The sequence below is a fragment of the Lactuca sativa genome, chromosome 7, assembly GCF_002870075.4.
Source record: "Lactuca sativa cultivar Salinas chromosome 7, Lsat_Salinas_v11, whole genome shotgun sequence".
NCBI classification, from domain to species: Eukaryota; Viridiplantae; Streptophyta; class Magnoliopsida; order Asterales; family Asteraceae; genus Lactuca; species Lactuca sativa.
Genome location: NC_056629.2, coordinates 188,516,623 through 188,588,711, shown reverse-complemented (window position 1 = coordinate 188,588,711; position 72,089 = coordinate 188,516,623). Strand labels below are relative to the sequence as shown.

At 36.2% G+C, this 72,089-nt stretch overlaps 2 protein-coding genes, 1 long non-coding RNA gene and 1 pseudogene across 5 annotated transcripts; 1 reads left to right on the top strand and 3 right to left on the bottom strand.

Moving 5' to 3' along the window:
• Positions 1–13,263: 13,263 nt before the first annotated feature.
• On the bottom strand, positions 13,264–14,358 carry LOC128127391 (putative F-box protein At3g16210). Its single transcript, XM_052765872.1, has one exon. The coding sequence runs from the start codon at positions 14,356–14,358 to the stop codon at positions 13,264–13,266; it is 1,095 nt and encodes a 364-aa protein (XP_052621832.1).
• Positions 14,359–32,135: 17,777 nt separating this feature from the next.
• On the bottom strand, positions 32,136–33,224 carry LOC111898428 (putative F-box protein At3g16210). The gene has a single exon (XM_023894341.1). The coding sequence runs from the start codon at positions 33,222–33,224 to the stop codon at positions 32,136–32,138; it is 1,089 nt and encodes a 362-aa protein (XP_023750109.1).
• A 6,254-nt stretch (positions 33,225–39,478) lies between these two features.
• On the bottom strand, positions 39,479–40,065 carry LOC128127390 (putative F-box protein At3g16210; annotated as a pseudogene).
• A 1,677-nt stretch (positions 40,066–41,742) lies between these two features.
• LOC111898441 (uncharacterized) lies at positions 41,743–44,588 on the top strand. Of its 3 annotated transcripts, none has more exons than XR_006185063.2 (7): positions 41,743–42,174; positions 42,452–42,502; positions 42,860–42,983; positions 43,078–43,151; positions 43,250–43,370; positions 43,860–43,934; positions 44,310–44,588. It is a non-coding gene; the product is annotated as an uncharacterized LOC111898441 (long non-coding RNA). The 3 variants fall into 3 exon arrangements; XR_008224982.1 differs by having other exon boundaries at positions 42,696–42,983; XR_008224981.1 differs by having other exon boundaries at positions 42,452–42,983.
• Positions 44,589–72,089: the final 27,501 nt, after the last annotated feature.

Genomic DNA, 72,089 nt, shown 5'->3' with positions numbered 1-72,089 from the left:
TAATGATTTAGAAACCATAGCACAATTAGTTCTCTAAGGAAATCTTAGTGCATTCTTATGACTAAGAAGAGGGATCTTGAATTGTTGAAATGGTTAAATCAAGAAGATGAGTCATACTTCGTTCTAATACAAGTCTTAGAGTCATACTCCAAGATTGTCATTTGAGTGACATGTCTTAAAGAAGGTTTAAAACACTTATCAAATGTAAGAGTAAAAGTTTTCTACTCTTGTACATTGGAAATTGGTAAGTTGTGATGTTTTGGATAAAACAAAGACCAACTTAGGCCAATTGTGTGAAGTGTTTGTCTTGATTAGAATCCACACTGTCTCTTGGATGTTTGACAAGGGAGTCTTATAGGTCAAGAGGACAGTGGGAGTCTTAAAGGTCTTGAAAGTCTCAAGAACTAATCAAGAATAGAACCTGAAGTTCTTCACTAGCACACGACTTGAGGTTTATAACCAATCGTGTTGACATATTCTGTGCCCATTCCAGTTAAAGTTGGCTTTGCATATGAGTTCTTAGAGTTCTCAATTTGTTGCACAATAACTTGGAAGCAATGGCAGGCCCTTGAGCTGCCAGGTGGCAAGAAATTAAGATTGAGTTCAGTCCATATGAGTTTGGATTTGTCATTATCCTTGTCTTGTGACTATGATTTTGACAATTCACATGGATAAGAACACATACACCATTAAATCTAAGTGTCATAAGGTTTCTCTCCGATTCATGAAAATGATGGTGAGGAAACACTTTCACTATGTAGATTCTAGTTAGATAGCAATTGTGATATTTGCATTCTCAAAGTCGTTAGTGGAGCGTGAGTGGTTTACCGGCACACTAACTTGGACTTGTGAGAAATGGCAAAGGTCAAAACAATCAAGGCTATGATTACGGCATCCCTTTTCATAGTTCTTGAAATTGTTTAGACACACCCATGAGCTATCTAAGAGAAGGTGTATGATTATGATAAAGTTTTATCAAAACAATCTAGTATCAGAAATCTGAACTTCAGTAAGAAAGTCAGCTGATTTCTGAGTACATGTCAAAGCTAGTGGGAGCATAAGTGTTATGCTAATAATCATCATGTTAGTGGGAGCATGATAATTATGATGAGTATTGCAAGTTAGCAATGTTAATTATAGAAAACAAAAGGTTTCAATTGGGAAAAGTTGTTTTGCTATAATTAAGGGAGAGGAAACTATACTTCATCTCAAATATATAAGCTTAGATCATGAGGCTTTAATCATTTAGTCAAGGATATATATATATATATATATATATATATATATATATATATATATATATATATATATATATATATATATATGAATTTCATGTTGGAATGGCTCAACATAAGGAAATTCTGTATATGGGTCCATTATTTGCGTTCTTAAATTCGATTATGATTACGGCATCCCTTTTCATAATCTGAATTATGAGAACTTGGAAAATTGAAATGGAAACATTATAGCAAAAGACTGGTTTAGTCTTTATGTGAGACATCATGAATCGTGTCCCATATGCTTCGGATATAGGATCGATTACATGTGCTATATTCACCCTTTCTAAAATTTTCCAAATGCCTGGGGCATTAAGAAGGGAAAAGGTTTAGAACTGGATATGACTAAAAGGATTAAACAATTGTCGAGGACAATCTAAGGTTTACCAAAGATTGGTTGCTCAAGGACAGTTGGAAGTATAGTGATAATTCTGGAAGGACCATATTGACATAATCTGTAAGGAGGCAACTCTTGTTCAGAAGTGATAGTCAAAATGGAATCTGGAAATGTTTCAAAGTTAGAATTTTCAATCTGTGTAAGATTAAGGAAACTTAATGCAAGAAGGATGTTTCCAAGGAGTTGATCTCCTTTGGAATGCTCTGTAATGTTTGTTGTCAAGTCTTTATGACTTTGTGCATAATCATTACAAGAGGATCAATGCATATAAGTTTAGAATCTAACAGATTTCAGTAAATGACATGAATTTGGAATTCTTGCATTTGCAGTAAGGATTTGGGAGTGTGAAAAGAGAATCATTGAAGTTATGTTCAATTGATCTAGTTCACAAAGTAAATATCATAGACAAACATAGTATGCATACTTGGTGTGTGGCATGACTAGTGTTTAGAAAAAAAAACATAGTGTACATGCTTGGAGCATGGGACAACTATTTAAATTCAAGAATAAAGTTGATAGCTGAAACAGTATACAATGAATAATGTGTAATCATATGGTGATAAATAAAAGGTGTTTTATTTATGTTCATAGGTTTTGATACCATATTGGATTCAATTATTCTTATGTTTCACTTTGCATGTTTTGACTTCCCGAATAAACTAGGTTATTCTTCCGGAATGACTAAGTTATTCAAACCATCCACAGTCGGTCATATGTTGGAAGTAGATATGAATTAAGACTGTCATGGGTTGGCTTGTAGAGGTCTAAGGTGTTGGACAAAGGGATACAACACTCATGAGTACTCATAAGTTCTGAGTATTGGATTCAACCCGTGCTCATTGGAATCACTTCATGGATTTTAATCACGAGTGATCATGAGACGATAATATCTTATATTCTTCAAACCTAGAGATATGAGTTGTTACTATGAGTTGGTTGTACATTGATTGCACGAAAACGCATTTGGTAACTCGGTGCTATAAAACGTGCCTTTGTGTATGATTCAACAAGTAGTAGAACAAGCCATATGAGTCGAAGTTTATCCATTCCTTTTACCTTCGGGATAAAAGCAATATCTGTGGGCCCCTCGATGATTTGATGATGACAAATGGAAGTGCTCAGGCGGGCCAGGACTAATTTGATTTGTTCAATTAGTCAGTTGTCATAAATCGGAAATCGGGAAACAACAAATGGACAGAGAGAATGATTATAATCCATGTCTCAGTCCATATGATATCTTGAATGGAGGAATATATGATCCCTTATCTAATGGACAAGTTCGTTGACAATATCAGAGTTCGACAGCGGCTTTAAGAGCTACGATTGCCAGTTAGGTTTGAAGTCATACGCAATAATAGTTTTAGACTTATCCAAGTGGGAGACTGTTGGATTAATGTCTAAGTCCATAACTATATTTGGTATGTACTTGACCCGAACCGGCATGGTCCATTTGGGTTGCACTTCACCGACACAATTTATATGGATAATCTTTTGAGAATAGTATGTTTATGATTAATATTAATATATTATAAGTTCTAATATATTATTATGGAATCATATTATTTAATTAGTATTGATCAAGAATTAATTTATAATTAATTAAGTGATCAAAAGGAACTAATTAAATATGGACTCTTATATATATGGAATGGGCCAAGTTCATTTAGGTTGGGCTAAGATTTCATGGATAGTCCATGGGTATTAGGGTTTAACCCTAATCCTCCACACTATATAAAGATGTCCTTGGTTGGTGAAATTGGGACTAGTGTGGATACACTAAGAAGGGCTAGCCAATTTCACTAGAGAGAACCAAGTATCTATATTCTCTAAAGTCTTCCAAGGTGTTTTGGTGATTTGTGATTCCACTTGAGGCTTCCACACTATTGGGGCTAAGCTCTTAAAGCTTGAAGACATCAAGCTACATCAAAAGGTATGTATTCTATCTTGTTACATTCATTGATTTGTATGCTAGATTAGGATAATACCTTGGAAGTTCTTATTTGCATGTATAATAGAGAAAACATAGATCCAAGGTATTTAGGGTTGCATGTACACTTAGGAGTGTTAGAATGCTCAAAACCCAACAGCTACAACGTTCATGAGTGCTTATGAACTAGTTTTGAGCATTGGAACAAACCCGTGTTTGCCGGAATCACTTTAAGGTGTGTGTGTGTGTGTGTGTGTATATATATATATATATATTGTAAGTGATCGCAAAATGATAATATCATATGGTCTTAAAACCTAGATAAATGGTTTGTTATTTGTTAATTGGTTGTACATTGATGATGCGAAACCGCATCAGTAAATTGATGTTATAAAACGCATTGTTGTGTATGATTGATTGGCGAATAAGTAAATGCATATAAGTCGAAGTTTATCTGTTACTTTTATCCTAAGAGGGTAAAAGCGATATCTCGGCCGCTCGATGATTTGATTTGACTTATGTGTCGGGCCCGGTCAGAACTGAATTGATGTGTTCGATTAAGTTCTATGTCGAATAAATCTGAGATCGAGAAACTAAATGCTGGACTGTGATTGTGTTCGCATGATATCTGAACAGAGGACTATACGATCCCTTATCTAAAGGACAGGACTGAGATCAGAGTTTGACAGCATCTTTGAGAGCTACGATTGCTAATCGGATTATGCTTGTGTATATAGTTATCGGACTTATCCAAGTAGGAGACTATTGGAATAATGTCTAAGGCTGTAATTATATTAGGAATTAATTTGGTGACTTAAAGAGGTTAATTAAATAAAATGGCATAAAGTGTCAAATCTGTGATAGTTGTATTTTGGGCTATGAATCTCTATGGATATGAGGGTGGACGGTTTTAGGGTTTGGAGAAACCTAGAAATCGTCCAAGGCCTAGTGCTTAGGGATTATTGGATTGCTTAGGGCCTAAGTTATTCCATTAGGGTTTAAGGTGTAACCCTAGTAGCCAATAGTATATATAGACCCTTAGGGTGGAGGAAATCGGCACTCTTGCATCTCAAGAAACCCTAGAGCCGATTTTCTCACCCTCCTCTCTCTCTATTATCATCCTCTTGCTAGTTGGTGTTTGTAAGCCATTAGAGGAGTGACAATTGTGACTCTAAGCTCCAAAGACAAGAAGATTCAAGCAAGCAATTCAAGGTATTCCTTTAGATCTGATTTCATATGTTATGATTTGAATGTTCACACTAGATCTATCAATATAAGTCTTGGATACATTGCATGTTCCATTAGAGAAACCTAGATCCAAGCATTAGGGTTTGCATGTGCACATAGGAAAGTTCTTATGGCTCAAACCCATCAAACTGATGGTGTCCCATTATCAGATCCAAGCCTTTATGGTACCATTGTAGGGATTTTGGTTTACCTGACTATCACTAGATCAGATATTGCTCATGCAGTTCGTGTGGTTAGCTAGTTAGTCACCGCTCCTACTACTGTTCATTGGGGAGTCGTTCTTTGTATTTTGAGATATCTACGTTGTACTCAGTTCCGCACTCTTGTGTTTCCATCTACATCCTCTCTTGATTTATATGCCTATAGTGATGCAAATTTGGATAGTCATATTTATGATCGTAAGTCCACTACTGTGTATTGTGCTTTTCTTGTAGATTCATTGATATCATGGAAAGGCAAGAAACAAGATATTGTCTCTCGATCTTCTACATAATTTGAGCATCGAGCTATGGCTATCGCTACTTGAGAAATTGTTTGGTTGAGATGGTTTCTTGCAGATATCAGCATTCACATCTCTCAGCCTACCACTTTGTATTATGACAACGAGAGTGCGATAATGATTGCCAAGAATTTAGTGTTTCACGCACGTACAAAGAAAATTGAGATTGATTGTCATTTCACACGACATCGTCTCCGAAATGGCATTATCGCTCTTCCTTATGTTTCCTCCACTTTGCAGATTGTTGATATTCTTGCAAAGCCATTGACTGCTCATCGATTTCATTTTATATCTGACAAACTCTCAATGCATATTGCTTTGTTGCATTGTGAGTTTGAAGGGGATATTAAGATAATAAGATTATGGACTTTATTTTGTATTAGGTCTTATGTTGGCCCATTAGCTAGAAAACTGTAATTAGCTAGTATGTATTTTCATTTCATTGTATCTTGTACTTCTCATTTGATAATAATATAAAACCCTAGCCGTTTTATGTCTTGATAGTTTACATAAGTAAATGGATGCACCAGATATTCATCAACTAAGATTGACGGTGAAACTAATGAGCATGAGCAACTCCAATAGAAGTAACATCTTTACATAAAAAAATAATAATAAAATAGTTATGTTCTCAGTTATATGATGTAGTTCCGATTGCCATGTATCTAAATTAACAAATTAACTCAAAACTGAGATAATGAAAAAAGTAATTGGTTGTGAACGAAAGCGATAGGGATAAACTTATTAAAATGCAATGAACTAATTGCGCATGTCCTATGTATACAAAATAGATATTCAAATAACCAAAGTTTGATGGTCGGCTCAACTACATTATCTAATATATTTTCAAAAAATATCATCAATAAATGATTATAATGTCGATGAATCTGGATATCTTTACAGCCATAATCATATAAACTATAAGGCAAAAAAAGATCTTAAAGGGAAATTAAGAAAATAACTCAACAGATAAGAGAAAGGAAGGAGAACTGAATCACGATGGAGAAGGAGAAAGATTTAACAAAAAAAGATTGGTTTTTTGTTTGGATGTAAGCCCATTCATTAAGAAGTTGGAACCATTCAATTCAGCATTGAATACAATTTATAAACATCCGCTACGACCATGAGCATGAGTAAATCCAAGACAATATTACATTTGCATATATTTACACTAAATTTTAGTAATAAAAAAGTTATGTTATCATAACATATAATTTCAAAGAGAAATATTCAATAAATGTAGCTTACAAGATTATAAGGTCGGTTAATCTAAACATTTTAGTATCCATCGCATAAAATAATAGGAGAAAAAAATAAAATCTTAAAAGAGGAATTGACTATTAACAAAACCACTCAACATAGAACAATCAGAAGACAACTGTGGATCACACGACGAAGAAGAAAGCTTTAGACGACTTAAATATGTTTAGATGTAGGCCTAACCCAAACTCTATTTACACTCAAGGCCCTACAAACTCAATTATATATATATATATATATATATATATATATATATATATATATATATATATATATATATATATATATATATATATATATATATATATATATATGGGTTATTGATATAAAAGCCTCTAATATTTAACAAAATGTTCGTTTATGCCCAAAATCGGATTTTTGTATGTTAATGTCTCAAATGCGAGAATATATGATTACTCTTAGCCAAATTTTACCTACTAGGGTCGGTCACCTAGTGTGTGTGTGTGTGTGTGTGTGTGTATATATATATATATATATATATATAGGTTCAAATGTTTTTCACATCTATTGTGTGCTAGAATGCACCAATAAGAATTGAGTAAACATTAAATGTATATTAAATGATATCCATACTTATAATTTTTTTTTATGGAAACTAATTTAATTCGTCATTAATGTCAATAATAATATTCTTTCATAATGAATTCATATATAAAATAATGAGTGTAATCTAGCAGAACGAGAGTATATTCTACTAGAATACACCCTTATTTTTCATATTTCATACAACTTTATTGTATTTTAAGTGAATGAGTCTTGAAAGAATGTTATTGCTGACATAAAAACCTAGATACGAATCCATTCTGAAAGAATGTTATTGCTGACATTAATGACGAATTTAATTAGTTTCCATAAAGAGAAAATTATAATTATGGATACCATTTAATATACATACAATTATGAAAACCATTTAATATCTATCATTATTTAATTAAATAATAATATAATTTTACTATATTCCAATTGGTGCATTCTAACACACAATAAATGTAAGATACACTTTAATCTAACCTTTTTTATATATATATATATATATATATATATATATATATATATATATATATATATATATATATATAACCTTTTTATACATGTAAAATAAAGGTGACAAAACTGCAAAATTGGTCCTTGTGGTATTCAAAAAACTTTGGATATGATCCAAAAAGTTTCCAACTTGCATGGATGGTCCAAAATCAAGGTTTTTTCTTTACTTTTAGTCCTGAAATTATTGAAATGTCCATTTTACCCTTATTATTTCTTTTTTCCATTTTTTTATTGTGTTATAATTTAAAAAATTATAAAAAAATAAAAAAATAAAAAATATCATCCTACCCCTCTGACTCCACCCACCGTACCCCCCCTATCTCTCTCTCTCTCTCTCTCTCTCTCTCTCTCTCTCTCTCTCTCTCTCTCTCTCTCTCTCTCTCTCTCTCTCTCTCTCTCTCTCTCGCTCTCTCTCTCGTCAGCAACCAATAACACTCACATTTATTGCTTTGTTCTTCAACATTCAAGAACACCGTTGTATTTTCTTCGCTCACATTCTCTCTCGACTCCGGCTCAGGTAAGTATTTGCTTTGTAATTGGTTGTAAGATACCTTCCTCTCTTCCGATCCACACCTTTGCCTTGTCGTCCTCGTGTTCATTTATTTCGCACTGGGAAACAAAGATGAAGCAAAAAAACCATAACTATTTCACCATCGCTGGAAACCCTAACGTTGCAATTCCGGAGATAACCTCCATGCCAGGCGGCGGTGCGAAGCCTATATCTCAACAAAACCCTAAAAACGAAATGAAAATCGAAGGTAAGATATCGATTTCTCAACAAAACTTTGTCTCTATCTACCTCCACCTCGATTTAGGAACATCAATGGCCAAATATACAACAGTATCATCTTCTTGAAATCTCCAATCTATTTTTTTAATCAATTTTTGATCTGGAAGGGTTGAACGTCTGAAATCGAGTTTTGAACCAAATTCTATCCGTCAGGGCAACTCTATGGGAGAAGATGAAATCTAAAGTTGAGTTACAGAGCACAATCAGAGGCCCAAGAACGCGCAGATCTAACATCGGAGGTCAAAAAAAAGGGAATTTTTTTGGAAGTGTCCCAGAGTCGACGGTGAGGAATCTCTTTGTGTAATTTTGCAAAACTCCACCGTCGCTTTGGCTGTTTATGCTCTGAACGTGAAGATTGGGTGGTGGGGGCTTTGGTGGTCCTGAATCCGAGGAGCGATTTGAAGAATTTCGAGTTCTTTCCGATTTTGAAATGTGGTTAACGGTGGTGTATTGAGAGTAGCTCCGACAAGTAGTTTGTTGAGGAATGCATCTTATTGAGAGAGGAACTGATTTGTGTTTTTGTGTGTGTGTGTGTGAGAGAGAGAGAGAGAGATTATTTTTTATTTTTTATTTTTAATTATTTAAATACCAAAGTAAATAAAGAAAATAGAAAAAAGAAACGAAAAGGGAAAAATCGACTTTTCAAGTGTCTCAGGACCAAAAAGCCATAAAAACTTTGATTTTGGACCTTCCATGCAAGTTGGAAACTTTTTGTACCCTATCCAAAGTTTTTTGAATACAACAGGGACCAATCTTATAGTTTTGTCAAATAAATTCTTATACATATTTAATTAACATATAGAAATATTTTTATACATATATAACGTTTTTATACATACATACACACACACACACACACACACACACACATATATATATATATATATATATATATATATATATATATATATATATATATATATATATATATATATATATATACAATTAACCTTTAAAAACACATATAAAAATGTTGTGCATGTATTTGTACCATTGTACGCATAAAAATGTTATATGTCTATATTTAGATATAAAAACGTATAAAAATCCTTTTAGTATATTTATACGTGTAAAAATGTTATATACATATTTATAGATATAAATACGTATAAAATTGCATTTATATACATATTTATATATATATATATATATATATATATATATATATATATATATATATATACATAAAAAAGCAGACAAATATTTGTACACAATTTTAAAATAAACAAAGTATATACCTATATTTATATACATTTACAAACTTATTTATATGGTATAAAGTATCTTTAATTATTTTTAAAGGTAGAAATACAATTTTAAATAAATAAATACGTTTTTTTACATATAAAAATACGTTTATAAATTCATGAAATAATAATAATAATAATAATAATAATAATAATAATAATAATAAAACCTGCATGTTAGATATTAAGTATAATCTTTTAGGAAAATTTTCAAACAAACTCTATTAGTCTAGCAGTAAAGGTGTTGGCTTTCTGGGGATGATATATGGGTTCGAACGCCCTTCCTCCATTTCTCGTCGATTACTTGCGTTTTTCCCTTGAATAAAGCATCTTTACAACCTAACAACTTTATCCCATCAACTAAGGTGTGACCTACCTTTAAAGGTAAACTCCTAATATGGGGTAAAAATGAACAATTTTGTTGAGTGCGTTAGCTAAGGTGTGACCGTCCTTTAAATGTAAAATCCGGCTAGGGGTAAAAATGAATAAATTTGTTGAGTCTAAAGGCTGAGTTGCTTATTGGAGTCATCATAAGCATGGCTACTTAATGGCAGTTTGCTTAAGCAGGTTACATATGGTAGTTAGTTAGCAGAGGGGAGGGCGGGATGGACACTTTAATCGGAAGGCCCGAAACCAATAGTCATTGTTTTACCATCTAGACGCAGACTATGATTTATTAATAGTTAACAAAGTAGTAAAATATAATAACAACAATTATATTTCGGTACAACTAATTATTTTAACTTTACAAAATTACTAATTATACATTGACAATTAGCCGATCAAATTATTTTCATTAATGTTAATTTTTCTTTAAACTTCATAATATTCTTTTATTTAAATAAATATGAGTGTAGGACTAACAAACATTAAATAATAGACAAAATTGCAAAAATGGTCCCTGTGGTATGCTTTTTTTAGGGGGTTTTAGTCCAAACTCTGACTTTTTTTTGGCTTCGTGGTCCTTTTGAACTAGTTTTATTGCCTATTTGGTCCCTCGGTAAACTGAAATGACTTTAATACGCTTGGGGTATTTATTTTTCATTTTTCTTTCAATTTTTCTAAAAATCTAATAGTTATTTATTTATTTTAATAATTTTTTAATAATATAAAAAGAGGGGCCCACCTCTCTCCCTCCCTCCCTCCCTCCCTCCCCCCTCTCTCTCTCTCTCAATACAAAACTCAAGAACATATATTCATATTCATGAACACACACTTAATAACACATACACTCTCCACCTACCATCCCCCACTACCACCGTGTCCTTCACCTCAATTTTTCTTTAAATTGATTTTTCTGGTAACCTCCACCATCTCCTTCTTCTCCACACACACGGAATCAAATCTGATGAATGATTATCAGATGAACACCTTCAAGAAGAAAAAATCAAATCGAGTGCATGGGTCTCCGATCTCCTCCTCAACTGACGAGCTCCTCCTCCTCCAGTTAAAGCAAGCCCTAACGCCGTCGCCGTAGGTCTTCTCTTTTAGCCGAGACGAGCTCAAGGAGATGATAACTTTCATATCTGAGGACCTCGTTTTCAAATCCGAGTATCCTGTTTGCAGATCTGGTAGCGGTGACGAGCTCAAGGTTTTTTCATTTTTTAATTACTAAAATGAATAAATAGTTATTAAAACTTAACAAAAATGAATTTAGAAATAGAAAATAAATAATCAAGGGTATTAAAGTCATTTCAGCTTACCGAGGGACCAAATCCGCAATGAAACTAGTTCAAAATGATCACGAAGCCCAAAAAGTCGGAGTTTGGACTAAAACCCCATAAAAATTCATACCACATGAACTATTTTTACAATTTTGTCTAAATAATATTAAAAATACTTAAGCCTCATAATAGACTAGCTAAATAGCTAATTCTCTTAAAAATGGTGCAGGTTTATAACGAGTACTCTTTAAAACATAGATATTGTAACATGCTAGTGAAAGAAATGAAAAGAAAGATAGAGATAAAAGAGCAACTTACAGAGCAATGTCAATAGAAATCAATGTCAACGGAGTTCGTTGCCTCACTAGTCCGAGATGCAGTGTGGCATACGGTGGAGAAAGCCCTCCGACAAAGGACTAGCAGAGGTCGATGTCGAAGTTTCAGGCTACTCAATGGCTGAGAGGAGAGACATGGACCGATAGAGGTGGACACAAGAGAGATGGTGGTGAGCACTCCGGCGACGGCGATATATTCTAGTTGGAAGTCCGGCAGTGGTTATGTTTCCGGTGAGAAATCATGTTTTTTCCGGCAGCGGTGAGTTTTAGTCTAGGGTTGTGTATCTTCTCAAATCTCAAGGTATGTGTTAACAGATTGGATGGTTTTCTTTATAGAATTCTCGTTTCCTAATTTATCAAAATCCTTTTTTTACTCATAATTCCTTTTGATGTTTTTAGTATTTAGTGGAATCTGTTAATTATTTATTTACCTTGCAAGTTTGTTAGGCTTGCTATTTCTATAAGATTATCAAATATCAAATATCAAATAAGATTGTGTTTCTTGTTTACAATTAGTTATTTATGCATATATAGAATAATAGAAATGCATATATCATGAACATGGGGCCAAATGGTTAGTTAACATTCAACCTCCATGGATTGTGTTTCTATTTTACAATAAGATTGTGTTTTTATTTTACTCCTAAAATACTCCCTAATTCCATCTATGTCCACGACGAGACTTGAACACTCAACCTCAAGGAGAAAGGACAACACTGGATACCGTTGAGATAGAAGCCTTTTAATAATTTTATTTACAAGAATACAGGTAGCAAAATTACAATTATTTCCACAATACTTTACAAATCATTAGGGCCAACAGCCCGTGGAATCAAGAAGACAAAAAGACATTATTATAAACAAATGCAGCATAATTTTATTACCTTTCGACTGTTAACAATGAATAACTTTAGCCTCATTGGTCTAAGGTAGTTCCGAACAAAATAAACGTCCTCATTTAGCAGTTGAGACTCGATAGATTGTCCACCTGGTTCAACCTCGCACGTAGGGGGTAATCATCACATGCACCATGTGTCCGCTTTGCAATGCTTTCATGGACTCCTATATTGAACGACTCATTTAATGCCTTCCTAGGGATAAACTCTACTTATGGTGTGAAAAAAGGTCTCAAGATATTTTTGAAGCGATTTCAAGGGTGCTATTATTGACCATATGGACGTACAAGCACGGTATGATTTTCAATAGCAAAGTGAAGATATTGTCTACTCTAACTTATGAGGCCAAGACTTTGAGCATTTTATGGCTTAAAAATAAAGCTAAATGGTGTAGGGATTTGATATGGAACTCATGGGCCAACACCTTCTATATTGTACAATGTAATTCCTGCTTCTTGAAGTTCAATTTATATAAAGTCTAGCCGTTAAAACAGCCCCAATAAGATCTCATTTTATTGGCAAAGAAGTGGGAAATTACATATTCGGTTTTTTATTAATAGAATGAAGGAATCAGTAACATCAACTCTTTTGTATCAATGATAAAGACTAAAATGGTAATCAAAATGCGTCAAAAACCCAAATGTTGTAAATTTTTTCCTCATAGTTGAGTTGTTTCGCAAGCAGCCTCGCCCATGTCTAACAAATGAAGTGTTTCGACACACTCCCAAAAGCCTATTAAACTAGAAGAAGCATTGAATCCAAGTACTCCTGATCGCAACCCTGTCTTGGGATTATAAATTTGGAACCCTTCCCCATAAGTAGTGAGCAACAAATTACACTCGTTGGTCGTTTGTGGTTGTGGCTGGAATTGAAAAGCTCCATCAACTGGAAGTTTACCTGTTCCCAATTTAAAAACCACAGACCAAGAAGCATCTCTCCATACCAGAATCCAACTATCATCAATACTCATGCGATAACAAATCAAAGCTAGAGAATCTTGGATGGTTGTTAGTCTTGTCGTCAACCAGTCCGGAGCCAATCCAGGAAATGGAATCATACCAAAAACATGAGTGCTCAAATCGAATGTCAGTATACAAGAAAAGTCTAAGTCAAAATGATTTACCTCCCAATGCAATACTCCTTTAAATAAAAACGCCTCACGTCGCACATAAGTAAACTCAGGTTTAGGGGAAGCAATCTCACACCAAGTGCCTGTCTTCACCGCATAAACAAATGAAGTGTCTTTTTCATATGATATCCAAACAATTTTGTAATCGTCACTGATTGGGTCAAATCCAAACCCAATACCTCCCAAAGCGAGTTCAGAACTCCGAGGACATTCAGCCACTCTTACTTTGCGTCTGATTGAAGGGTTCCATAGAGTCAAACCATTTTTAGTCTTCAAACAGAAAGTTCCATTACATGAACCAACAGTTCTGAACATATTGCTACAAGGAAACGGAATTCTTGTTGTTATACCAATATATCCGCGTTTGGGACACAAACACAATGGCAATTCGTCTTCTCCATGTAATGTATAAACGACTTCTGTTATTTTATTATTGTCAATATTTTCATGCGTGAAGCGGATTTTTTGTGGGGATCGGAATGTGTGCAAGCGTATGAACTGGGGACTAGAAATACAAGTATATAACGATTTAGAGAGTGATCTAAATCGGAGGAGGGATTTCGGTGGTAGTCTTGTAAATATTTCAACAATCAACTCTTCGCATAGATAATCTGTCATCTGCATTTTTCCAACAATATAAAAGTCAGTTGTAATAGGGTGCAATTAAAATTCTTCTCTGTTTGAATAAGTTTAGAATTCTTGTCAATATATATATATATATATATATATATATATATATATATATATATATATATATATATATATATATTCATGTTTTTGTAAATGGATACACCTGATGTTCATCAACTAAGATTGACGGTGTTACTAATGAGCTAGAATAACTCCAACACAAGTAATTAATATATTTACAATAAAAAAATTAATAATAATAGAGTTATGTTACATGATCTAGGTCCAATTGTTATGCATCTATGTTAACAAACTTACTCAAAACTGAGAGAAAATGGAAAAAGTAATTGGTTGTGAAGGAAAGCCACAGGGCAATTATATGCATATTTATTTATGTATAAATATATTGGATTTAATTTGATTTGTCGTATTTGCAACTGAGATACAATTCGATTTAATTTTGTTCGTCATATTTGCAATCGATAAATTTATTAAAATGCAATGAACCGATTGCTAATGTCCTATGTATACAAAACAGATTCAAATTACCAAAGTTTGATCGTCGTTATGATTAACTACATTATCTAATAAACTTTCAAAAGAAATATCTTCCATACGTGATTATAATGTCGGTAAATCTGAATATCTTTACAGCCATCAATACATAAACTTGAAAGCAAAAAAAAAAAAAAAAAAAGATCTTAATGGGGAATTAACAAAACCACTCACCAGAGAAGAGGAAGAAGAGGAACACCGGATCACGACGAAGAAGGAAAAAGATTTAGCAAGAAAAGATAGGTTTTATGTTGGGATGTAAGACCAATTCCTCAAGGGCCCTATAACTCGTATCTATTTCATATTTCCTTCGTATATATTTTTGGTTTTATGTTGGGATATAAGACCAATTCCTCAAGGGCCCTATAACTTGTATCTATTTCATATTTACTTCGTATATATTTTTGTTGCGTTTGTTATTTAAAATTAGTTATATAACAGATGTTTTTGCTTTAAATGCAAATGATATATATATATATATATATATATATATATATATATATATATATATATATATATATATATATATATATATATATATATATATATACACACACACACACTAGCAGGACACCCACGCACAGCGGCGGACGACCATTAGTTTTCTTTCATTCATTTTTTTTTCGAAAACATGTCATATTCGGAAAATATAAACACGTAATAAAATGAAGCAAATGTGGAGATTTTAAGGCTGAACGGTATTTTTTTTTTGACATATTTGGATTGTAGACATATATGTTGGGGTTGGTGAGTTGGTTGAAATATTTTAGCTTTTACTATTGAGATTAATTTATTTATGTTAAGATGTTATCTTTATTTTATAAGAAAAATGTTTTTATGGTATAAACGGAAAACAAATTAGAACGACTAAATAAATTGTTAAGAACCCCACTTATTTATATAACTTAATAAAAAATTGTTAGGTCGCATAAATACATAACTAAAGCCTAAATTTTATTGTTATGTAACTTCTTTTTCATCTTGAACGAAATGGTGGCTATTTTTATTTTCGCATATTGAGCTTCCTTTATTATAAAGATGTAAAATTGTCGTTAATTTTAAAAATTACAAAAATGTCTTTGATTTTGTTAACTATATAAAAACATCATATTGTCTAAAAATAAAGGAATAATTCAAGTATTTTAAATGTTATGTCAAGTATTGTGTTGCGTCTATTGGGCTCGTTAGCTAGTCCATGTTTATCTCCGGTATGGGCCTGTCCATCCGTGAGTTTTATAGGGTTTAATATAAATAGATGCTTGCATGCATCCTAGAATGAAATGATTAGAAACGATTAGAGAAGTATTGTTCAGCATATTAATCGTTCTTATTTTGTAACCCTAGAAGTCCTCTACAGCGGAAGTTCTTAGTCGAGCTCTGTTGAGGATTGAGTAATCTAATCATTCGACTCATTGTGATCCATACTTGTGTTTTATTTCCTTGTTTTTTACGTTCTTTACTTACCTGTTACGAAGATCTAATCGATCAAAGAGTTTTTATAACTTATCAATTGGTATCAGAGCAGGAGGCTGTGTAATCAATACACATCTTTTCTGTGAAAGAGTTTGCGATTAGGGTTATTCTGCATTAACTGATATTTATTGAGCCGTCATTCCATAATTGACGTAACTCAGCATTTATTTGTTTTGCCCTAATATTACGTATTACAAGTCTGATCTTTCAAACAGGTTAAACGATCAAGCATGGACGAGTCACAATCTAATCCTATCAACATCTCAAACAGCATTGGATCAACGACAAAGATTCCTATTCTCTACACCCAGGATTATGAAGTCTGGGCGCATCATTTTGAAGATTATGTCATCGGATCTGAAGATAATGGATATCTTATTTGGGAAGCAATCGTGTCTGGACCATTCACTCACTTAGGAACATCAAAGATCATCAAAACTCAGAAAGAATATAATGATCTGTTAAAAGATGTAAAAGACGTTGCTCAAGACGAAAAGGAGAAGTTTCAGTGCAATATCAAAGCATTGAGACTAATCCGATTCGCTTTTCAATCTGATACATTCAGGTTAGTGAGTTCCTGCAGTACCGCTAAAAAAATCTGGGATAGGTTGCGAGAGCTTTATTCCACAGATGAAGATTTGGAGCATTCCATTCAGACGTTGCTGTTGTCTGAATTTGGTGAATTTAAGCAGAATTCTGATGAAACTGTTACTCAGACGTTCGATCGCTTCAATCATCTTCTTATTAATATGATCAAACATGATATAGAAAGGAAGCTAATTGAACAGAAGGTCACCTTTTTTTGAATGGCCTAAGATCCGAGTGGAGGGCTGTCGTGTCCACTGTTAAAGCCCATGAGCAGTTCAAGTCTTATTCACTGGCCAAGCTGGTGGGAATCTTGAAATCTCAAGAAAAGATTGTCTTGCAAGAGAAAAATGTGGTCTCAAGTTTGGGGTCCTTGGCCCTGCTGTCTAAAAGCAAAAGTATGGTAGAAGATGAAGATCTCAACTTAGAAGATTATGATCTTACTTCTGAAGATTATGCAATGATGGTATTTAATCCAAAGAGGTTCATCAAGAAAAGGTTCCCTACCAATAAGAACCAAAATTGGCAGGGAAGCTATAGTTCTGAAAAGGTTAAGGAGGAGTCGAAGACAGAGGAACCAAAGAAAGAGGCGAAAGTTGAAGGAGATTCTGGTGTGAACTGCTACTACTGTGGAGGAAAGAACCATTATGCCAAAGACTGTGTTCTGAAGAAAATGACAGAGAAGGATGAGGAGAAAGATGAAGAAGCTGTGTTGATGAAAAAGCTGGATGAGATCAAGAGGAAGAAAGCTGCTACTAACCCTTCTATGAATGCTCTTATTCTACAGGGTTCGGCAGCGGATGACGAGTTCGGTGGCGTGCAAGTATGGTCTACCGACTCTGAGGATGATGAAGTGAGAAGGCCTTCACATGGAAAGGCGTATGTGGCAAGAGGTGACGAAAGTAGTGGGAAATGTTTGATGGTGACTGATGTATCTCACGTGAGGGGATACAATACTGATGGCGGAAAAGAGGAAACCAAGGAGCGAAAGGACTTATGCTTCACAGCAAAACCTCTCAGTGTGCAGATCAATGAGCTTGATGAATTGATCAAGAAGGTACAATCTCTTTTTGTTTCATTCAAAGTCCCACAGAAATCATATGAAAAAGAATTAAATAGCTTAAATTCAAGAATCTCAAATTTGGATAGTTGTTTAACTCAAACAAGATTCACCAATTCTAACCTAACTGACCAAATAAGCAGGGTGTCATCCAAGAGTGAGGAACGGAGGATGTGGATAGAGCTGAAGGAGTCGGAGCTGATTAAATCTAAAGACGGAAACATTTATTTACAAAGAGACAATTTAAAACTTTTGAAACAGAGAAATGTTTTTTGTTTAATTGCTAAACGTCTTTATGCTAACATCACTCAACTTCATCTGAGTTGTGAAATAAGGCAGAAAATTCATCGCATGATTTTGCCCTTCCTTGAGTTTAAGGAGGATGAAATCGATGCTGAAGCATATAATTGCGAAAGTGTAGTTTCGTCTGATGATGTGAATCCGACTTATATGTATGGACTGGACAAAATTGAATCTTTCATAAAGTCCAAGGACCATAAGGACATGCTGAAAAACCTTTTAGATGAAAACGATAAGCTGAAACTAAGGACCGAAACCATACAAAAATTTGACTCGTTGAATGCCAATTTAAGTTCAGAAAACAAAATTGATCTTGAAAACGCATCTGAACTTAATGAGGATGATGATATCAGCGTAATTTCTATAGAGGATGAAGTTGACTGTTCTGAGTTTGTCAAGAGCGAACCCGAAAACCACAAAAATCTTATTTCTGAAAATTCAGTGGAGTTTGCACGTTTATCCCAAAATAAGTCCCCGATTCTTGAAGAAAAGGCTGTAGTGTACCAAAAGGTGAGAACAACACCAAATCAGGTGTATAAGGTCACAGGAGTAACCGAACATCAGACAGCCGAACTCACCGCCATAGTGAACGAAGATAATGCAGATGGCTGTGATGAGTTTTTCTGGTCTGCTCCTATAAATAATGCTGACGAAACTGTCGGTCTGTCAGAGCGGACGTCATGGAAAACCAAAGGCAGATATGTGCCATAGCCACTAAACAAGCCTGACAACTTCGATGTGCCAAGCACTGGTGGTACAAAAGAAGTTCCTGTAGAAGAAGTCACTTCTACAAGCGAAACATCATCTGTTAAAAGTGAACCGGCTGATAGGAAGCAGAAGCAAAAGGCCAACATCCACCAACAGCCGAAACAAGTGAAGGATCAAAAGCAGCAAAGGAATCTGAGATACAAAAAGAATCCCTCAGAACGAAGACAATTTTGGCAATCTCAAAACGTCCATTTCTCTTATCATGACAAAAATTCAAAGTCAAAGAAAAGTGTTGTCAGGCCGCAAGAGAGTAACAACAACCGAAAGGACAAGTTCGGTTCGGAAAGGAATAACAGCCGAAGGGACAGGTTCGATTTAGAGAGCACCAGCTACCGAAAGCATAGGTTTGGTCCCAAAAGCAAAAGCTACCAAAGTTCAAGGTTTGGTCCCACTAGTGACAAAAAACAAAAGGGTCACTTAGAACCTCAAGTCAATAAAACTTCTCAGTCCAAATTCTCTCGTTCTAATTCCTCTCAACCTCATTCTAAACCCAATTCTGTTCAAACTCAAAATCCAAAATCTTCAACAGATTTGAAAGGAAAATCGAAGGTTTCCTCATTCAAGAATGATCAACAGCAGTCCAAGGCCTAAACGCCAAAACCTGAATCCAAACCGAATGTAACAAATCCTAACAAAATTAAAGTATTCACCATTAAGAAGAAAGATGAAACAACTTTAATAAAAAGAACATATCTTGTTGACATTTCTCTTACTATTCCTGTTCCTGTGAAAGGCTCACGTGGACCCAAGAAACTTTGGGTTCCTAAATCTGCTTAATTTTTGCAGGTTATTAGTGACGAGCAGTTCGACGAAGAATGGTATATTGACAGTGGCTGCTCACGTCACATGACAGGGAGGAAAGAAGAGCTAAGGGAGTTTCGATCTCTTCAAAATGATGGAAATTTTAAGTTCGGGAACAACTCATATGGAACGATAAAAGGTTATGGGATGATAACAAATGGTGACTTCACAATTAGAAAGGTTGCGTACGTTGAAGGGCTACATCATAACCTCAGTAGTGTATCTCAGCTTGTTGGAGGTACCGGTCTTAAAGTTTCATTTGACGATGAGGGTTCGGAAATAATAGAGAAGAAAACAAAAAGGGTAATTCTCAAATCAGAGCGTAAAGGCGAAATGTTTCCTCTCAATCTCAAACCTATCAAAGGAAATCCAACTATCTGTCTGTTATCCAAAGCACATTCTAATGAAAGCTGGTTGTGGCACCGAAGGCTCTCTCATCTCAACTTCAAGGATATCAACAAGCTTGTCACCGGAGGTCATGTTAGGGGTCTTCCATTGCTCAAGTTTGATCGAGAACATTTGTGTGCTACATGTGAAATGGGGAAGCAGAGTCGTCAAAGTCACCCATCCATTATAAACACTAAAGTTGTTGAACCACTTGAGTTACTTCACATTGACTTGTGTGGTCCATCATCTATCGAAAGAATTGGTGGTAGCAAGTATATTCTTGTTATCGTTGATGACTTTTCACGTTTTACATGGGTGTTGTTTCTGAAGCACAAATCTGAGGCCACTCTCAAGCTAAAGATGTTTATTAAGCAGGTTGAAGTGCAACTGAGGAAAGTTGTTCGCAACATCAGGAGCGACAATGGACTGGAGTTTAAGAATAAAGAATTTGAAGACTTTTTGGCAGAAAAAGGAACCAGTCACAACTTCTCAGCACCCTACACCCCTCAACAGAACGGAATTGTCGAAAGACGAAACCGATCTTTGTGTGAGGCGGCCCGAACCATGTTAAGTTTTGCTTCTCTACCTTTATATTTCTGGGCTGATGCTATTGCTGCAGCATGTTTTACGCAGAACAGATCCTATCTCTATAAGCGTTTCACTCTTACTCCTTATGAGATCATCAACAACAGGAAGTCGAACGTTAAATTCTTCCATGTATTCGGCTCACGATGCTTCATCTTCAACTCTAAAGAAAATCGCAACAAGTTTGATGTTAAAGCTGATGAAGGAATTTTTCTGGGATATTCATTCACTTCAAAAGCATATCGGGTTTTAAATAAGCATTCGAGGAAGATTGAAGAAACGTATTATGTGACTTTCGATGACAGCTACGTCAAGAAGCTGAAGGCCTCTGCAGAAACAATTGGGGAAATTTTCTCTCAAACAGGTCAAGTCACGGCCTCAATTGCTAATTTGTTTGAGTAGTTTGTGGAATTATTCGATGAACCGGAGAAAGCTACTATATCGGAAGCCAAGGCAGCAGACAACAAAGTCGACCATCTGAAGCAAATCGTCGAAGATGCTGCCAAACGAATGAGTAAAGGAGAACAAGTTCCAAACGAACCTCATTAGCAAGGCGCTTCAGTTGAGGGGGAGAATCCATCTTCTCCAAAACAGTCGAGCTTACAAGTTGAGGGTGAGATCTCTACTTCAGTTGCACCCGAAAGCTCTACTGCACCCGAAGGTACTGTAGCACCCGAAAGCTCAACACCACCCGAAAGTCTTGTAGCACCAGAAAGTCCAGCTACACCTGAAAGCTCAGCTGTCGAGGGGGAGAATGCCGATGTATTTTATGACGATGATAGCCAATCTGAATTAGAAGAAATGGTGAATGCTGAATTGGATCCATCCTATGATCCAAATTACCCTCCTCTTGTCAAGTGGACCAAAGATCATCCCGTTTCACAGGTAGTGGGTAATGTCTCCGAAAAATTCCTGACCCGATCTCAACTAAAGGAAAAGCAAGCATCTCTATTCTCAAAAGTAGAGTTCTGCATGTTTAACTCTTTCATCTCAAAAGTTGAACCGAAGACAGTAAATACTGCTCTTGATCACTCTAACTGGGTTCAAGCTATGCAAGACGAACTCAACGAGTTCGAAAGAAATAAGGTTTGGTGCCTCATTCCAACTCCTAAAGACGCCTCAGTTGTTGGTCTCTAATGGGTCTTCAGAAATAAAATAGACAAGGAAGGCAATGTGATAAGAAACAAAGCTCGTCTAGTGGTGAAAGGATACTGCCAGGAGGAAGGAATTGATTATGAGGAAACTTTTGCTCCTGTAGCTAGGCTGAAATCTGTTCGAATATTTCTTGCCTATGCTGCACACAAGAACTTTGAGATCTACCAAATGGACGTAAAGTGCGCATTTCTGAATGGAGAACTTGAAGAAACCGTGTACGTGGAGCAACCTCCAGGCTTCGTTAATGAAAAATACCCTAATCACTGCTATATTCTTGACAAAGCGGTTTACAGTCTGAAACAAGCACCTAGGGCATGGTATGAAACGCTAACCAAGTTTTTAAAGATGTCTACATTCAAACAAGGTTCGGTTAACCCAACCTTCTTTCGTAAGAAGGAAGGTAACCACCTTATGATTGTTCAAATCTATGTCGATGATATCATCTTTGGCTCAACGAATCCTAGCTTAACGGTTGAGTTCAGAAAGCTGATGGAGACTAAATTTGAAATGAGCTCAATGGGTCCAATTAACTTTTTCCTTGGTTTAAATATTAGATAGGGACCCGAAGGCATCTTTATCAACCAGTAAGCTTATACCAAGACTCTTCTTGCTAAATTTGGCATGATGGGAGACTCAAAAGTTAAAGTTCCAATGGCATTCGGCACCAAGCTCACACCATCCTTGGATAAACCGGCAGTTGATATTACGCTATATCGCCAGATGATCGGTTCTTTAATGTACCTTACTGCTAGCAGGCCTGATATAATGTTTTCTGTCTGTTACTGTGCTAGATTTCAGGCGAATCCTCGTGAACCTCATATGCTTGCAGTGAAGAACATACTCCGATATCTGAAACGAACTACCTCTCTCGGTTTATGGTATCCATCAAACTCAGGTTTCTTCGTTCAAGCCTACTCAGATGCAGACCTTGGAGGTTGTGGACTAGACAGGAAAAGCACCACTGGAGGCTGCCAATTCCTTGACGGGAAGTTGGTTAGCTGGAAATCAAAGAAACAGACTTGTGTATCTCTGTCTACAGCTGAAGCAGAATACATCGCAGCTGCCTCCTGTACATCTCAAGTGATTTGGATCCAAAGCCAGCTCCGGGATTATGGACTCAATATGAAAAAGATCCCACTATATTGCGACTCAGAAAGTGCAATTAGGATCTGTCATAACCCAGTGCAACACTCCAAGACTAAGCACATAGCCCTGAGGTATCACTTCATTAAGGATCATGTGGAAGATGGGAACGTCGAAATTCACTTTGTTCGAACCACTGATCAACTGGCTGACATCTTCACTAAAGCTCTTCCTGAAGCTTCATTCAACAAAATTCTACAAGGGCTAGGAATGATGGAATCGGATTCAGTACCAAAGATTACTTCTCTAGATCGAAAGTTAGAAGCAAAATAGACCGAACGTTCGGGTTCGGGTCTCAAGTATGCGGAAATGAACCGAACGCTCGGGTTCGTGTCTTGTTCTGGTATACCGAAATGAACCGAACGCTCGGGTTCGGTTGTATCATCTGATCTTCGCTTATCACTCAAAGGTAGTTTCTTTGGTTGTAATTCTTTTGTATTATTTTCTCAAATTTATTTATCTTATTGTCGAAGTTCTTTTCTTTTTCAAACTTTTTTTTTTGGCAACCGAAATAGACCGAACGCTCGGGTTCGGTTCCAAAATTTTTCTCACCCGAAATAGACCGAACGCTCGGGTTCGGTTCCAAAATTTTTCTCAACCGAAATAGACCGAACGATCGGGTTCGGTTCCAACATTTTTTTTGTATTCATTTTTTTATGTTTTATTTATTTTTTTTTATCAAAAATTCCAAAAATATTTTTTATTTTTTTTCTCTTTTCGTAAATTCAAAAACTCCAAAAATAATTTTATTTTATTTTATTCTTATCTTTTTGTATGTCTATTTGTGGGAAAATCATTTCACTAGTTAAGTGTCCTTAGCATGAAAATCCTTTTGATTTTCCAAAATTCAGGTTTCATTAGTTACAAGGCATTTTAATGGGATTGGCAGTTATTAACGGGTTGTGGTCAACATTAATCCACGTGGGTAATTTTTTGCTTTAAAGATGCCGTTAACTCTAAAGGGATAAGATTATAAAAAGCTGACTCAGGCGGGAGTCCAATCGATTTGATTTCAAATGGCGCTAGAAGGCCACACGTGCGAATTGGAACCGTTTCATCTGAAAATGGCGCTTGATGGGAAGGCGTGTAAATCGGGACTGACACTCTCTCTCATGCGTAATCATCGGCAATAACAACTGTCACGCGTCAATCGCCTCTGAAAAACTCTTCATTTTTCACTCGAAGATTTCGAAAAGATTCTTCTCTCTCCTTTACCCACAGTATAAAAGGTAACGTAAACCTTTGTTTACCTCGTTACTGCACCCATATTTCCAGAGAGCAAGAAAACCCTCTCCAACACTCTATTGTTCATCATCTCTCCCATTCTCTTCACAACAATGGCAGATTCTTCATCAGTTCACGCTACTTCACACATCTTATCGATTCGTCCCCAGCAAAGTTTGATCATTGATCTTACTCCTCAAGCATACGACGCTTTCATGTTCCCCATTATCGAATGCTTGAAGTACTCGCCGATTGCTCCTGCTCTCACCATGGAGTTCCTGTCCCAGATATTTGCTACTGCTCACTACGACAAGGTCGTCGACCGGATTTTCTTCGACGTATTCAAGCAAAAGGCGTCGATTTCCAAGCAGAGATTCTGCTCATTGTTAGGGTTTGAACCTGATTCGTCGAGGGTTAACCCTGAAACCATTCCAATGGGTCATCTTTTCAACATGTTCTACAACATGGGGTATACTGAGGTGTTGACCACAGTCACGAAGTTCATGAAATCGTGCCTACCCCCTCAGTGGAATGGGATGTTTACAGTGCTTTTCAAAGGGCTGTCTGAAAGGAGTGCTGGATCAGACGGGGCAAGTCGTCTGTTCCTTTCGATCATGTACGGGATCTACAACGATGTCAATATGGACTACGGGTCGGTCCTTTGGCAACAGCTCATTCAGAGCCTATCTTCCACTTCTCGACATTCAGAGATTTCATACGCCCGGTTCTGGACTCTTGTCACTAAATGGGTGATGGACAAGTACCACATCCCCATTGTTGCTGGTTCTCCAATGTCTTCGATTGGTAGCTTCCATACCACGAAGATCATTGTCTCTGACGCATCAAAATTTCCCTTCAACGGTTCAATCCCTGAATCAATGTACGGTGATGTTCCTGCTGACAGCCGGATTATCAAAGCATACAAGGAGTTCCGACGTTCTGGTCCGAGAGACCTTACTCCTAAGACGCTCAAGTCAATTCACGATGCTGACAAGCCTGCCCCAAGAGGAAAGAAGGCTGATAAGGGCAAGCAGGTTGCAAAGGGAGCGAAAGGCCCATCTCCCAAGAAGAGGAAAACCACCAAAGCCGCCCAATCCCCTCCTATGAAGAAGCGAAGAACCCAACCAAAGAGAAAGCTGATCATCGCTTCGTCCTCAAGCGAATCTGAGGAAGAGGGTTCTGATTCTGAAGGATCTCAACGTGGTAACACTCCACCACGCTCTCCTACACCAGAGATTCATATTTCCACTTCTCCAATTTCTTCTCCACCAGTTACAATTCCTATTTCCATTCCCCCCATAACTTCCACCACTCAAATACCATCCACCTCCATCCCAGTACCACCACCCATCTTTACCGAAGCAACCACCACCACTGCCGAAGTAAGAACCAACGTATCTGATACGGGGGCTCATACTGACGCACCCAAATCCACCTCAGCACCCGAACCCACACCAACAACCGAACATACCACCCAACCCGAACCTACTACTACTACAGAGCCTCAAGCTTCACCACCACCATCTTCTCCTGCTCATGCATCAGAGAGTGAAGAACCACTCCTTGGCGAGGAGGACATGACCTTCGATTCGGTCTATTATAGTCCGTTTCAAGTTCAGAGTGACGATGATGACGATGCTCCTGTCACAAAAAGACATCTCAAGGAGCTACATGATAAAATCGATTCGCTCATCGCCTCATCTTCTACATCTCAGTCCTCCATCTCTGAAGCTGCCATTCAGAAAATTGTTGATGCTTTTTCCAAAGCTTATCAAGTTTCCCTTGATTCCGCCACTGACGCCATTGACGCCTCAACCAAAGCTTGTGAGGCAGCGACCGAAAAAGTCGATAAACTATTTACTGATGCTTCTACCCTGTTACAATCTTTACAGGAAACTGCTGCAGCCACCAAAACAACGCTGGAACCAATTGTCAACCAGTTGGCTGCAACAGTTGCATCGGAGCTGAAGTCGTTCGCTTCACTTCGTCAAACTATTTCTGACGACAACTCAGCTTTCAGAACAACCATTGAGGAGTGCCTTGCCAAGCTTCAAGAAGACTTAGCTGCTGAGAACACCCTCATGGATGCTCTCGCAAGGAAGACTACCGCTCTGAAGGTCAAGAGTATTCAACTCTCCAACTCTCAACAGTAGATTGAGTTTCTTCGATCTGAAAGAGAGGTGGTTAAATCGTGTGTTTCGGATGTCCACTCAGCTATCTCAAACATCCTTGAAGCACATGACCCGATCCTCAATTATTCTATGAGGCGTGACCTTGCAGAGAAGCTTGCTCCCACCCTCTCTCTACTGAGCAAAATTGAAGGGCTCCTTGATTTCATGTCTATTCCGAAACAAGGGGGAGAAAAAGAGAAGGTGTCTCAACTGCCTCCTACTTCAACAGCAACACACACAACCGAACGTCCTCCAGTAGGCCAAGCCTCATGTTCCGGTGTGAAAGACAAAGGCAAGAAAATTGCTGAGGAGAGTGATGATGATGATAAGGAGACAATTGCCGACCTTTTGAAGCGACAGGGTCGAGATAAAGAGGCTGACATCAGCGCTCGTGTGGCTAGAAAGGCTGAAGAAGCCGAAAGGAGACAGAAAGAAGCCCACGACCTTCTCGAGAGCAGGAAAACCCTTTTTCCTCCTTGGACTCTTAAGAGACTGATTAAAGAAGCCATCGAAACACCCAGTATCTTGTGGCTAGAACCCGTGATCTCTTTAGATCGTTCTAACACTGTCGACTCTTAGTTCGATATGCCATTGACCCGAAAGGCGTTTATCTTTCATGCCTTTGCCAACATTGCTGAGTTCCCTCATCCTCATCCAAAAATTGATAGGGACTTAGTTGATTTCTATCTGAGGGCCGCTCAACCACAGTACCAAACATGGAGCGCTCAGAAGATTATCAATGTTCGGGTTCTAAAGCCGTACAGGGAAGGCAACTTCACCAACGTTCGGTTCAAGATACTACGGGGATCTGCCAAGACCGAACATGCCATCTCACTTGCAGATCTTCCCAACCTTAATCCCCATGACTGGATTATCTTACACAACATCCTTCTTACAAACGAAGCTGAATATGGTCCGATCATCGACCACTTTAAGAGGATGCTTGTATGCTAAGTCATGGAAGTTTCCCTGATGGATCAGGAGATAGCGAGCGTATTCAAGAAAAAGCCTACCATATCTCCTGTTGGCTCTGCCAGTGATCTCAACAAGATGCAGATGGGGAAGATTGACCCAAAGAGAAACTCCGTCATGTTTACCAGAAACGAAGGACATAAATGTCTTTTCGCCTTGGCAGACAAACATCTCTATACCACTGCTTGTTTGGAACACGTCTTAGGGATCTTCCATCGGTGCAAGCAGAACACAGCGGATGATATAAAGTACTTTGATGATATGATTCAATGGTACATTCGCTTCAGACAGACTATCCTTGCACTTATCTCACGTCTGTTTGATACAACAAAGAAGGCTCCCGCTGCTGGTCCAAGCAAGAAGAAACAGTAGTCTCGCTCCAAAATGACGCAAAGGGGGAGATTGTTAGGTCCAGTATTGTGTTGCGTCTATTGGGCTCGTTAGCTAGTCCATGTTTATCTCCGGTATGGGTTGTCCATCCGTGAGTTTTGTAGGGTTTAATATAAATAGATGCTTGCATGCATCATAGAACGAAATGATTAGAAACGATTAGAAAAGTATTGTTCAGCATATTCATCGTTCTTATTTTGTAACCCTAGAAGTCCTCTACAGCGGAAGTTCTTAGTCGAGCTCTGCTGAGGATTGAGTAATCTAATCATTCGACTCATTGTGATCCATACTTGTGTTTTATTTCCTTGTTTTTTACGTTCTTTACTTACCTGTTACGAAGATCTAATCGATCAAAAAGTTTTTATAACTCATCATTAAAATTTCTAAAAAATAGTAAAAAGCAAAAAAAATAAAAAATAAAAAAAATAAAAAATGGTTAGGTAACAAAGTTAAACTATCATCCATATTTACGCAATTCTACACAATTCTAATGAATCGTACGTACCTTTTTAGGTTGTGTAAAAAACATTGGTTGAATTTTCTAAAAATCATGGGTTAAATACAAGAAATGTCAAATTCCATTTGATGTCATCATTTGCCAATAATATTTCGATTTTGTGTTATGCTAGGTTAGAAGTATCCAACCCTAACACTAACATGAAAACAAAAAATAAAAATAAAAATAAAAATCCATTCAATTTTCGTGTTTGCTAATTTTTAAATGAAGTATATATGATTTATAAATCAGGATTATATTCATAATTGCAACTGCATGCATCATATATGCATATGGACATATATGGCTTAATTATATGTAAATGCTATGACCATTTACATATTCTCTTAAAATTAATGGGAGTGAGAAAATTAATTTAACTATGTTCAGATGCCTAGACATAGTTACATATGCTAAACATTAGGTTGACATAAACCAGTTGAGATCTCTTGAGCCCTGTTTGCGACAATTGAGATATTATGATCAACCAAACATATGCTAAGATTCTAATATAAAAGTCTCATGAAGTAATTTTTTAAATTGTTCCATTTTGTCACATAGGATCAACATCATAAACTTAACATTTTTCAAGAAAGTTAACAAAAATCAACTGATTTTGCAGTGAAAATGAAGGATCATGCTAACTCTACCCATCTTTACTTGAGTACACATATCTTGATGAAAAATGCAACGCCAATCAAGTGAAGGGCTACCATTAAATTTGAGGATGGTTCAATGTTGTTTCCTAGCTTTAAAAGTCACTTGAACTTTTTTTTGTAGCTCGTTGATACAGTCTCTACATCTCCTTTATTTATGTAATTTGTGGTTATGGTCATCCAATGACCTTCCTTAAGTTGAAAGGATTTCTCGTCTTTTTTAAAATCAACTTTAAATATCATACCTTGAAGCCGAAAAACAATGCATTAGTTCCTCAATTAAAAGTAAAATATGTTGACTTTTGAAGCAAATAGGATACTGATAACAACATAAAATAGTTTAGTCGTTTAAATGCAAAAAGAGGCACAAAAAGGTTATTGTGCAATCTAGAGAAAATAAAGAAAATGGTAAAATAAACATTTTGAAGTTCATCCTAAAAGAATCGTTGGATCCTTTCCCAAAAAAACATTTCAACTTATGATAATGTTTTCAACAGAAAATTACAAACATTAAATATTAGTTCCTATTGGGCAAATTGTGAGAAATAAAAACATGATTTACTCCTTTTACCAATATAGACAATCTACTTTACTCTTTACTCATAATAAAAAGATATTTATATTCATTTACTGATAATGGAAACGTACTTACACTTCAAGCAGCATGTCGTTCATTCAAAATATCACCTCTTAACAAGCTTATGTTGAAGATCAGCATATGCAGATCACCGATAGTCATTGCTAGCCCATTTTCACAAAATTCCACCTCCTACGACAGCAGTTGCAGACTGAAAAAAAATGAGATTCAAAATGTGTGACCTTGAACCATCCTTGAAGGGTAAAACAATAATTACATCAATCTTCGAATCATGTTTATTTGTCTATTTTATTTTTTTTTGAAATGAAAACAAACAAAAACTACATAAAAATAAACGAATTTTAAGAGTAACAACATAAATGATGAAATACATAACCACTATTTTTTAGGATGACACTTTTTTATATAAGGCTTTTGACCTTTCAGCCCACAAATGATGTCCACAGTAAAGCAAGATGGTGGGGTTACCCTACTCCCTAAAATGTCATGCGTCAAATCCTTTTTCTTTTTTAAAATACCTAGCATATGTAACCATAGGCTTCAATAAACATGTCATGTTTCTTATGCCTGAAACATTAACTAAACTTAAATCTAATATTAGAATGGATTAAAAGGATACTTTTATCAAAATTACAAATAGAATACACACCTTTAATTACAATGGAGATTCCACGAAAATGGATAAAAAAAGAAAATTTAATCAAAATTACAAATAAATTACACACCTTTCTTTTTATTTATATGTGACACAATCAGTTCACTGCAAAGATGGGGAATTCCAATTAGAAACTGAGAGTAATAGGGATAATAACAATAAAGCATACAATTTGATTTTAGATTTAACAGTCAGTTGCATGCTACTAAAACCAAAATTAACATTTGTCAAATTACAATTATGCCCTTGACTTTCAAAAACATCATATGGCCCGAATTTGAAATTTGAAAAGATTCTTGAAAAAAAATATAACATAAGCTTACTATTTTTTGTCTCTGATTATTGATGCGTCTCTGGGCCAAAAATACGTTGTTGTATAGATTGTGTTTCTGTTTTACAATTAGTTATTTATGCATATATAAAAATGCGTATATCATGAACATGGGGTCAAATGGTTAGTCAACAAATAAAACCAATCTTTTATATATAAAATCAGTATTAAGGAGGTCCAAAATCAGTGGGCCATGGCCCCTGGCCCTTTAGAAGCTCCACACCTGTTAGCAGGAGTAGGTTATTTATGAGTCAGCAGCCAACTTAACATTCCTTAAGCGTGCAACAAATGCTCAAGCAGCATAGCATGTTTTCTTTTAGAGCAAGTTTTGACTCGCACTGTGACCAATTTTGCCAACACTGACTTCGGCCCATGACGTTTTTTGCCCTCAACCACTCTATAAATAGTCTCATTTATTGTAATCCTAATGTATTGTACGAAATAGCCTTTTATGACAAGAAGTAATAAATCTCTCTCTCATGTTCGTCATAGATATAACTGATCAATCATAACCGATCAATCATGTGGTCCTATAGTTAGAGAATCCAACTTCTAATCTGTACGACGCACATTAGATTGGAGCTTGCCTGCATGAATAACATACAATCAAAATAAGACCATTAATGCACATCAAGTACTCGTTAAATTGAATGAGACAGGCCGGATTAAAAAAATCTAATGGTTGGAAATATGAGGTAGCAAAATGAAATAATATCCTAAATCATTTGCATTACTTTTAAGTTTTTTTTTTTTCTTTTTCTTTTTTGAACAGAAAATATAATATAACCTATCTACTTCTAAAATACCTCTTAATTTCATCTATGCCTACGACGAGACTTGAACATTTAACCTCAAGGAGGGAGGGAATACCGGATACCGCTGTCCTAGAAGTCATTTGGTAATTTAATTTACAAGAATACAGGTAGCAAAAAAACAATTATTTCCACAATACTTTAGAAATCATTAGGGCCAACGGCCCCTAGAATCAAGAAGACAAAAAGACATTATTATAACAAATGCAACATAATTTTATTACCTTTTGACCGTTGACAATGAACAACTTTGCCTCATTGGTCTAAGATAGTTTCCGAAAAAAATAAATGTCCTCAATAGCAAAGTGCAGATATTGTCTACTCTAAGTTATGAGGTCAAGACTTTGAGTATTTTATGGCTTAAAAATAAGGCTAAATGGTGTAGGAATTTGATATGGAACTCATGGGCCAACAACCTTCTATATTGTACAATGTAATTCCTGCTTCTTGAAGTTCAATTTATATAAAGTCTAGCCGTTAAAACAGCCTCAATAAGATCTCATTTTATTGGCAAAGAAGTGGGAAATTACATATTCGGTTTTTTATTAATAGAATGAAGGAATTAGTAAGTAACATCAACTCTTTTGTAGCAATGATAAAGACTAAAATGGTAATCAAAAAGCATCAAAAACCCAAATGTTGTAAATCTTTTCCTCATAGTTGAGTTGTTTCACAAGCAGCCTCCCCCATGTCTAACAAATGAATTGTTTCGACACACTCCCGAAAGTCTATTAAACTAGAAGAAGCATTGAATCCAAGTACTCCTGATTGCACCCCTGTCTTGGAATTATAAATTTGGAACCCATCCCCATAAGTAATGAGCAACAAATTACACTCGTTGGTCGTTTGCGGTTGTGGTTGGAATTGAAAAGCTCCATCAACTGGAAGTTTACCTATTCCCAATTTAAAAACCACAGACCAAGAAGCATCTCTCCATAGCAGAATCCAACTATCATCAATATTCATGCGATAACAAATCAAAGCTAGAGAATCTTGGATGGTTGTTAGTCTTGTTGTCAACCAGTCCAGAGCCAATCCAGGAAATGGAATCATACCAAAAACATGAGTGCTCAAATCGAATGTCAGTATACAAGAAAAGTCTAAGTCAAAACGATTTACCTCCCAATGCAATACTCCTTTGAATAAAAAGGCCTCACGTCGCACATAAGTAAACTCAGGTTTAGGGGAAGCAATCTCACACCAAGTGCCCGTCTTCACCGCATAAACAAATGAAGTGTCTTTTTCATATGATATCCAAACAATTTTGTAATCGTCACTGATTGGGTCAAATCCAAACCCAATACCTCCCAAAGCGAGTTCAGAACTCCGAGGACATTCAGCCACTCTTACTTTGCGTCTGATTGAAGGGTTCCATAGAGTCAAACCATTTTTAGTCTTCAAACAGAAAGTTCCATTACATGAACCAATAGTTCTGAACCTATTGCTACAAGGAAACGGAATTGTTGTTGTTATACCAATATATCCACGTTTGGGACACAAACACAAGGGCAATTCGTCTTCTCCGTGTAATGTATAAACGACTTCTGCTATTTTATTATTGTCAATATTTTCATGCGTGAAGCGGATTTTTTGTGGGGATCGGAATTTGTGCAAGCGTATGAACCCGGGACTAGAAATACAGGTATATAACGATTTAGAGAGTGATCTAAATCGAAGGAGGGATTTGGGTGGTAGTCTTGTAAAAATTTCAACAATCAACTCTTGGCATAAATAATCTGACATCTGTATTTTTCCAACAATATAAAAGTCAGTTGTAATAGGGTGCAATTAAAATTCTTCTCTGTTTGAATAAGTTTAGAATTCTTGTCAATATATATATTCATGTTATTTTGTAAATGGATGCACCAGATGTTCATCAACTAAGATTGATGGTGTAACTAATGAACAAGAATATCTATTTATTTATGACATTTTAGATATTTTGTATTACAGATTTAAGAGTCCCAATGCCAAATAATTAACAAGTTCACAAGATATATATACAAATAAACATAACAACAAACTAAGATAAGAGTTCTCACAGTCATATGTAGCGTATCCTATTTGGATATTGGGTAGAACTGTTGAAGCATCATTTCTCTTTATTATCACAAATTTTTACATATGGCCAAATAAAAGACGTGAGATAGATTAAGGTTGTGAGACGAAACCTGTCAATAGGCTTAAGTTCAGGGATGGCATTCAGCATCGACTATTGGGGTTTTAACGGTTGTCAACTAAGACCGGAGGCTGCACATAGCAGGGGCAACGGTGACGGGGAATGGTGGTGTCCGGTGGTGACGGCCTGACGTTGTAAGGAGAGTAGGGTTTAAAGGTTTTTTTTTTATCTTTTTGGTGAGTTTTGAGACTTGTTTTCCCCTTTTCTATATTTTTGTGGCATTTTATAAACCTTTAGATAGATCACACGATAATGTTTAGGATTTGTGGATTTTCTATTAAAGGAGTATTTTAATCTCGCATTAGAGAAGGCTTTTCTTTTTGGTAAGTTTTGAGACATGTTTTCCTCTTTCCTCTATTTTTGTGGCATTTTATAAAACTTTAGATAGATCACGGTTTAGGATTTGTGGATTTTATATTAAAGGGGTATTTTTATCTCGCATTATTGGAAAAGGCTTTGCAATTTTCATTAATTACCGCTCCATGTCTCCGTCTAACCGGTAGTAGGTAGATGGTAGCAGGTAGCAAGTTACAGGTAGTTGGAAGCTATAGTTTTTATTTATTATAAGAATGTTTGACAAAAATAGCCGGAAGCTTTTGAAATATAAATAATTACATACAATGACACTTGTTTAAATGCTAATTGTGTCAGATCCTCTTAAGGGCCATAGCCCCTTGATTTTTTCACCAAGACCAATATTATATGTATATAAACGATTGCTTTCATTTTTCCCAACCTATCCCCTATTCTAATAAATAATAACAAATTTGTCACATGGCATTTTATTAGCCCCCCCCCCCCCCCTGCCCAACAATTTATCCCACCTAAAATACTTATGTAATTTTCCGAAACAACCCTTTGTGCCTCTTATTCATTCGTTATCGTCGAGAGACAGCAGCTCGTCAATTTGAAACCCTAATCCAGCCGCTCTTCAGTCGTTGGCCCTCTCTCTCTCTCTCTCTCTTGTCAAAACCACCATTGTTACCTTTTTCTCTTCTCAAGAAAATGGTAGCATCTCAACGAAAGAACACCATTTATGACGACTAAAGACTTACATATAGTAGGTATCTCTATCGCTGGTTTACAATCATAAACAACCCCATACCTAATTGGAGAAGTACTTTAGGAACGCATAAAGAGGGGACACAGGGGCTCGACACTCCGGTCAAGAGAAATTCCTTAGCATACGGAAATGTCATCTTCTTAGGCTACCATTTTTTTCTTTTACCGCTCAAATTCTAGATGTCGTTCAGGAATTGCTCAAAAGATTCCTAATTTTTCCTTTCATAATATTTGTTATTGTGTTCTTTGCTACCAAAAATCTAACCTCCAAAATCATGAATCGATGATATTTTGAAGAGCGAAGCCAAAAAACGCGAATAATGAAAGCATTGATATCAGGTTAGCTTCATCTCCGAAACTCATTCTCAGCATTGTTGAATTAGCCAAATTTTACCTACTAGAGTCGGTCACCTAGTAGGTAAATTATATATATATATATATATATATATATATATATATATATATATATATATATATATATATATATATATATTTACCGATGAAAACATTGTGTATGTATTTGTACCTTTATACATATAAAAATGTTATATATCTAAAAATATACATATAAAAACGTATAAAAATCCTATTAATATCTCTATACGTGTAAAAATGTTATATACGTATTTATAGATACAAATACGTATAAATTGCATTATATATACATATTAATAAGTAACATAAATAAAAAACATACAAATATTTATACACAATTTTAAAATGAAAAATGCATATACCTATATTTATATACCTTTACAAATTTTTTTATATAGTATTAAGTGTCTTTATTTATTTTTAAAGGTATAAATACAATTTTAAATAAACAAATGCGTTTCTTTTACATATAAAATACATTTATAAATTCATGAAATAATAATAGTAATTAGAATAATTATAATCATAATAACATGTTAGATATTAAGTATAATCTTTCTAGAATGTTTTCAAGAAAATTTTGTTCTTGCTTCACATGTGCCGCCTCCGCCTCCACCTCCGGTGGCTTCACCTTTGTCGCCTTCGCCTGTGTTCTGCATGTAAAATTTTCTTTTTCTATTGTTATGTATTTCAAGTTTTATGCTTGAAAATCGAGTATGTTTCCCCTGTAATTTGAGTATCAGAGAATTGTTGCTCTTTTTTTTTACAGTGAAAGTTTTTTTTTTTTCTAAATTCAAAGCATCTTTTGAAGTCGTTCCACCAAACTAGAACCTTACTTTGAGGTTAGTTGTGGTTCAGTTTTGATTTATGATAATGTGTTGATTTCTGAAATATATTGGTTGATTTCTGATTGTGTTTATTTGGTGAAATATATTGCTGAGAATATGTTACTAGTTTCTCATTGTTCTTTTTTATTGAAAATGTGTTCCTTGTTGCTAATATAAGTTGCTGATTTTGTTCATTTGCTAAAATTTGTTGGGGATCTTGTTATTATGTGTTGAATTGTCGTTGACATCTGTTGTTGATCTTTGAAATTTGTTAATGTTGCTAGTGAAATCATATGCTTTGCTTTTTTTTTCCCTTCTGAAATATGATAATATTTTGCTGATGAAATCATATGCTTTGATGTTTTGCTTGATGAAATCTGATTATTAGCATGTTATGGATTCACTAAATGAAAGTACAATGTTATATCTTGAAAATGTGGTGTCTATTAGTAGAGGAGATTTCATACCCACAAGTTTACGGAGCTCATTAACATTAGATTTGTTATGGATGGTGATGGTTCTAAAAGATTTCACAAAGCAACGAAACATGAGCTTTGGGTATAATCAAGAAATGATAATGTTATGTTTGATTTGGATTTATGTTTAATCTGGATTTTATATGGTGTTTGGAAATTTTTTATAATTATTCAAGAAGTTTATTCAGTTATTTTATAAAAAAAAATGTTAAATTTAGCAAAAAATAACATAGAATGGTAAAATGGCAATTTTATAATTCAGCACTACAATTCAGAGGTTCCAACCAAACAACATTTGAAAATTCAGATGTTAAAAATTCAGACCCTCTTAGAAATTCAGGCCACTTAAAAATTCAACTCTTATAAATTCAAATCCTGCCAAACAACCTTTTACGCCCTCCTCCATTTCTAGTCAATTACTTTTGTTTTTCTCCCTTGAATAAAGCAACGCTCCGACCCAACAAGTTCATCCCATTAGCTAAGGTGTGACCGTTCTTTAAAGGTAAACTCCTGCTATAGGGTAAAAATGAACAAACTTGTTGAGTGTGTCAGCTAAGGTGTGGCCTCCCTTTAAATGAAAAATCTAGCTAGGGGGTAAAAATGAACAAATTTGTTGAGTGTAGAGGCTTGAGTTGCTTATTGGAGTTATCATAAGCATGGCTACGTATTGATAGTCCGCTTAAGCAGGTTGCGTATGGCAATTAGCAAGCACGGGGAAACACGGACAATCGGAAGGGCTGAAACCAATAGTCATTGTTTTACCATTTAGACGTAGACTATGATTTACTAATAGTTAGCAAAGTAGTAAAATATAATAACAATATTTATATTTCGGTATAAAAAATTATTTTACAGAATTAATAATTATACATTGACAATTACCAGATCAAATTATTTTCAATAATTTTAATTTTTCTTAAATCTTTATAATATTCTTTTATTTAAATAAATATGAGCTTAGAAACTAACAAACATCAAATAAGATTGTGTTTCTATTTTATAGTTAGTTATTTATATGAATATATAGAAATACGTATATCATGAACATGGGGCCAAATGCTTAGTCAACAAATAAAACCAATCTATTATATATAAAATCAGTATTAAGGAGGTCAAAAATCAGGGGGCCATGGCCCCCTGGCTTAGAGGCTCCGCCCCTATTAGCAAGAGTAGGCTATTTATGAGTAAGCAGCCAACATTCCTTAAGCGGGCAACAAATGCTCAAGCAGCATAACATGTTTTCTTTGAGAGCAAATTTTGACTCGCACTGGGACCAATTTTGTCAGCATTGACTTCGGCCCATATTTTTTTGCCCATTATTATTAGGTCAACCACTCTATAAATAGTCTCATTTATTTTAATCCTAATGTATTTTACGAAATAGCGTTCTACGACAAGAAGTAATAAATCTGTCTCTCTCTCATGTTTGTCATAGATATAACTGGTCATTCATGTGGTCATATAGTTAGAGAATCCAATTTCTACTTTTTATGACGCACATTAGATTCGAGCTTGCCTACATGAATAACATACAATCAAAACAAGACCATTAATGCATATCAAGTACTCGTTAAATTGAATGAGAAAGGCCGGATTAAAAAAGTCTAATGGTTGGAAATCTAAGGTAGCAAAAAAGTCTACTCCTAAAATACACCTTAATTCTATTTATGTCCACAACGAGACTTGAACACTCAACCTCAAGGACAGAGGGCAACACGGGATATCGTTGAGATAGAAGCTCTTTGGTAATTTAATTTACAAGAATACAGGTAGCAAAATTACAATTATTTCCACAATACTTTAGAAATCATTAGGGCCAACCGCATGTAGAATCATGATGACAAAAAGACATTATTATAAGCAAATGCAACATATTTTTATTACCTTTCGACTGTTGACAATGAAAAACGTTAGCCTCATTGGTCTAAGGTAGTTCCAACAAAATAAACGTCCTCATTTAGCGGTTGAGACTTGATAGATTGTCCACCTGGTTCAACCTCACATGTAGGCGGTAATCATCGCATGCACCATGTGTCCGCTTTGCAATGCTTTCATGGACTCCTATATTGAACGACTCATTTAATGCCTTCCTAGGGATAAACTCTACTTATGGTGTGAAAACAGGGCTCAAGATATTTTTGAAGCGATTTCAAGGGTGCTATTATTTACCATATGGACGTACAGGCACGGTATGATTTTCAATAGCAAAGTGAAGATATTGTCTACTCTAACTTATGAGGTCAAGACTTTGAGCATTTTATGGCTTAAAAATAAAGCTAAATGGTGTAGGGATTTGATATGGAACTCATGGACCAACACCTTCTATATTGTACAATGTAATTCCTGCTTCTTGAAGTTCAATTTATATAAAGTCTAGCCGTTAAAACAGCCCCAATAAGATCTCATTTTATTGGCAAAGAAGTGGGAAATTACATATTCGGTTTTTTATTAATAGAATGAAGGAATCAGTAAGTAACATCAACTCTTTTGTACCAATGATAAAGACTAAAATGGTAATCAAAATGCGTCAAAAACCCAAATATATGATGTAAATTTTTTCCTCATAGTTGAGTTGTTTTGCAAGCAGCCTCCCCTATGTCTAACAAATGAAGTGTTTCGACACACTCCCGAAAGTCTATTAAACTAGAAGCAGCATTGAATCCAAGTACTCCTGATCACACCCCTGTCTTGGGATTATAAATTTGGAACCCTTCCCCATAAGTAGTGAGCAACAAATTACACTCGTTGGTCGTTTGCGGTTGTGGTTGGAATTGAAAAGCTCCATCAACTGGAAGTTTACCTGTTCCCAATTTAAAAACCACAGACCAAGAAGCATCTCTCCATACCCGAATCCAAGTATCATCAACATCCATACGATAAGAAATCAAAGCTAGAGAATCTTGGATGGTTGTTATTCGTGTTGTTAACCAATCCCAAGTGGGTCCAGGCAATGGAATCATACCAAAAAACATGAGTACTCAAATCGAATGTCAGTATATAGGAAGGAGCTATATGTCTTGTGATTTGATATGATCACGAGTTACTTCCCAATGCAACACTCCATTGAATAAAAAAGCCTCATATAACACAGAAGTAAACTGGTTTAGGGGAAGCAACTTCACACCAAGTGCCCGTCTTCACTGCATAAACAAATGAAGTGTCTTTTTCATATGATATCCAAACAATTTTGTAATCATCACTGATTGGGTCAAATCCAAACCCAATACCTCCCAAAGCGAGTTCAGAACTCCGAGGACATTCAGGCACTCTTACTTTGCGTCTGATTGAAGGGTTCCATAGAGTCAAACCATTTTTAGTCTTCAAACAGAAAGTTCCATTACATGAATCAACAGTTCTGAACCTATTGCTACAAGGAAACAGAATTGTTGTTGTTATACCAATATATCCACGTTTGGGACATAAACACAATGGCAATTCGTCTTCTCCGTGTAATGTATAAACGTCTTCTGCTATTTTATTATTGTCAATATTTTCATGCGTGAAGCGGATTTTTTGTGGGGATCGGAAAGTGTGCATGCGCATGAACCCAGGGCTAGAAATACAAGTATATAACGATTTAGAGAGTGATCTAAATCGAGGAGGGATTTGGGTGGTAGTCTTGTAAATATTTCAACAATCAACTCTTCGCATATATATTCTGACATCTGCATTTTTCCAACAAGATAAAAATCAGTTGTAATAGGGTGCAATTAAAATTCTTCTCTGTTTGAATAAGTTTAGAATTCTTGTCAATATATATATATATATATATATATATATATATATATATATATATATATATATATATATATATATATATATATATATATATATATTCATGTTTTTTGTAAATGGATGCACCAGATGTTCATCAACTAAGATTGACGGTGTAACTAATGAACAAGAATAACTCCAACAGAAGTAATTAATATATTTACACAAAAAATTTATAATAAAATAGTTATGTTCCCAGTTACATGATCTAGGTCCAATTGTCATGCATCTAAATTAACAAATTAACTCAAAAGTCAAAACTGAGATAAAATCAAAAAAGTAATTGGTTGTGAATGAAAGCCATAGGGCATATATAAGCCTATTTATTTATGTATAAATATTGGTGATACAATTCTATTTAGTTCTGTTTGTCATACTTGCAATCGATAAACTTATTAAAATGCAATGAACCGATTGTGCATGTCCTATGTATACAAAACAGATACTCAAATGATCAAAGTTTGATCTTCGTTATGATCAACTACATTATCTAATATACTTTCAAAAAGATATCATCAATACATGATTATAATGTTGATGAATCTGGATATCTTTACAGCCATACTTCCAACTTTGTCTTTTGTGATCTTCCTTTGAATATTGATTCACTTAATTAGGGGATGCATTGGAATTTAGATGGGTGCCAGGCAGGCAGGCAAACCATGGGTTTCAAATGAGAAGAGATAAAAAAGCCGGAATGAATCTGCTATATATGAGAAAAGGCTTCAAAGGCTATTTGGTGTGATTTCATTTTTAAGGTTAGTATCACATCTATTAATTTATGACATTTTAGATATTTTGCATTATAGATTTACGAGTCCCAATGCCAAATAATTAACAAGTACACAAGATATATATACAAGTAAACATATATAACAGCAAACTAAAAGAAGAATTCTCAGTCATATCTAGCGTATCCTATTTGGCTATTTGGATATGGGTAGAACAGTATAAGCATCATTTCTCTTTATTATGACAAATTTTTACATATAGCCAAATAAAAGACGTGAGATATATTAAGGTTGTGACGACAAAACCTGACGATAGGCATGAGTTAAGGGATGGCATTCAGCATCGACTATTGCGGTTGTGACGACAAGGATCTAACCCTTTGCAGACGACACCTATCCAGACGACATATGTCGTCGGCAAAAGTCGATCTATAGAGACGACATGTCGTCTGGACAGAATTTTCAAACATTGACCACATGTCGTTGACCAGAAAAGCTATACAGACGACAAGTCGTCTGCATAGGTTCGGCGGGAAGGGGCAAAATATTGGGGGTATATCGAATTTTTATACCGACGACATGTCGTTGTGAGGAGGAATTAAAAACATATTTTCGAGTTATTTTAATCCTTTGTCGCAGAAAAGCAATACGATGCCGTTTTCGTCAGCCTATGCAGACGATATGTCGTCTCTATAGGGTGCTTAAAAATTAATTTTGATATATTTTTTTATCCGTCTTGCAGAAATGGAATACGATGTCGTTTTGGTCAAGCTATCCAGACGACATGTCGTTTGGAAAAGGTGGGACCGATCCGCGTGATCCGTTTTTTTATTTTATTTTATTTTTTAATGCCGTTTTCGTTTACCTATAGAGACGACATGTCGTCTCTATGTCGTCTCTATAGGGTTTTACCATAACAAAAACCCTTTCAGTCTTCATTTTCCAGTCGACTGCCCAGACATTTTCCTCTCAATTGCTTCGCCGATCCCAGTCGGCTGCCCAACAAAGGTTTTCTCCCCCTTTCTCTTTTGGATTTCGACTCTTTGGATGTCCGGTTTTTTCTTCTATACCAGGAACTTGTAATCTCTATTCCTTTCCCAGGTTCTACTCATCTGTAATCTCAATCCCCATCATCAATCGTCTTCTTCTTCAAATCGGTACTACACTTCTGCTAGGCTTGCTCGATTCTTCACATCTCTTCCTTCCGACACATCCATGGCTTCTGACAAGTCAACACCGCCGCTTACTATCGACTCCCTCAACCCAAAGGTCGTTTCCTTGCTTCTCATTTATGTTTTTCACTTTGTTCATCGCTTTGATCTTGTTTGCTTTAGTTCGCTTACTTGAGCTTTATACAGTTTAAATCTTAACGCCTGAATCGGAGTTCGGTACAAGATAACTGTTTAATTTTTGTGTTTGATTTTGAAGATTAATCTAGGGGTTTTAAGTTCAAGTAGATCCAGTCCCTTTTACTGTTTCTATAACACCAACAAGGAAAGGTTAGCTAGAATGTCCTTTGTACTAATTTTTTCCCCTTAATTTCCAGGTCTTGAAATGTGAGTATGTTGTACGTGGTGAAATTGTCTCTCTAGCTCAGGTAATGTAATGAACTGGATTCACTAAAAAACCTTATTAAATAAGCATGTCAGGGATGTATATATCGGGGAAATAATTAATAATGAGTATATTTATAGAAAACTTTCCATCTTTTTAATCAATATATGCATTCAAGTATACTAATTTGCATATATAAAACTTACAATGCTGATTTCATCGAACGAGCATGGCAGATTCTTGATCAAACTCCTGGTAGAGCTACTGGTGCATATAGACATATAGTCACAGGGGTAAAACAGGAAGTGCAGTTTAAGGGTTTAAGGAAATGCACTGTATCTTTTTTGAAAACGTTTTGGATACAAGAAAGATAATAGAGCAATGCATAATGATTTTTCAGGTTCCTTATTATCTTGATTAAGCAACATGGTAGGGAGTTGAGGTCTTTGAGCTCAACTGCTAGACAAAAGGGTATTACTCTGAGAGCCCTTTTTTTCATTAATCCAGGAAACCCAAATGGCCAGGTAAGTCTATATTAGTTTTTAAACACTAATAAATGTGTTTTCTCTATGCTATGATAATTAATTTCCAGTTTTTTTTCTTTCTAAATACGTGTAGGTTCTTGCTGAAGAGAACAACGAGACATTGTTGAGTTCTGCAAGAAAGAAGGTCAGGTTCTTCTAGTAGCTGAGGTAAAGAATGTTACATGAATCCCCCCAGACTTTTATTGGCATTTTAGTAAAAGCATGATTAAGTAGGGTGACATACACCATTCATGTACATTATGCAGGTTTATCAGGAAAACATTTATGTCCCTGAAAAGCAGTTTTGCTCTTTTAAGAAAGTTGCTCGTTCAATTGGATATGGTGACAAGGATATTCCCTGGGTTTATTTTCAGTCAGTGTCTAAAGGTATTGTCTCTTTGTGAATATGAAATAGTATTGATGATATGAAGAGAAGGGTGCAAAGGTAGTTAGTTAATTCAATTGTTAATTTGTTTGCAATTCTTAGTTTCTTGATAATTCTTAATTTCTTTTTCCTTCACATATTGAAACTACAGACATTGCTGACTTGTTAAATTCCACTTGTTTCTGTTTTAAGATCAAGTTTTTTTTTTTAATATATTTAGTTTATATCTTGAACTCCTATTGCTTTTATAAGTTTGTTTCAATGGCATATGTATAAAATAAAGAAATTTAATATTCAAAAAACCGGGTACCCGGAACCGGAACCGGTCTTGGCGGTTCCGGGAGCGGTTCCAAATTTCTAGGAACCGCTGTAAGCGGTTCCGGTTCCAAAACCAATAATTTCAGAACTGCCGGTTCTGGGAGTGGTTCCGATTCCAGCTAAAATAGGCGGGTATCCGGTTATGCTCATCCCTAGTCAATACCATGTTTCAGTTGTTCTTTGGAATGGAATCTTGCTGGTCTTCCGGATGATGAAGCAGCAAAATACTTTGAGAACAAGATCCGAAGGTCAGTTGAGATTATGTTTTCTTCAAAATCATATGCTTATTTTTTGTTGGGTGTATTTGGTTTTATTATAGTATAGTATTCTTTAAAAAGTATTAATCGAATATGGAATGTGGCACAGTACTCTCCCAAAGATTATTGTATTTTCTGCTATTAACCTTATCTACCTCTTCACTCAAAAGCAAAAGTACATTGCCATTTAGTGCATTTTCCATATTTAGATGGTAAATGCAGTCAATAGCAATGTACTTTATATCTTCACATTTTTTTCTTATTTTTTTGTAATCTGTTTTCATTTTTTTTCCAAAGACCTAACCGTATAACTACAGAGTGATCAATATTGACCTATTTAACTAATATTTTCATGCTTCTTAACAGTAATCATAATAATCGGCTAAGAAGGACTTGCAGAAGGAAGCCATGTTCCTAAGTGTCAGCCTTTTGGACAATTAGCAATAATAAATGCAAATGGGTTAAAAAAAAAGCAACCCTTTGGAGGATTTAGTCAGCATCCCTTTGGTCACTTTTATTTCTGTATGAATTTTGTAGTTCATAATAACACTACAATAGTCAAATGTTGTAATTCAACTGAAGAATTTCTTTTAATTGTAAAATCAAATTAAATTAATGGTATGTTATGAATGATATGTTTATTAAGTGTTTTTGGATTTTAATGGTATGTTATGTTATGTTTATATTATTCTACAAATATCTCTTTTGGATTTGTTTTAAATGGTATATATAACAAAACATGTGGAAAATATTTTTAAAAAAAGGGCTATAAAGACGACATGTCGTTTGTATAGCTTTATAACTGTAAAAATGGTTTTCCCATTGCAGACGACATGTGGTCTGTATTGATCAACTTTTCCAAACGACAAGTCGTCTCTATAGGGTCACACTTTTACCGACGACTCGTAGTCGGTATAGGGTCCGAATAAAACATTTCTTTATTTCCTCGAAAATCAATCCCGATGACCTTTTATAGACGACGTGTCGTCTGGACTGGCTATGCTATACCGACGACATCTGTACCGACGACATTTTCGACTTTTAGCGACGGACCTGTACCGACGACTTTTTACAGACCACATGTTGTCGGTATAAGTTTTAGAGACGACAAGTCGTCTCGACAGAGTTCATAATTGTCGTCTGCATAGGGCATATATATGAGAAAAGGCTTCAAAGGCTATTTGGTGTGATTTCATTTTTAAGGTTAGTATCATATCTATTAATTTATGACATTTTAGATATTTTGCATTATAGATTTACGAGTCCCAATGCCAAATAATTAACAAGTACACAAGATATATATACAAGTAAACATATATAACAACAAACTAAAAGAAGAATTCTCAGTCATATCTAGCGTATCCTATTTGGCTATTTGGATATTGGGTAGAACTGTATAAGAATCATTTCTCTTTATTATGACAAATTTTTACGTATAGCCAAATAAAAGACGTGAGATATATTAAGGTTCTGACGACAAAACCTGACGATAGGCATGAGTTAAGGGATGGCATTCAGCATCCACTATTGCGGTTTCAAACGTTGTCATTGAAGACCGGGGACTGCATATAGCAGGGGCAGCGGTGACGGGGAATGGTGGTGTCTGGTGTTGACGGCATGACGTTGTAAGGAGAATAGGGTTTTAAGATTTTTTTTTAAATCTTTAGATAGATCTCGATATGTTTAGGATCTGTGGATTTTGTTTATTTTGTTTGGATTAACGGAGTATTTTTATCTTGCATTAGAAAAGGCTTTGCAATTTTCCTTAATTACTGTTCAATGTCTCCGTCTAATTAAAGTAAGAGACCCAGGATGTGTTTGTTTGTTAAAAATTACTTTTGGACTTCTGGTTTTCTAGAAAACGTTTTAAGAAAATAGAGTGAAGTTTTCATTTCTAATAAAAAATTTAAAAAACATGTTTGGCTAAAACTTAACTACAAGGATGAATAATATAAAAAGAGGGCCTCTCTCTCTCTCTCTCTCTCTCTCTCTCTCTCTCTCTCTCTCTCTCTCTCTCTCTCCAAATACAAAACTCAAGAACATAGATTCATATTCATGAACACACACTCAAGAACACATACACTCTCCACCTACTGTCCCCCACTACCATCGTGTCCTTCACCTCATTTTTTCTTTAAATTGATTTTTCTGGTAACCTCCACCATCTCCTTCTTCTCCACACACACGGAATCAAATCTGAGGAGGAGGAGCTCATCAGCTGAGGAGGAGATCGGAGACCCATGCACTCGATTTGATTTTTTCTTCTTGAAGGTGTTGCTCCTCCTCCTCCTGTTAAAGCAACCCCTAACGCCGCCGCCGTACGTCTTCTCTTTTAGCCGAGACGAGCTCAAGGAGATGATAACTTTCATATCTGAGGACCTCGTTTTCAAATCTGAGTATCTTGTTTGTAGACTTGGTAGCGGTGACGAGATCAAGGTTTTTTCATTTTTTAATTACTAAAATGAATAAATAATTATTGAAACTTAACAAAAATGAATTTAGAAATACAAAATAAATAATCAAGGGTATTAAAGTCATTTCAGTTTACCGAGGGACCAAATCCGCAATGAAACTAGTTCAAAATGACCACGAAGCCCAAAAAGTCAGGGTTTGGACTAAAACCCCATAAAAATGCATACCACATGAACTATTTTTACATTTTGTCTAAATAATAATAAAAATACTTAAGCCTCATAATAGACTAGCTAAATAGCTAATTCTCTTAAAAGTGGTACAGGTTTATAACGAGTACTCTTTAAAACGTAGATATTGTAACATGTTAGTGAAAGAAATGGAAAGAAAGATAGAGATAAAAGAGCAACTTACAGATCAATGTCAATATAAATCAATGTCAACGGAGGTCGTTGCCTCACTGGTCCGAGATGCAGTGTGGCATACGGTGGAGAAAGCCCTCCGACAAAGGACTAGCAGAGGTCGATGTCGAAGTTTCAGGCTACTCAATGGCTGTGAGGAGCAGGGCTGACCCAATACATGGGTGAATTGGGCTTAGGCCCAGGGCATCAAACTTTTAAGGGCATCAAAATGGTGCGGCTACATATACTATATATTATAATGGCCCAAAAACTTAGCCCATATTTTGTTCTGTGATGTGAGCTCAACGTGAGAAAGGAAGAGACGTGCCAAACAAATGAATAATCATCGTATCCTCGATCATTCGCATAGATAAACCAAACGTCGCCTCTCGCTTGGTGCCTACTGCCTAGAAACCTGTTGGCTTTGTCAATGGGATTAATGCGGCATTGCCTACCTAGAAACGTCGCCAACAAATAAAAAAGTACGATTTGATTTCTCTATTTTTCACTTCCAGTCCATAAATCGATAACATATATCTCTCAAATCTCGTTATCTCAATTTCTTTTTTTATTAGTTGACACTTAGTCACGATATATCAACGATTCCTCTGATCTAGTCCGGTTTCAAGGTCCGATTTTCTCTAATCTTTCTTCTGAAGTTCTGATTTAGTTATTCATTGATTTTGGTGTGATTTGTTTCTTGTTGGTTGATTTAGAAATCAAGTTTGGGTGTTTTCATTCGAAAATTATGTTTATTTAATTTAGGTTTTCAAAAAACTAATTAATTTCTTATTTAACTCGTTTTCATAAGTTATTTTGAAAAATAGAATGAGAGTATGAGACTCGTCGATTTCACTTGAAAATAGTTGAGATTCAAAATAATAAGTAGAATCGACACCTTTATCTTGAGTTTTTCTGTACTCTCCTAATTTCAAAAAATATTGATATTCCAACTATTAAATGATTTCATTCGATTTGGTTTCTGTTTCAGAAATCAGATTAGTTTTTTATTTATTTGATTTCTACTCTATTTGATTATAGGAAAAAAGAGTGGAATCCTCAAAAACTTATTGGATTTTTATTTATTATCATTTTTTCACTGTTGCATTAATCAGATGTGGGTTTTGTTGGTTCTGAAAGCGTATTTGGATGAGTTCATTCGAAATATGTGTTTAATTTGCTTTGTTTTATAAATCGGATTTATTTCTTACTTCTTGGATTTTATATTTGATTCAGGTGTTTTTGTTTCTGTAAGCAACTTAAGGTGAGTTCTACCGTTTTCTCCAAGTTTGAGCTGTTTCAGAAATCAGACTTTAAGAAATTAGATTTGTATATTTTGAAATCTGTTTGTATATGCTGTTTCAAATATGTTTTCTCCAAATCTGATTTGTATATGACTTTTCAGAAATCAGATTTTAGGATTCCGGTGAGTTTAATTTCTAATATGTTTGTGTTTAATATTTGTTGTATAAACAAATTTTCTAAACCTTCGTGTTTTTTGATGTGATGTGAAGCAGGAACAATATTTCTAGCTGCTGTCAAAAGATCATTTCTAATCAGATTTTCGACTTCTAGAGGCGGCAAAATATTAATTATTGTAAAATAAGAGATGTTTTTGCTTCAAAAATGCACAAAGAAATCGTTTTAGATGATTTTTGTTTGTATTATATGGTTGATTATAAAATTTGCTGCATTTTTTATTTTGTAAATTTTCTATATATAAGGGCATAAAATTCTTATCTAGCCCAGGGTAGTAAAACGGCCCTGGAGAGGAGAGACATGGACCGATAGAGGCGGACACAAGAGAGATGGTGGTGAGCACTCCGGCGGCGGCGATATATTCTAGTTGGAAGTCCAGCGGTGGTTATAATGTTTCCGGTGAGAAATCATTTTTTTCCCGCAGCGGTGAGTTTTAGTCTAGGGTTGTGTATTTTCTCAAATCTCAAGGTATGTGTTAATAGATTGGATGGTTTTTTTTTATAGAATTCTCGTTTCCTAATTTATCAAAATCCTAAATTTACTCATAATTCCTTTTGAAGTTTTTAGTATTTAGTGGAATCTGTTAATTATTTATTTACCTTCCAAGTTTGTTAGGCTTGCTATTTCTATAAGATTATCAAATATCAAATATCAAATAAGATTGTGTTTCTAGTTTACAATTAGTTATTTATGCATATATAGAATAATAGAAATACATATATCATGATGGGGCCAAATGGTTAGTTAACACTCAACCTCCATGGATTGTGTTTCTATTTTACAATAAGATTGTGTTTCTATTTTACTCCTAAAATACTCCTTAATTCCATTTATGTCCACGACGAGACTTGAACACTAAACCTCAAGGAGTAAGGACAACACTGGATACCATTGAGATAGAATCCTTTTAGTAATTTAATTTACAAGAATACAGGTAGCAAAATTACAATTATTTCCACAATACTTTAGAAATCATTAGGGCCAACAGCCCGTAGAATCAAGAAGACAAAAAGACATTATTATAAACAAATGCAGCATAATTTTATTACCTTTCGACTGTTGACAATGAATGACTTTAGCCTCATTGGTCTAAGGTAGTTCCCAACAAAATAAACGTCCTCATTTAGCAGTTGAGACTCGATAGATTGTCCACCTGGTTCAACCTCGCATTTAGGGGGTAATCAACGCATGCACCTGTTGGAATAGTGTCTAAGGCTGCAACTATATTAGGCAAGTATTTGACCCGGTTGTGCATGGTCATTTTGGGTTGCCTTCACCATAGTAACTTGATAGGATGATTTATTAAGAGAGAATAAATATTATTAATATATTATGAGAATAATATAAAGAATAATAATGTTATTATTTGATTAATATAAGTCATAGAATTAATTAGAATTAATTTGGTGACTTAAAGAGATTAATTAAATAAGAGGGTATAAACTGTCAATTGTTTGATAGTTAAACTTTAGACTTTAAATCCATATTGGATAGGGGTGGACGGATTCTAGAAGCTAGGGATAGCTTAAAATCGTCCAAGTCTATCTAAGGAATGGATTTGGATTGCTTTAAGAGAAGATTATCCAACTAGGGTTTAAGCTGTAACCCTTAAGGAGTCTACAAGTATAAATAGACCCTATGGCAAAGGGAAATCGGCACTTCATCTAAAGTAGAGAACCCCGAGCCGAATTCCCTCACCTCTCCTCTCTCCCAAATCATCCTCCTTGCTATTTGGTGTTTCTAAGCCATTAGAGGAGTGACAATTATGACTCTAGAAGCTCCAAGACAACAAGATCAAACAAGAGATTCAAATGTATGATTCTAGATCTGATTTAATATTGTTCTTATACCTAATTAGTAATTAGAAGTCTTGGATTCAAAGCATGTTTAATTAAAAAGCCTAGATCCAAGCATTAGGGTTTTGCATGCGCACATAGGAAAGTTCTTATGGCTAAAACCCATCAGCACCATGTGTCCGCTTTGCAATGCTTTCATGGACTCTTATATTGAACTACTCATTTGATGCCTTCCAAGGTATAAACTCTACTTATGGTGTGAAAACAGGTCTCAATATATTTTTGAAGCGATTTCAAGGGTGCTATTATTGACCACATGGACATACAGGCACGATATGATTTTCAATAGCAAAGTGAAGATATTGTCTACTCTAACTTATGAGGCCAAGACTTTGAGCATTTTATGGTTAAAAATAAAGCTAAATGGTGTAGGGATTTGATATGGAACTCATGGGCCAACACCTTCTATATTGTACAATGTAATTCCTGCTTCTTGAAGTTCAATTTATATAAAGTCAAGCCGTTAAAACAGCCTCAATAAGATCTCATTTTATTGGCAAAGAAGTGGGAAATTACATATTCGGTTTTTTATTAATAGAATGAAGGAATCAGTAAGTAACATCAACTCTTTTGTACCAATGATAAAGACTAAAATGGTAATCAAAATGCGTCAAAAACCCAAATATATGATGTAAATTTTTTCCTCATAGTTGAGTTGTTTTGCAAGCAGCCTCCCCCATGTCTAACAAATGAAGTGTTTCGACACACTCCCGAAAGTCTATTAAACTAGAAGCAGCATTGAATCCAAGTACTCCTAATCGCACCCCTGTCTTGGGATTATAAATTTGGAACCCTTCCCCATAAGTAGTGAGCAACAAATTACACTCGTTGGTCGTTTGCGGTTGTGGTTGGAATTGAAAAGCTCCATCAACTGGAAGTTTACCCGAATCCACGTATCATCAACATCCATACGATAAGAAATCAAAGCTAGAGAATCTTGGATGGTTGTTATTCCTGTTGTTAGCCAATCCCAAGTGGGTCCAGGCAATGGAATCATACCAAAAACATGAGCACTCAAATCGAATGTCAGTATATAGGAAGGAGGGTATATATCTTGTGATTTAATATGATCACGAGTTACTTCCCAATGCAACACTCCATTGAATAAAAAAGTCTCATACAACACAGAAGTAAACTCAGGTTTAGGGGAAGCAACTTCACACCAAGTGCCCGTCTTCACTGCATAAACAAATGAACTGTCTTTTTCATATGATATCCAAACAATTTTGTAATCATCACTGATTGGGTCAAATCCAAACCCAATACCTCCCAAAGTGAGTTCAGAACTCCGAGGACATTCAGGCACTCTTACTTTGCGTCTGATTGAAGGGTTCCATAGAGTCAAACCATTTTTAGTCTTCAAACAGAAAGTTCCATTACATGAACCAACTGTTCTGAACCTATTGTTACAAGGAAACGGAACTAACCAAGGCCCTGCCCTCTGCATCTGACCTAAGTCCGGAACTAACTGCCTCGGACCGAAGTCCGGAACTAACTGCATCAGGCCTAAGCCCGGAACTGACTGCATCGGACCAAAGTCCAGAACTACTGAACATAACATAGCACGCACATATCAACTAGCATAACAACATGGACTGCATACTGAGTCGGGCCATACCCGAAACACATAACACACAAAACCTGTCTGAGCCACGAAGGCATCAAACATTCTAACTACTGCATCGGACCGATGTCCGGAAACTACTACTAATTAATCAGGCCGGCATTGTGGCCTTAGACCCGTTCCTACTGGAAGGAAACTCACCTCGTAGCCTAGCTGCTGAAAGAACTGCTCCGGAATCTGTCGGCTGTGGCACCGGCTTCACCCTGGCTACAATTTTCATAAGTACCCTCAATCAAATATTGATAATAATACTGAGGGTAAAAAGACTATCTTACCCTCGGTCAAAGTCAACCTATCGGTCAAAGTCAACATTCAGTTGACCTAACTCGTCGAGTCCTTACTCTCACTTTCTTGCTTCAGCCCGTTACTACTCGTCGAGTTTGGCATAGACTCGACGAGTTCCTCTTCAAAACTAACACTCAGTCAATTTGCATCCGACTCGCCGAGTTGTATGCACAACTCGTCGAGTTCTCCTTCAACATATGAACACTCTGACTGTGACTCGCAGAGTTGTATGAACAACTCGTCGAATTTGTTCTTGAGGCATGAAGATTGCCTTGGACTCGCCGAGTCAGGGCATTGACTCGCTGAGTTCTTCCATCTCTCACTCACTAGTTCCACTCAGCATAACTCGAAAAGGTGGAAAACAGGGGACTCGCAACTCGACTCGCCGAGTCTGAAGAACGACTCGCCAAGTCGTATACATGCAAACACTAGATACTCGATTTTGCTTGAATCCAGTTCATTCCATTCATAGATCTGGGTTCTTAGGGCTTGATTAACACATAAAGTTTCCAACTTTACGTGTAAATAACATCAAATGAAGGTTTTAAGGCTCAAAGCACACTATAAGAGTAGATCTAGAGCTTTCATGCAAAATGGCTCCATAAAGGTACTAGATCTAAGCTTCTGGAACTCAAACCTAGCTAAATCCGAAGGCTATTCATCTCAATGAGTCATCTATGCTACTACCAAGCCAACAAATGGTTCAAGAATAGCTTTAATGGCGTTCCAAAGGGGATTAAAGCATAACAACAGAAAAGGGTCGAGTTATACCTCACTATACTCTGAAAAATGCCACAAAGATCTTGGATCTCCTTCTTCTCCTCGTGATCTACCTTCCTTCTTCTCTCAAGATCTTCAAAGTGATGGATTTTAGCCATATGAACATTCCTATGTGCACATGCAACCCTAATGCTTGGATCTAGGTTTCTCTAATTGAACATACATTGAATCCAAGACTTCTAATGGCTAATAGAGTATAATAACAATATGAAATCAGATATTAGAAGTTTACGTTGAATTACTTGCTTGATCTTCTTGTTCTTGGAGCTTTAGAGTCCCAATTTTCACTCCTCTAATGGCTTACAAACACCAACTAGCAAAGGAGATGATTTAGGAGAGAGGAGAGGGAATCAAATCGGCCATGGTTTCTTCTCTAAGCACAAGTGTCGATTTCCCTTGACCCTTGGGGTTTATTTATACTTGTAAGGCTCCTAGGGTTTTACCCTTAAACCCTAATTGGATAACTTAGGCCCTAAGCAATCCAATACCCTAATAGATAAGCCCTTGGACGAAATCTAAGCCTATCCAAAGCCCTAGAATTCGCCCCCCCCCCCCCCTTATCCTTAAGGGATTTATAGCCCAAAATCAAACTATCATACAATTGACAGTTTATACCCCTTTATTTAATTAATCTCTTTAAGTCACCAAATTAATTCTTAATTAATTTATGACTTATATTAATCAAATAATAATAATATTATTATTCCTTATATTATTCTCATAATATATTAATAATATTCCTTCTCTCATATAAATCATCCTATCAAGTTGCTATGGTGAAGGCAACCCAAAAGGACCATGCACAACCGAATCAAATAATTGCCTAATATAGTTGCAGCCTTAGACACTATTCCAACAGTCTCCCACTTGGATAAGTCTAGTAACTATATACACAAGCATAATCCATTGCAATCGTAACTCTCAAAGACGCTGTCAAGCTCTGATCTAATCAATCTTGTCCTTCAGATAAGAGATCGTACAGTCCTCTGTTTAGATATCATGCTGACAATTCTATGGAACTAATTTGTCTAGCATTTGGTTTCTCGATCTCCGATTTATTTGACATAGAACTTAATCGAACACATCAATTCAGTTCTGACCGGGCCTGGCACATAAGTCAAATCAAATCATCGAGCGGCCGAGATGTCGCTTTTACCTTCTTAGGATAAAAGTAACAGATAAACTTCGACTTATATGCATTTACTTATTCATTAATCAACTATACACAACAATGCGTTTTATAACATCAAGTTACTGATGCGGTTTCGCATTATCAATGTACAACCAATTAACAAATAACAAACCATATATCTTGGCTTTAAGACCATATGATATTATCATCTTGCGATCACCTTTTATCACATTCCATAAGGTGATTCCAGCAAGCGGGTGTTTGTTCCAATGCTCAAAACTAGTTCATAAGCACTCATGAACGTTGCAGCAAACTTTTGCTATGTCTAATACCATTTAGACAATCTACACACCAATTCATGACAATCTTCATTCATACCTACTTCCAACATATGAACGATTGTGGACAATTTGAACAATTCGATTATTCTTAATAAACTCAATTATTCTGGAAGTCAAAACATGCAAAAAAAAATGAAACAATAGTTAAACAATTAACATAAGGCAGTAACATTACTCATAAATAATACTCCTTTATTTAATCATCAAATGTTAATTACATTTATCTATTACACGTTTCTACTACTATCTAATAAATACTAATATCATCCTTTAGCCCAATACTCCTAGCATGCTGTAAGTGCTTAACCCTACTCAGTCCCTTCGTAAGCGGATCTGCTGGGTTGTCTTCAGATGATATCCTCTTCACCACGAGTTGTCCTTCTTCTACACGATGTCTAATAAAGTGATATTTTCTGTCGATATGTCGAGATCTACCATGATCCCTCGGTTCCTTGGTCAAGGCAACCGCTCCTTCATTATCACAGAAAATCTCCATGGGCTCCTTTATGGCAGGTACAACTCCAAGATCACCGATGAAGTTCTTTAACCATATTGCCTCCTTCGACGCTTCGCTCGCTGCAATGTACTCTGATTCGCACGTTGAATCAGCTACGGTTTCCTGTTTGGAACTTTTCCAAGTCACTGCTCCTCCATTCAGGGTAAAGACCCAGCCCGACTGCGAACGGTAGTTGTCCCTGTCGGTCTGAAAGCTGGCGTCACTATACCCTCGCACCTTCAAGTCATCACTCCCTCCGAGGACTAAGAACCATTCCTTCGTCCTCCGAAGGTACTTAAGGATACTCTTAACCGCAATCCAATGGGCTCTGCCAGGGTTCCCTTGATATCTACTAACCATGCTCAAAGCAAAGGCTACATCAGGGCGAGTACAAGTCATAGCATACATGATTGAGCCAACTGCGGAAGCGTATGGTACTCGGCTCATTTATGCTATTTCAGCTTCGGTACTCGGACTTTGAGTCTTACTCAATTTGGCATTACTTTGTATCGGTAATTCTCCCTTCTTCGAGTTTTCCATACTAAAACGTTTTAGTACCTTATCCAAGTAAGTGTTCTGACTAAGTCCTATTAGTCTCTTACTTCGTTCTCTCACTATCCTTATTCCCAAAATGTAGGAAGCCTCTCTGAGGTCCTTCATAGCGAAGCACTTCCCGAGCCAGGACTTAACCTCCTGCAGAGTCGGGACGTCGTTTCCTATGAGTAGTATGTCATCGACATACAGAACGAGGAAGCTGACTATACTCCCACTGGCTTTGACATATACACATGATTCATCTTCGCTTCGTACAAATCCAAACTCTTTGACTTTCTCATCGAAGCAAAGATTCCATCTGCGAGACGCTTGCTTAAGTCCATAAATGGACTTCTCAAGCTTGCGCACTCTATTTGGATGCTTTGTATTGATAAAACCCTCTGGCTGAGCCATGTAAACATCCTCAGCCAACTTCCCGTTAAGGAAGGCGGTTTTGACATCCATTTGCCAAATCTCATAATCATGAAATGCGGCAATAGCTAGCATCACTCTAATAGACTTTATCTTCGCAGCTGGTGAGAAGGTCTCATCATAGTCAACTCTGGGAGTTTGAGTAAAGCCCTTCGCAACCAATCGCGCCTTATATGTGTGTACTTTTCCATCCATGTCGTTCTTTTTCTTGAAGATCCATTTGCACCTAACGGTCTTACGTCCGGGCAGATTATCAACCAAATTCCAAACTTTGTTGTCATACATGGACTGAATCTCGTTGTCCATTGCCTCTTTCCATTTTACAGACTCCGGGCCTGCCATGGCTTCCTTATAGCTATTAGGTTTATCTAGATTTATTAGTGTACCATCACTAATATACGTATCCCCTTCGGTAGTAATATGAAAACCATAAAACTGGGGTTGAACTCTAACTCTTTCGGAACGTCTAAGAGGTAATGATTCGTCAATTGGTTCAACCGGAGTTTCCTCCTCGAGTTGAGTGCCAGCGGTAGAGGTTCCTTCATCTATCGACTCTTGAATCTCTTCAAGCTCGATTTGCCTCCCACTGTCTCCTTGGCTTATGAGTTCTCGCTCTCGGAAAACTCCTCTCCTCGCAACAAAGACAACATTGTCCTTCGGTCTATAGAAGAGATATCCAAAGGATTTCTGCGGGTAGCCGATGAAAATACATCACTCACTACGAGGTTCAATTTTGTCATGAGTATCTCGTCTTACGAAAGCCTCGCAACCCCAAACCTTGATATGTGCTAACGAGGGAGCTTTCCCTGTCCACATCTCGTGAGGTGTTTTGGCAACCTTCTTAGTAGGGACTCGGTTAAGGATATGGGCAGCAGTCTCTAAGGCATACCCCCAAAAAGAGATAGGTAGCGAAGCACAACTCATCATAGAGTGAACCATGTCTAACAAGCTTCGATTACGCCTTTCTGCCACACCATTTAACTGCAGTGTCCTAGGTGGCGTCAATTGTGAAACTATTCCACACTCCTTGAGATAGTCGTGGAATTCAAGACTTAGGTACTCTCCTCCTCGATCGGATCGAAGCATCTTGATTTTCCTGCCCAATTGATTCTCCACTTCATTCTTGAACTCCTTGAACTTTTCAAAAGTTTCTGACTTTTTCTTGATTAAGTAGATATACCCATATCTACTATAGTCATCGGTAAAATTCACATAGAAGCGGTTCCCATCCTTCGTGGTTGATCTAAACGGTCCACATACATCGGTATGTATTAGGTCCAATAGACCCTCACCCCTTTCACATGTACTTGTGAAGGGTGACTTAGTCATCTTTCCAAGCAAACAAGACTCGCATGTGTCATCTTCCCTTAGGTCGAATGACTTCAACACTCCATCCTTTTAGAGTTGGGCTATGCACTTCTTGTTGACATGTCCAAGACGACAATGCCACAAGGATGCTCTATCCATACCATTGGAAGAATCCATGCATAAAACATCATTTCCTAAGTTATCTACAATCATAACAGTTTCATAAATTCCATTACATGGTATTGCTTCAAAATATAAGACACCATTTAGATAAGCAAGAATAGAACCATTCTCATTATTGAAAGAAAATCTAAAACCTTGTCTAAACAAACCATGAAATGAAATGATGTTTCTAGCCATTTCTGGCGAATAGCAATAATTGTTCAAATCTAAAGATAAACCATTCCTAAGCACTAAAGAATACACTCCAATCTTGGTCACAAGCGACGATCTTTTGTTCCCCATGATTAGATTTATTCTTCCATGCGCCACATCCCTATTTCTTCTTAGTCCCTGCAAATCAGAACAAATGTGGTAACTACAACCGGTATCAACGACCCAAGAAATAGAATGAGATGAGTCATTAGATTTAATTGTATATATACCTGCGAAAGATGGCTTGATCTTTCCTTCCTTGATGGCTTGCAGGTAGTCTGGGCAGCTTCTCTTCCAATGCCCTATTTTATGGCAATGATGGCACTCTGCCTCCTTAGGGTTAGGACAGGGTTTAGCAGGATCAACTTTGGTCCCACTAGAAGACGAACCATCTCGGGACTTTCCCTTGCGGTGGCTCTTAGACGGAGCCTTCCTCTTCTTACCTCTTCCTTGCCCAATGGCCAAAACAGGAGCAGCGGGTGGATTGGGAGCGGGTGCAACAGACTTGTCCTTGAGGTTGCTTTCAGCAACCCTAAGGAGACCTTGGAGCTTACTTAGGGTGACCTCTTCTTTGTTCATGTGGTAGGTCATCCTAAATTGATTGTAACACGGAGGCAAAGAGTGAAGCACCATGTCGATCGCCAAGTCTTCCCCAAAGTCAACATTCAACTTGCGAAGACGGTCGACATACCTTTGCATCTTTTGCAGGTGCACGGTAAGAGATTCTCCATGACCCATTTTGGCGGAAATCATGTTAGTGAAAATCTCATAACGCTCTTGCCTCACGTTTTGGTGGTATCTCTCCAACAAGTCTTGGTGCATTTCATACAGATACATGTCCTCATAGGACTTTTGGAATTCGGCATTCATGGTGGCAATCATGATGCAATGTACCTTCATTGCATCACGTTCATGAGTCTCAAAAAGCAGTCATTTCAGGCGGAGTAACGATTTTTGGGTTGATTTTCTCAAGCTTCTCATCTAGGACATACTCCTTGTCCTCATAGCGAGCAATTATGCGAATGTATCTTATCCATTCGCTAAAGTTCGTCCCATCGAAAGTCACCTTCTGACAAAGGCTCATCAATGTGAATGAACTAGCAGCAGCGTTGTTTGCGTTCAACATCTACAAATAGAAAGGACAAAGATAGATTAGAATACGAATCCCTAATTATCACCCAATAAGAAAAATTAGGGCTAGGATCCAACAACAATATTTACATATTAGAAAAGGGATACCGTAATCTAACATGCAAACAATTTGAAGGTAAGTGAATGTAGATTCACTAATTCTCCATCACGAAAACATAACTCTAAGTTCTAAATGTACTGAGAATTCATAGGTTTGGATGAGATTCATTGAAACTTTTCAATGGCATGTTTAAATCTTGATATGCCCCTCTCGTTTGTGATTGGGATACCGAGGATCACAAAGTGGGTGTGAATTACCATGCAAATTTACATGGTGCCTTCATTGTAACAATCATCTATTCGATGTGCCGGTAAACCACACACGCTCCATCGAACTATGATAAACAATGAATCACCCTTTGCCACCTTTGCTTAAAACCAATTAGTGTGCCGGTAAACCACACACGCTCCACTAACTTCTTAGCAAGGGTGCAAAGTGTAATTTCATGGGATTGCATCAATTCACTTTTCCTAAAGTAACTAAGATTGGGAAATTTTAAAAACATGTAGTTACTTTGTATTTCATATTATACTTTTAATGAAGAGATGAGGTTGCCCTATCCAACCCGTTCGGCTAACGACCCTCCACCGATCAAGCAAGCGGTGGGTGTGAGTGTACACCCATTAAGCGCCATTTTATAGGCAGCAACCTTATACCCACCTTATAGACCGGCTTCGTGAATGAGGCCTACTAACGGTAAGACTAGCATTTTAATTATACATACATATATATATATATATATATATATATATATATATATATATATATATATATATATATATATATATATCTTGTAATATTATATTAGTATAGGGTTGAATTTTAAACTTGTAAAAATTCTAGGGTTTGAAATTTAAATTGTCTAAATTAAACTTTTAATTACAAAACATAAATTTCAAAACTTGAGGGCAAGTTTTAAACCTTTTTAAAACATAGGGAATCAAATAACAAATAATCTAAATTAACAATTAATCACATAATTATCCGTATTTGATTTATTTAATGATTTCTTGCAAAATGATTTACCAATTAAATTAAAATAATTAATCAATTATCACATAAGGAAACAAATATTTTATTAATTGATAAATATCTTCAATTAGGTCAAGAATATACTCATATATATCATAAAATCAGATTTATATTGATCTAATATGATTAAGGCAAGTATCTCAAAGATAAACAACAAGAAATCCCGAAGTTTCCTTTTTCTGACGCTCGAACTCGCCGAGTACCCAGATGGACTCGCCGAGTTGAGCCTACTCACCGAGTACCACCATGGGACTCGCCGAGTTCATCAAGCAGAGGACAAAAAAACAATTTTTTAAGCATCAAACAAGCAATCAATGCATCAATTCAATAGAAACCAATCTAGGCTCTGATACCACTGATGGATTTTAGCCATATGAACATTCCTATGTGCACATGCAACCCTAATGCTTAGACACTATTCCAACACAAAGAATCACACCAAAACACACAAAAATGCTAAGAGAGTTCTAGGGTTTCAAGAAGGATGCTCTGGGGGTGTTGGGGGCTGACTTGGGGTCCCAAAAAGTTGTTTAAATAGGGTGCAAACCCTTGAAATTAGGGTTTCATCCAGACTGGCGGACTTGTCGAGTCCAGAATATGGACTCGCCGAGTAGCCAACTTAAACGTGCTCAATATCCCGACTCTACTCGACGAGTCTGGCTACTGACTCGTTGAGTTCCTCTTGAAAACTTGAAAAATAATTATTTAAATAACATACCAGAATTTGGGGTGTTACAGAAGGTTTGTAATGTTGATTTGGAATTAAATGATTGTTGATGCTTGGTTTCCTTCCAACTCCATGAACTTGTACGCGACTCTCACCAAGGGCATGAAGGATACAATGTTCTTCATTTAAGTGTTTTCCCTTCCCGATCTCTTCTTGCATCTTCCTCTTCTCCCTTTGAATCTTTTCCTAAAATAAAGAAAAAAAATAAACATATATTAATTAAAACAATTAACTAAATTTAAAAGCTGGAATAGTATATATGTGTGTTTGGTGAAAAACTGAATAGTAAATATACATTTCATAAGAATTTCTTATTTGCAATAACATTAATCATTCTGTTAAATAAGTAATTCTATATATAAACACTTCAAAAAATAAACAAAATTAAATTTTATAAACGAAATAAATATCAGATAGAAAAGAATTTAAACTTTAAAGAGTTTGAGAATTAATAAAATTTGGGTTGGGCCTATATCCAAACATATTTAAGGCGTCTAAGCTTTTTTTCTTCATCATGATCCGCCGTTCCTCTTCTTCCGTTTCTCTAGTAACTTGTTTTGTTAATAGTCAATTCCCCTTTTAAGATCTTATCTTTTTCCATATCAATTTATTCGATGATGGCTACTAAAATTTCAAGTTTTCTATCTTCTGTCATGGAGAGGTAGCAAATGAACAGTATTGTTGCATCAATAAAGAATATGGCATATTTATACAAGGAATAAGGAAAACCAAATTTAAACTTAACTGATTTTGTTTGATTTCAGTCAAGAATTTGATTCATTGAAAAGCTAACACAAATAGTTTGATATATTTCAGCTGATTTTTATCTTGTTAATGAAAATGCAGGACTAAACAATGTCAGATTATTTATGTGAAGAGTTACTTATTTAAATATTTACAAGACTACTTCCTAAATCTCTCCTCGGATTTAGGTCACTCTCTAAGTCGTTATGTAGTTGTATTCTAGCCCCAGTTTCTTAGGCATGCACACTTTTCGATCCCCACAAAAAATTCTATTCAGACATGGAAAGAGTTACAGAAATGAAGAGACATATTTTTATACATTACATGGAGAAGACCAGTTGCCACTGTGCACTAAACATGGATACATTGGTATAACACCAGTTCAGTTTCCTAGTGGCAGAATTGTTGATTCATGTAATGGAATCATCTGTTTGCGGATTAAAAATCATTTGAGTCTATGGAACCCTTCAATTAGGTTCTTAGTAAGTGTGCCTGAATGTCCTCGGAGTTCTGAACTCCCTTTGGGAGGTATTGGGTTTGGATTCGATCCAATCAGTAATGATAAAAAAAATTGTCTTGATATCATGTGCCAAATCCCATTCATTTGTTTATGCTGTGAAGAGTGGCATTTGGTGTGGAATTGCTTCCCCTAAACCTCAGTCTACTTATGTGTCATATCAGGTCTATATTTTCTGTGGAGTGTTTCATTGGGAGGTACAAGGTTATCATATAGAATCACAAGACAAAGGCATTTCTTGTATACTGACCTTTGATTTGAACACTCATGTTTTTGGTATGATTCTGTTGCTTGTACCCGGTTTGAGTTGGGTAGTGAACAAGCTAACAACCATCCAAGGTTCTCTAGCTTTGATTTCTTGTGAAAGTTATTTAATTAGGTATGGAGAGATACTTCTTGTTTTGTGGTTTTAAATTTGAAAACAAATGGTTCTTTGATTTCAATCAAAGGAGCTTTGCAACTGACCAACAATGGTGATTTGTTGATCAACACTTATAAGGAGGGGGTCCAAGTTTATAATTCCAAGACGGGTGTGCAATAATCCAGACTAGTGAACTTCAATGATGCTTTTCACATACAAAACATTTTTAAATGTGTTGAAAGCCTTCATTTAATAGACACGGGGACTGCTTGCGAAAAATATTCGTTGTTTGTTTCCGTAGGAAAAAGACGAGTATGATTCAGTATTTAAATGATTTATATTTATTATTTTCAAATTATTTAGAAACCCTTGTTCAACATGAGACGTTGGTTCGGTCAATGAGACTGTAAGCTTAAACTTCTTGATCATAATCATACCTACATTTTGATTGATTCTATCGTGACTTGCATATTAGATGCAAAATTGTAGGTTGATATTAATGTAATTTGCACATTTTCAACATTTTGGTTGTCTAGTAATTAATGCGACTTGTTTCAGCCACATCTTGTGTTACATCTTTAATATTTATGTTTTATCATGATTGTTACTCTTTGGTTCACTTTTATGCAAATATGAAAGGTAGTGAACAATGGCAGAGCTAGACCATATATATGGTTAAATGTGTTCTTAAATGGTGATCTTCATTAGAAAGTATACATGTCTCCTCCCCATGGTATTGCTTACCAATCAGGTGAAGTTTGTCGGCTTCAGAAGACACTATATGGCCTCAAACAAGCCCCTTGTTCTTGGTTTGAGAAATTTTCTATGGTGATTACTACATTTGGTTTTCAACCAAGTAACAATGACTCGGCTCTATTTGTTCGATATACGAATGCAGTTCGGATTATTCTTTCCTTATATGTCGATGACATGATTATTACTGACGATGATCATGATAGTATAGAGTCTTTAAAGCGTGATTTGGCTCACCGTTTTGCTATGAAAAACATGGGTTTGCTACGGTAGTTCTTGGGGATTGAAGTTGCTCAGTCTCCAAATTGTTATCTTTTATCTCAGACAAAGTATATTTCTGATTTGTTTGAACGTGCACGACTCACGGATAATCGGACAGTTGATATGCCTATATAGAGTAATGAAAAGGACTCTCCAACTGTGTTGGAATAGTGTCTAAGGCTGTAACTATATTTGGCAAGTATTTGACCCGGTTGAGCATGGTCCTTTTGGGTTGCCTTCACCATAGCAACTTGACAGGATGATTTATAATGAGAGAAGAAATATTATTAATATATTATGAGAATAATGTAAAGACTAATAATATTATTATTTGATTAATATAAGTCATAAATTAATTAGGAATTAATTTGGTGACTTAAAGAGGTTAATGGAATAAAAGGGCATAAACTGTCAAATGTGTGATAGTTGTATTTTGGGCTATGAATCTCTATGGATAAGAGGGTGGACGATTTTAAGGTTTGGAGAAACCTAGAAATCGTCCAAGGCGTAGTCCTTAGGGATTATTGGATTGCTTAGGGCCTAAGTTATTCAATTAGGTTTAAGCTGTAACCCTAGTAGCCAATAGTATATATAGACCCTTAGGGTGGAGGAAATCGGCACTCTTGCATCTCAAGAAACCCTAGAGCCGATTTTCTCACCCTCCTCGCTCTCTATTATCATCCTCTTGCTAGTTCGTGTTTGTAAGCCATTAGAGGAGTGACAATTGTGACTCTAAGCTCCAAAGACAAGAAGATTCAAGCAAGCAATTCAAGGTATTCCTTTGGATTTGATTTCATATGTTATGATTTGAATTTTCACACTAGATCTATCAATATAAGTCTTGGATACATTGCATGTTCAATTAGAGAAACCTAGATCCAAGCATTAGGGTTTGCATGTGCACATAGGAAAGTTCTTATGGCTCAAACCCATCAGTGGTATCAGAGACTTGATTGGTTTCTATTGAATTGATGCATTGGTTGATTGCTTGTGGAGTGCAAAATTCGATTTTTGTCCCTCTGCCTGATGAACTCGGCGAGTTCCATAGTGGACTCGGCGAGTCCATTGTGGTACTCGGCGAGTTCGAGCGTCAGAAGGAGCTAGTTTCGGGATTTCTTGCTGTTTTTCTTATGGAAACATGCCTTAATCTTTATGGGTCAATAAAATTCGAATTTTAACATATATGTGAGTATATTCTTGACCTAACAAAAGATATTTACCAATTAGTTGAATAATAGTTTCCTTATATGATATTAATTGATTATTTTAATTAAATTGGTAAATTGTTTTGCAAGAAAACATTTAAATAAATCAAATATGGATAATTATGAAATTAAATGGTTAATTTAAATTATTTGTTATTTGATCCCTTATGTTTTGAAAAGTTTAAAACTTGTCCACAAGTTTTGAAATTTAAGTTTTGTGATTAAAACTTTAATTTAGACAATTTAAATTTCAAACCCTAGAATTTTACAAGTTTAAAATTCAACCCTATACTACTATATGATTACAAGCTTTATATATATATATATATATATATATATATATATATATATATATATATATATATATATATATATATATATATATATATATATAATTAAAATGCTAGTCTTACCGTTAGTAGGCCTCATTCACGAAGCCGGTCTATAAGATGGGTATAAGGTTGCTGCCTATAAAATGACGCTTAATGGGTGTACACTCACACCCACCGCTTGCTTGATCGGTGGAAGGTTGTTAGTCGAACGGGTAGGATAGGGCAACATTATCTCCTCATTAAAAGTATAATATTGAAATACAAAGTAACTACATGTTTTTCAAATTCCCAATCCTAGTTACTTTAGGAAAAGTGAATTGATGCAAACCCATGAAAATACACTTTGCACCCTTGCTAAGATGTTAGTGGAGCGTGTGTGGTTTACCGGCACACTAATTGATTCTAAGCAAAGGTGGAAAAGGGTGATTCATTGTTTATCATAGTTCGGTGGAGCGTGTGTGGTTTACAGACACATCGAATAGGTGATTGTAACAATGAAGGCACCGTGTAGATTTGCATGGTTATTCACACCCACTTTGTGATCCTCGGCATCCCAGTCACAAACGAGAGGGGCATATCGAGATTTAAACATGCCATTGAAAATTTCAATGAATCTCATCGAAATCTAGGAATTCTAAATGCATTTAAAACTTAAGGTTATGTTTTGTGGTGGAGAATTAGTGAATCGTCATTCACTTACCTTCAAATTGTTTGCATGTTGGATTACGGCATCCCTTTTCTAATATGTAAATAATATTGTTGGATCCTAGCCCTAATTTTTCATATTGGGTGATAATTAGGGATTCAATTCTAATCAAACTTTGTCTTTTGTACTTGTAGATGTCGAACGCAAACAACGATGCTGCTAGTTCGTTCACGTTAATGAGCCTTTGTCAAAAAGTGACTTTCGATGGAACGAACTTTAGCGAATGGATAAGATACATTCGCACGATTGCTCGCTACGAGGACAAGGAGTATGTCCTTGACGAGAAGCTCGAAAAGATCAATCCAGAAATCGCTACTCCGGCTGAAATGACTACTTTTGAGACTTATGAGTGTGATGCAACGAAGGTTCATTGCATCATGATAGCCACAATGAACTCCGAATTCCAAAAGTCCTAAGAGGACATGTATCCGTGCGAGATGCATCAAGACTTATTGGAGAGATACCATCAAAACACGTAGCAGGAACGTTATGAGATCTTCACTAACATGATCACGACTAAAATGGGTAATGGAGAATCTCTAACCGTTCACTTGCAAAAGATGCAAAGGTATGTCGATCGTCTTCGCAAGTTGAATGTCGACTTTGGGGAAGACTTGGCTATCGACATGGTCCTTCACTCTTGCCTCCGTGTTACAACCAATTTAGGATGACCTACCACATGAACAAGGAAGAGGTCACCCTAAGCAAGCTCCAAAGGCTCCTAAGGGTTGCTGAGAGCAACCTTAAGGACAAGTCTGTTGCACAAACTCCCAATCCATCCGCTGCTCCCGTTTTGGCTATAGGGCAGGGAAGGGGAAAAAAGAGGAAGGCTCCATCAAAGAGCCACCGCAAGGGAAAGTCCCGAGATGGTTCCTCTTCTAGTGGGACCAAGGTTGATCTTGCTAAACCCAACCCTAACCCGAAGGAGGCAGGGTGCCACCATTGCCACAAAATAGGGCATTGGAAGAGAAGCTGCCCATAATATCTGCAAGCCATCAAGGATGGAAAGATCAAGCCGTCTTTCGCAGGTATTTACACAATTAAATCTAATGATTCATCTCATGCTATTTCTTGGGTTCTTGATATCGGGTGTGGTTACCACATTTGTTCTGAATTGCAGGGACTAAGAAGAAATAGGGATGTGGAGCATGGAAGAATAAATCTAATCATGGGAAACAGAAGATCGTCGCCTGTCACCAAGATTGGAGTGTATTCTTTAGTGCTTAGTAATGGATTAAGTTTAGATTTAAATAATTGTTGCTACTCACCAGATATGGCAAGAAACATCATTTCATTTCATGGTTTGTTTAGACAAGGATTTAGATATTCGTTTAATAATGAGAATGGTTCGATTTATGCTTATCTAAATGGTGTTTTATATTTTGAAGCAATGCCTTGTAATGGAATTTGTGAGACTGTTATGATTATAGATAACTTAGGAAATGATTTTTTATGCATGGATTCTTCCAATGGTATGGATAAACCATGTTTGTGGCATTGTCGTCTTGGACATGTCAACAAGAAGCGCATAGCCCAACTCTAAAAGGATGGAGTGTTGGAGTCATTCGACCTTAGGGAAGATGACACGTGTGAATCTTGTTTGCTTGGAAAGATAACCAAGTCACCCTTCACTGGTACTTGTGAGAAGGGTAAGGGTTTATTGGATCTCATACATACCGATGTATATGGACCCTTTAGATCCACCATAAAGGAAGCGAACCGCTTTTATGTGACTTTCACCGATGATTATAATAGATATGGGTATATTTACTTAATCAAGCACAAGTCAGAAACGTTTGAAAAGTTCAAAGAATTCAAACATGAAGTGGAGAATCAATTAGGCAGGAAAATCAAGATGCTTCGATCTGATCGAGGAGGAGAGTACCTAAGTCTTGAATTCCACGACTATCTCAAAGAATGTGGAATAGTTTCGCAATTGACCCCACCTAGGACACCGCAGTTGAATGGTGTGGCAGAAAGGCGTAATCGAACCTTGTTAGTCATGGATCGTTCTATGATGAGTCGTGCTTCACTACCTATCTCATTCTGGGGGTATGCCTTAGAGACTGCCGCCCATATCCTTAACCGAGTCCCTACTAAGAAGGTTGCCAAAACACCTCACGAGATGTGGACAGGGAAAGCTCCCTCGTTAGCACATATCAAGGTTTGGGGTTGCGAGGCTTTCATAAGACGAGATACTCACAACAAGCTCGAACCTCGTAGTGAGCGATGTATTTTCATCGGCTACCCGCAGAAATCCTTTGGATATCTCTTCTATAGACCGAATGACAATGTTGTCTTCGTTGCGAGGAGAGGGGTTTTCCGAGAGCGAGAAATCATACGCCAAGGAGACAGTAGGAGGCAGATCGAACTTGAAGAGATTCAAGAATCGAGTGATGAAGGAACCTTTACCGCTGGCGCTCAACCCGAGGAGGTGACGAGTCCTTACCTTTTAGACGTTCCGAAAGAGTTAGAGTTCAACCCCAGTTTTATGGTTTTCATATTACTACCGAAGGGGACACGTATATTAGTGATGGTACACTAATAAATCTAGATGAACCTAATAGCTATAAGGAAGCCATGGCAGGCTCGGAGTCTGCTAAATGGAAAGAGGCAATGGACAGCGAGATTCAATCCATGTATGACAACCAAGTTTGGAATTTGGTTGATAATGTACCCGGACGTAAGACCGTTGGGTACAAATGGATCTTCAAGAAGAAGACCGACATGGATGTCAAAACCGCCTTCCTTAACGGAAAGTTGGCTGAGGATGTTTACATGGCTCAGCCAGAGGGTTTTATCAATACAAAGCATCCAAATAGAGTGCGCAAGCTTGAGAAGTCCATTTATGGACTTAAGCAAGCGTCTCGCAGATGGAATCTTTGCTTCGATGAGAAAGTCAAAGAGTTTGGATTTGTACGAAGCGAAGATGAATCATGTGTATATGTCAAAGCCAGTGGGAGTATAGTCAGCTTCCTCGTTCTGTATGTCGATGACATACTACTCATAGGAAACGACGTCCCGACTCTGCAGGAGGTTAAGTCCTGGCTCGGGAAGTGCTTCGCTATGAAGGACCTCGGAGAGGCTTCCTACATTTTGGGAATAAGGATAGTGAGAGAACGAAGTAAGAGACTAATAGGACTTAGTCAGAACACTTACTTGGATAAGGTACTAAAACGTTTTAGTATGGAAAACTCGAAGAAGGGAGAATTACCGATACAAAGTAATGCCAAGTTGAGTAAGACTCAAAGTCCGAGTACCGAAGCCGAGATAGCAGAGATGAGCCGAGTACCTTACGCTTCCGCAGTTGGCTCAATCATGTATGCTATGACTTGTACTCGCCCTGATGTAGCCTTTGCTTTGAGCATGGTCAGTAGATATCAAGGGAACCCTGGCAGAGCCCATTGGATTGCGGTCAAGAATATCCTTAAGTACCTTCGGAGGACCAAGGAATGGTTTTTAGTCCTCGGAGGGAGTGATGACTTAAAGGTGTGAGGGTATAGTGACGCCAGCTTTCAGACCGACAGGGACAACTACCGTTCGCAGTCGGGCTGGGTCTTTACTCTGAATGGAGGAGCAGTAACTTGGAAAAGTTCCAAGCAGGAAACTGTAGCTGATTCAACGTGCGAATCAGAGTACATTGCAGCAAGCGAAGCATCAAAGGAGGCAATATGGTTGAAGAACTTCATTGGTGATCTTGGAGTTGTACCTGCCATAAAGGAGCCTATGGAAATTTTCTGTGATAATGAAGGAGCGGTTGCCTTGACAAAGGAACCAAGGGATCATGGTAGATCTCGTCATATCAACAGAAAATATCACTTTATTAGACATCGAGTAGAAGAAGGACATCTCGTGGTTAAGAGGATATCATCAGAAGATAACCCAACAGATCCGCTTACGAAGGGACTGAGTAGGGTTAAGAACATGCAGCATGCTAGGAGTATTGGGCTGAAGGATGATATTAGTTTAGATTAGATAGTTTTAGAAACTTATAATAGGTAAATGTAATTGACATTTGATGATTAAATAAAGGAGTATTATTTATGAGTAAAGTTACTGTCTTATGTTAATTGGTTAACTATTGTTTCACTTTGCATGTTTTGATTTCCTAAATAATTAAGTTATTGAGAATAATCGAATTATTCGAATGGTCCACAATTGTTCATATGTTGGAAGTAGATATGAAAGAAGATTGTCATGAATTGGTATGTATATTGTCTTAATAGTGTTAGACATAGCAAAAGGTTGCTACTGTTGGATTAATGTCTAAGTCCATAACTATATTTGGTATGTACTTGACCCAACCCGGCATGGTCCATTTGGGTTGCACTTCACCGACACAATTTATATGGATAATCTTTTGAGAATAGTATGTTTATGATTAATGTTAATATATTATAAGTTCTAATATATTATTATGGAATCATATTATTTAATTAGTATTGATCAAGAATTAATTTATAATTAATTAAGTGATCAAAAGGAACTAATTAAATATGGACTCTTATATATATGGAATGGGCCAAGTTCATTTAGGTTGGGCTAAGATTTCATGGATAGTCCATGGGTATTAGGGTTTAACCCTAATCCTCCACACTATATAAAGATGTCCTTGGTTGGTGAAATTGGGACTAGTGTGGATACACTAAGAAGGGCTAGCCAATTTCACTAGAGAGAACCAAGTATCTATATTCTCTAAAGTCTTCCAAGGTGTTTTGGTGATTTGTGATTCCACTTGAGGCTTCCAAACTATTGGGGCTAAGCTCTTAAAGCTTGAAGACATCAAGCTACATCAAAAGGTATGTATTCTATCTTGTTACATTCATTGATTTGTATGCTAGATTAGGATAATACCTTGGAAGTTCTTATTTGCATGTATAATAGAGAAAACATAGATCCAAGGTATTTAGGGTTGCATGTACACTTAGGAGTGTTAGAATGCTCAAAACCCAACAGTGTTATCAGAGCCTAGGTTTGTTTTCTTGTTATACTTGCAAAACTGCTTAAAAAATCGAAATTGTTGCTGTCTGATCATCAGACTCGGCGAGTCCATGCCTAAAAAAGTGATCAAATCGATCCAACTCGCCGATTTGGTTCATGCAGTCGACGAGTTGGACCCCCAGACAACATATTTTCGAGGTTTTTGGCTAGAAATGGACTAGAAACATTACCCTAAGTTGTTTTGAACTTATAAACTTGTTTTTTGAAGTGGTAATGTTCATGCTAATCCAATTTCAAAGATAATTGTCAATAGATTCATGTTTTGTATTAGTTTAAGGTTTAGACTAATTACATGAAAAAGTTTGATTTGAATTATCTTGTTCTTATGAGTTGCTTAGATTAATAGAAAAGTTGAGTGAAATAGTTGTTTTCAATCCAAACTAATCTAAGAGTTGATTCTAAAATGTGTTTTTGTAACTTGTCCTCAAGTTATTTGAAAAGTCACATTTAAGTTTCATAAAACTCATAAAAGTTGGCAATGGTTACAAAAGATGAAGAGTCTTGTCCTTAAGTTATGGAGGTTCAAGAGTCACTTCATTAATAAATAAATAAATAAATAAAGTGTAACCTTAATTAATTCCATAAGTTATAAAATAAAGAAAAGTTAATTCTTTTATTAGTTTAAAGTCTTCCATAACTTGTCCTCAAGTTATGGAACTTGAAGAGTTTTTGGATTAAAACTACTTTAAACACATAAGTTATGGAATTAATTAGTTTTGAATAGTTTCAAAACTTGCCCTCAAGTTTTGGAATTTGAGAAGTTTTCAAGTATGAATACTTTAATTCCAAGTTAGCCCTTAGAATTTTAAAGAGTTAAAATTCAACCCTTATACTTTATAATATTATAAGTTAATAATATATATATGTATAAGAGTAAAGTCAGTCTTACCGCTAGTACGCCTCATTCACGAAGCCGGTCTATAAGGTGGGTATAAGGTTGTTGCCTATAAAATGGCAACTTAATGGGTGTCCACTCTCACCCACCGCTTGCTTGACTGGTGGAGGGTCGTTAGCCGAACGGGTTTGACAGGACTATAATTCTCCCTTCATTAAAAGTATTAATGATAAATACTAAGTAACTAAACTCTTAATAATTCCCAATCTTAGTTACTTAGGAAAAATGTGAATAAGGTGCTAATCCATGAAATTCCACTAACGACTTAGACAAAGTGTAACTAAACTCTTAATAAGGTACTTCAAGATGGTTGATTTAAAGTCCTTAATATGACACCCAATATGAAATATTAAGGCTAGGACCCAACAAACTATTTTATAACTTAGAAGAGGGATGCCGTAATCCAAGCTATAAAATATTTGAAGGTAGGTGAATGAGGATTCACCAATTTCCACCAAGATAAACGAAATGAATTATTAGGTTTTAATTGGTTTTGAAACTCCTAGATCTTTGAGATTCATTGAACTGTTCAATGGCATGTTTCAATCTCGAGTGTGCCCTTCAGGTTTTGTGATTGGGATGCCGAGGATCACAAAACAAGGTGTGAAGTAACCATGCAAATTACTTGGTACCCTTAAGTGTTTACCCCTTAATCGATGTGCCGGTTAACCACACATGCTCCATCGATACTATGATAAATATTAAGTCACCCTTTACCTACCTTGTTAAGTCCAATAAGTTTGACTCTACTTCAGGTAAAGTCCACTATCTAACTCTGTTAAGTTTCTATTCTGAGATTCTTGATACATGATGTGACTGGGTCACATGGTGATGTTTTAAGAATCAAAGAAAAGTGAAGAAACTTAAAGAAAGAATATGCTGAATCTGATCGCGTGATCGCGTAGATGGATTTCTATCGCGTAGTTTGAAGATCGGATTCTTGAGCTACTTCTTAGGAGTTATGA

What these genes read in the sequence shown, in the direction of transcription:
- LOC111898428 (XM_023894341.1), bottom strand. Translation starts at nt 33,224, where the DNA reads ATGTCAGATTATTTATGCCAAGAGTTGATTGTTGAAATTTTTACAAGA.
- LOC128127391 (XM_052765872.1), bottom strand. Translation starts at nt 14,358, where the DNA reads ATGCAGATGACAGATTATCTATGCGAAGAGTTGATTGTTGAAATATTT.